At 34.3% G+C, this 71,332-nt stretch overlaps 5 protein-coding genes across 20 annotated transcripts; 4 read left to right on the forward strand and 1 right to left on the reverse strand.

The window, feature by feature from the left end:
• Positions 1-2,259: 2,259 nt before the first annotated feature.
• Positions 2,260-22,366, forward strand: LOC112033876 (3-oxoacyl-[acyl-carrier-protein] synthase II, chloroplastic). 4 transcript variants are annotated; one of them, XM_065771078.1, is made up of 14 exons: positions 2,260-2,977; positions 5,288-5,493; positions 5,576-5,779; positions 6,198-6,354; positions 7,604-7,758; positions 7,876-7,956; positions 10,635-10,757; positions 11,711-11,817; positions 12,447-12,515; positions 13,041-13,117; positions 14,060-14,126; positions 14,356-18,691; positions 18,990-20,567; positions 20,671-22,366. In XM_065771078.1, exons 1-9 carry the CDS (start codon positions 2,629-2,631, stop codon positions 12,454-12,456), a joined length of 1,392 nt encoding a protein of 463 aa, XP_065627150.1. In that variant the 5' UTR covers positions 2,260-2,628; the 3' UTR covers positions 12,457-12,515; positions 13,041-13,117; positions 14,060-14,126; positions 14,356-18,691; positions 18,990-20,567; positions 20,671-22,366. The 4 variants fall into 4 exon arrangements, with proteins under 4 accessions (XP_065627150.1, XP_065627151.1, XP_065627153.1 ...); XM_065771081.1 differs by lacking the exon at positions 2,260-2,977 and adding an exon at positions 3,304-3,802; XM_065771079.1 differs by lacking the exon at positions 14,356-18,691.
• Positions 13,005-15,435, forward strand: LOC136066585 (uncharacterized). The gene is made up of 4 exons (XM_065771134.1): positions 13,005-13,117; positions 14,060-14,126; positions 14,412-15,102; positions 15,251-15,435. Exons 1-4 carry the CDS (start codon positions 13,005-13,007, stop codon positions 15,433-15,435), a joined length of 1,056 nt encoding a protein of 351 aa, XP_065627206.1.
• LOC136066586 (uncharacterized) lies at positions 20,212-21,271 on the forward strand. Its single transcript, XM_065771135.1, has 2 exons — positions 20,212-20,567; positions 20,671-21,271. Exons 1-2 carry the CDS (start codon positions 20,212-20,214, stop codon positions 21,269-21,271), a joined length of 957 nt encoding a protein of 318 aa, XP_065627207.1.
• A 740-nt stretch (positions 22,367-23,106) lies between the features above and the next one.
• LOC136061481 (L-arabinokinase-like) lies at positions 23,107-35,482 on the forward strand. 8 transcript variants are annotated; one of them, XR_010628066.1, is made up of 8 exons: positions 23,107-23,216; positions 26,669-26,722; positions 26,808-26,910; positions 27,024-27,133; positions 27,244-27,363; positions 31,857-31,911; positions 34,722-34,999; positions 35,137-35,482. XR_010628066.1 is itself a non-coding variant. In XM_065771087.1 (8 exons), the coding sequence occupies exons 2-7, from the start codon at positions 23,313-23,315 to the stop codon at positions 31,908-31,910; spliced, it is 495 nt and encodes a 164-aa protein (XP_065627159.1). In that variant the 5' UTR covers positions 23,149-23,216; position 23,312; the 3' UTR covers position 31,911; positions 32,196-32,587. The 8 variants fall into 8 exon arrangements, 6 of the variants coding, with proteins under 6 accessions (XP_065627155.1, XP_065627154.1, XP_065627156.1 ...); XR_010628067.1 differs by having other exon boundaries at positions 27,244-27,358; XM_065771087.1 differs by lacking the exons at positions 34,722-34,999; positions 35,137-35,482 and adding exons at positions 23,312-23,366; positions 32,196-32,587 and having other exon boundaries at positions 23,149-23,216.
• On the reverse strand, positions 32,878-39,887 carry LOC112033878 (uncharacterized). 6 transcript variants are annotated; one of them, XM_065771089.1, is made up of 7 exons: positions 39,778-39,887; positions 39,627-39,692; positions 36,488-36,653; positions 36,324-36,392; positions 34,475-34,539; positions 33,065-33,146; positions 32,878-32,964 (listed from the first exon to the last, which is right to left on the reverse strand). In XM_065771089.1, the coding sequence occupies exons 1-5, from the start codon at positions 39,815-39,817 to the stop codon at positions 34,536-34,538; spliced, it is 345 nt and encodes a 114-aa protein (XP_065627161.1). In that variant the 5' UTR covers positions 39,818-39,887; the 3' UTR covers positions 32,878-32,964; positions 33,065-33,146; positions 34,475-34,535. The 6 variants fall into 6 exon arrangements, 3 of the variants coding, with proteins under 3 accessions (XP_065627161.1, XP_023922420.1, XP_065627160.1); XR_010628069.1 differs by lacking the exons at positions 39,627-39,692; positions 39,778-39,887 and having other exon boundaries at positions 36,481-36,902; XM_024066652.2 differs by lacking the exons at positions 32,878-32,964; positions 33,065-33,146; positions 34,475-34,539 and adding an exon at positions 35,564-35,978.
• Between the last annotated feature and the right edge of the window lie 31,445 nt (positions 39,888-71,332).

Consider the following 71,332-nt stretch of genomic DNA (forward strand, 5'->3'; position numbering starts at 1 on the left):
TGGCAAAAATTTGACGGACCATAACAGAAGAGGCACATTGACATAGTTGTAATAGTCAAGGAATTGCAAGTTTTGAAAGTTGAGGGACTGATTTAAAAACAACCTCAAGCTTAGAGAGTGTAAACTGTAAAGTGCATTATAGCCAAAATTTAATGCTCAAAGAAAGGGATATCAATCAAAACTTATGGTCTAAAGTTATTCAGGACATCTTTGATTGTAACATGAACTGTCCCTTCAAAAAATTTGGAGCCATTAACATAAAAATGTGGTGTAGAAATAATATATGATTGCAATCCTCTTGAATGCTGCCACTCACATTGAAGATCTGTCCCTAAGCATTGCAAAAGAGAATGAAAATAACATCCAATATAGGCCTAAATCCTTCACAGTACGCATATGCCTCAATATCAACCACTTAAATGTTATCCTTGTGCTTTTAGAATAATGGTTAAAGTATTAAAATTCACCATTTTTCTCTCCCCTTCCTATCCAATAAATCTAGGGACACAAATTTTTTTACAATTTCTTTTCACAGCTATTGAGTTTTTTTTTTTCTTCTTCTTTGTTTAGAGAATTTCATAACTATTGAGTTGGCATATTATGATTGATGTTAATAAAACTTGTGTAGGCTCATGTGAAAGTAATGTTACTCCAATCACAACTTGCCACCTCAATAATTGTAAAAAAGATTGTGAATTTTTTGTTTTTGTTTTTCCTGGCATTACTTTTTCCTATCAACTTAACTTAATTTATCATGATATCATTGCAGATGTTCCTGATTTCAAACCATATATCCACTTTAGCTTGTTGAGGTGGTGGTCGTTTATCACATTAAAAATAAAACAAAAAAGGAAATTAAAGCAAACACAAACAAGACAATAAAGAGAAGAACATAACTACATATCAGTTTCAGAACATTAAATTCAGAAAACAAAAGAAAGTGAAGATTTAAAATGACATTAAACAATAAACACACAAAGATTTCATTTGAATGACCTTTTCATTATCATTACTTTCAAGAGGAAAAGAAAACACGTTTCACTTTAAAAATCTACTTTTCCTCCATTTTCTCAGAAACGAAACAAATATGAGTCACTACAATGGAAGTTGAAAGTAAAAGTAACAAACCCAAAGTCCCAACTTTTATACTCGAGTTACTTTATAATGGAAAACCGTGATAGGTATGGCATCATATCTTTTTATTTTATTTTATTTTATTTTTATAATAATAATAATTTGATTGTTGGTGGAAGGGACATTTGAAAAAATAATAATTTTTTTTTTTTTTTTTGAGAAAGAATAATTTAATAGTTGGTAGAGGGATATTTAAACTTTAAATGTTTCTGTTATAAATATATGCAAGTTTATAATTGAACTTTAAATGTTTCCGTTATAAATATATGCAAGTTTATATATATATATATATATATATTATAAATATATGCAAGTGTATATATATATATATATATACTTTGTAAGCGTTTGGATAGCAAGTCTGCGTTTTGCAAGTTTTGCGTTTTCTTTCTTTTTTTATTTTTTTTATTTTCACGCATTTCAGGTGTAATGCGGCTACTGTTCATGAACAGTAGGAGCATTATTTGACTTTTCAGCCAGTGAACAGTGCATTGTGCATTGTTCATGGGTCCCATAAATCTCACTTTTTAGTAACTTTTCATTAAAAATAGGTCACATGACACTATTCACACATTTAAAAATTATTTTGCTACAATGTTTTCAGTTTTCAGTTATATCCAAACAGACCCTTTATGATAATTGTTCTTTATCATTAGGCCAAGACGTCAATTGGTTATTGGTGTATCACACCAAAGGTGCATGATAGTTAGTGAATGATTATTGGTAAGTAAAAATGTTATGTTAGTTGTGAGACCCATATGGGAACTTGTAAAAATTAGCCACATTAACAATTTATAAAAATATTACAAAACAGTCTGTGATTGTAACATTACTCTTGATGACAATAAACTTTATCGATTGAGCTATCAATTGATATCATTTCTAAATCATGCACAATATTTTCTTTTCATTTCAAGAGGTGGAAGAAGCAGGAGTGCTCTAGGTATAAACACAATATTCTAAAAAATATATACCAAATTTTTAAATTTTTTATTCTAATAAAAATATACCAAAATTTAAAATTTTGTTAGATTGTTTTTTTCATTTTTTTTTTCTGGTCAGAGATCCTCTAAATTTTATCCGTTTAATATATTTATCTGTTCTTTTGTAGGAGTATAATAGAGTAGGGACTTTAGAGAGAGAAGAGAGAAGAGAGAAGAAAGAAGAGAGTGAGAGAGTACTTGTCGTTCTGTTCTGAGGACAAGTACTCTCCGATTGCACAAAATCAAAAACTTGGCTTCTCAAACGCCTTCCTAATCCAAATTACTCTGAAGACTTGTTCTGCTATAGATTACTACGCTTTCTTCCATATAATCGAATGTGACCTCTCCTTCTTCGCCAACTATTCTCACTACCGTTCTTCTCTATGCCTCTCTCTCATTTTCATCTTCTAGATTAACATCTCCTACAGCCTTTTTCATCTTCTTCGGTTTTCTTGTTCTTCTTCCATCGGCAGTTTGCACATATATATATATTTCTTTGTGTCTCTCTCACATGGCTGCAGCCTCGTCTGTCACATCTCCGCTGTGCCCGTGGCTTGTGGCTGCTTCCGTGTTGGGTTCCTCCTCGCACAGCTGCAACAAGCGACTCTTTGGCAGCAAATGGGGTCGGAGGAAGAGGGTGTTCTTGTCTAAATGTAGCTCCGAATTGCAGAGCCAGAGGGACTCGATTCCCTCTCTGTGTGGATCCAGCTTTCAGGGCCCCATGACTTCTTGCCTCACTTTCGAGCCTTGCAATCAGTACTATGCCTCCAACGCTTCCTTTTCCTCTCTCTTCGGATCCAGCAATGTTCGTGTTCCTTCAAATCGGAGACACACCTGTTTCAATCGAGCCGTCCATCCAGGTACTCCTCATTCCTCGTTAATGGCCTGTTGGGAAGTTAAAATAAAAGGTAGGCGAGAAGGGTAAAGGGAAGTAATATAATTCAATTATATTGTTGGAAAGTTTTTTTTTTTTTAAAAGAAAAAGCGGGAGAGGTTTGGAGATTTCAACTAACTCTGACAACTTATTTTTAATTCTCTCTAGCTAAATTAAAAAAAATTCTCAATTATTGGTCAGCTAAATTCCTAATTTATCCTTTCTAAATTAACAAATTTACAAACCGATTATATAACAAACCAACCACAATTTCTACTAAATTTGACACAGACAGAGAGAGAGACTTACCTCTCTCTTCAAACTTTCTTCTCTGGTGCTATAAGCTCCACTGGTCTGAATGTTCTCAGTGAAGATCTTCGTGGCGTCTTCTTTAACAACGACTCCAGACACCGAGCTCCCGGCCGGAGCTGTGGGACCCGCCGGACCGGTCCCCTGGGCCTCACCGTACTTCGTGCCATCCGAATTCTCGATCTTAACCTTGGCGTAGGAGCTCAGATTCTCCGTCTTGATCTTCGTGTTGCCGGAGCCTCCACCCGCGTTGGCGGCGTCGAGGCGAGCTGTGGTGAAGGTGCGAATGGAGTAGTCGTCTTCGTCGGAGTCTTCGGCGTTTGCGGCTTCGGGGACTTCCTCGTCTGAGTCAGAGTCGGCGCCGCCACCGCGGGCGGAGATGCTCTCGAGGTCGTCGTTGGAATCAATGTTTGCTTCCTCATCATCTTCTTCATCCACCTCAAACCCACAGGGAATTGAAGCCCAGATTTCTGTGACCGAGAAACAGACTTTGAGGACTTTGGTTTGCCTCGGCCACCCTTCGTTGAACTTCCTGTGCAACTCATGGTTTTGTTTGGGTTTTGAATTTATTTTTATTTTAATTATAAATTTTTTAGGTAATAAAAATTATTTTATAATAATTAATAGTAATTTTATACTTTTATCAGATATTTGATGAAACGAATAGGCTTATATTATAAGTTTATTTTTAATAAAAATAAATTTATTTATTTAAATTATTTTTTTTATTTTTATTTTAATTTTTAAAATATCTAAATAAGAAGAATATAAGTTAATTATTTTATTTTTTTTACTAATTTTAAAAACGTTTAAATAAGGTGGAAGTTAACCGTTCTCTCTAGTCTTCTCCCTCTCTAGGCTTCCAGGCCATAACTTCTCCTTTTTTTTTTCTTAACTAAACATTGGTTCTTCGCTCTTATTTATTTATTTATTTATTGAGTTGGAAATCTGAGATTTTGTTTTACATTTTGTGTGTAATTTGTTCTGGCTTTGTTTGTTTCCAATATCTTAATTTAATGGTTTTTTATTATTATTTATGTTCTTGAGGGTGAATTTGATAATGAAATAATGATTCTTTCAATCTTTATAAATTTGTTTTTCTCCCTATTTTCATGTGCTGTGGAAGTTTGGTTTTATTCACTTTTCATTTGGTTGGATAGAGAACTAATAAAGAATAGGAAAAGATGAGGAATTCAAATAATTAAGTTTAGGATTGGCTTACTGCTGAATGAGTTCTTTTGTATTTCTTTTATGCCAAAGCTATAGGAAAGTGGGGAATAGATACTAACAGGGTTTTATATTTTATATTTTCCCCCTTCTTTTTGGGTGAGAACTAATTTCACCAAATGAGGTTCATTCATGTACTGCTTTTTGCAGTTGGATTGACAGAGTAACAGATATTTTATATTTTCCCCCTTCTTTTTGGGTGAGAACTAATTTCACCAAATGAGGTTCATTCATGTACAGCTTTTTGCAGTTGGATTGATTTGCCTGGACTTAGGATTGGGAATTTTGCATAACTTAGGTTGTTTCTAGTTTATGTTATGTGGCCATCTTTCAGATTTTATGTCTTACAAGTATTCTGAAGAAAATTAAGATCAGGCCATTTGTTGGTGTATCGTGTGCATGAAATGGAAGTTCTAGCGCTGCAAAGTACAGGAGCATTGTGGCTGTTCATTCTTTTATTCATAGTATAATGCAGCTGTGTGTGTGTCTGTTGAATGGGTTGGTTACTTGAGTCTGGTACACTAACCTTGATTTTAATATATTGTGACCAATAGACTTATGATTATTAGATTTTGGGCCTTGCTAGCGTCTTCTGACTTTTATTGGTTCAGTAGTGTCAATGTTGCAGGCTTGAGGCAGTCCTATCAATTCAAACCCTAATGTTGATGTTTATTCTTTGGCATGACTCTTATATGATAAAGCATTAAAATAGAAAAGTTTTGCTGATGTACTAACTACTGCACATTTATCAATACTCTAGGGGAAGCCATGGCTGTTGCTGTGCAACCTTCCAAGGAAGTCGCAACAAAAAAGAAACCAGTCGCAAAGCAAAGGCGAGTAGTTGTGACAGGGATGGGTGTGGTGACCCCACTTGGTCATGATCCAGATGTCTTCTACAATAATTTGCTTGAGGGTGTCAGTGGCGTAAGTGAGATAGAGGCTTTTGATTGTGCCCAATTTCCAAAGGTAAACCATATTTAAGATTTCTCTTCTTCTGGCGCTTGCTCTGCAGTTTATTCTTAGCATTGTTACTGTTCTTTTTCTCCAGAGAATTGCTGGAGAGATCAAGCTTTTTTCAACTGATGGATGGGTTGCGCCAAAACTTTCCAAGAGGATGGACAAATTTATGCTTTACATGCTTACTGCTGGGAAAAAAGCCTTGGCAGATGGTGGAATTACAGAAGATGTAATGAATGAATTAGATAAAGCGAGATGTGGAGTTTTGATTGGCTCAGCAATGGGTGGCATGAAGGTAACATCAAGCCTTCAACAGTTTGATATACAGTATATAATGAGAATGGAACATGGTTGAAAATATTAAGTTAACCAGAGCTTCTACTGGCTGATATTCAATTTGATTGATAACAAGAGCTTTATGAAATCTGTAAGTTGTTGTCACGTCTGCTGCCTTTCTGGTTTCCTAATGCAGTGGAACTAGCGGCTAAATGTCAAGTTCTGATTTTTGCCACATGCCTTAGAGTTGGAATAATGAATGTTTTCAAGCTAGTCTTCTGTCTCTCTAGCTTTAATGGTTTTTGGCAGGAAGTGGAATCCAAAGTATAAAGCACTAGATGAAACTACGTGACCTGCAGATAGAATGAGAAAGCATACTGAAATTTATTAACAATTGTAACTGACTACTTTGTTCTTGTGTTTTGTGTTGTGAACAGGTTTTTAATGATGCGATTGAAGCCTTAAGGATCTCATACAAGAAGATGAATCCTTTCTGCATACCATTTGCAACTACAAATTTGGGTTCTGCCATGCTTGCAATGGATCTGGTCAACTTACTATTTTTCAACTTTGTGATACACCTTGATGGGTTTTGTAAGTTGGGACTTAAACCTTTTAACAGCTCATTTGTTTATTCATGAGTCAGATGTTTCCAGATGAGTACTGCACGAACAGTGTTTTGATCCGAAACCCACATTCCACGCATCTGTACATATCCATATCCATATTCATATCCATCTCTTTCTGCTCTTTCTTCTCAAAGCTACACTTACATTCACGTATTGAGAAAGGGTGGCACTGGGTTTGGAATGCCTAGATACACAGTTTTCAGTTTAGAGACACAGATATAAAGTACTAGACACAAAATCATCTTTGGCCCATTTACTTGAATGCTTCAACCAAATTATTTTTTCCCAGGCTGAAAAAAAAAACCCAAATTATTTTTCACCAAGAAAGACAGTGAATTTGTGCATGAAATCCTTATCCGGCTATTTGTCATTAGATTAAGACATTAATCGGTTTCATATCTCTTATTCAACTATTAAAGATTTTACCAATTGAGCTAACTAAAAACCTTATCACGGTGTAATTGGTTTTTTAATAGAAATGTAAACCAAGTTACTTAAAAAAGGAAATCTACATTGAGTTGACAAGGCCACTTATTTAATTTCAATGATTTTTTGGTGGAAGCTTCACTTGTGATGCTTATCACATGACTGAACCACATCCTGATGGTAACATGCCTTCTCTTTGGTACTTAAATTTCAACCCTTGAAAAGGTTGCATTTCTTTAATAGTTTTTCTCGAGGGAGCATGTACAGTAGACTTATTTCCTGCATCTATTCTACTCTTCCTGAGTTCTTTTCTGTCATAATAATTTTTAAACTAATTTATATGATACTGTACCTATACTGTGTTGCTACTAACTACCTCATAAAGTGAGTTGTAGTTCACCAAATTGACCACCTGAATTGCTGCTTTATGTCCACAATCTTGATAGCAAAGGTTGTGGCACAAAATGACAATAAAACCTGAAAATCAGTTGCATAATTGTCAAAACTCCACTAAGCTATACTCTCTGGTAGACTGGCACCATATCCCCTGTTAATTCATCCAAGATTGCACTGAATTCTTCTTTTACTCATGCATATTTCCACCCCTCAATTTAACAGTGATATTTGCTTTTATCTAAGTAGAATACCTTCTTAATTGGTTACCATTTTGTTAAATATTTTGGGCAAGGAACCATACGCAAATCCTGACTTCATCAACACTTTTGTACCTTGTATCCTTCCATAAAATTAGGTGCTAAAATTCTTAACTAATATCCCTCCAAAAATAGGGGCTGGCGTTATCCTTTGCGTAGAAAAGGCATTAGCTCAGTCTGGGGTATCTAGGGAAGATGTGAATTACATAAATGCACATGCTACATCCACACCAGCTAGAGACCTAAAAGAGTATCAAGCACTTCTTCAATGTTTTGGCCAGAATCCTGAGGTAACTTGTATTCATAATGTTTGTTCTTTATGCTATTTGCTTCTGATGATACCATATTTCAAATACTTGATGAGATTACCGTATTCTGATACCTGGTAATATCTCTGCTTTCTACAGGTAAAAGTGAATTCTACAAAATCTATGATTGGTCACCTATTAGGAGCAGCTGGTGCGGTGGAAGCTGTTGCAACGATGCAGGTAAACAATTTATGTCTTGATATGGTGATTCTAAATTCAAGAAATATAATCTTGGCTAAATTTCAAATTGCACCCTCTAACTTTGACCAAAATTCAATTTAGTTCTCTAACTATAATTCCATTCAATCAAGTCTAGAACTTTCAAGTTTATTCAATTCAGACCTCCCGTTTTGGTTTGAAACACCAAAATGTGTTAATTGTGTATTACAAGTTTCTTAGCGTGGAAATGTTTGTTTATCTTTGAAGTTTGAAGGTAAATTGTATTTTCTCAAATATGAGTTTGTTCAATTTTGGTTTCTCAATTTTAAAACATCCCATTTTGACTAATAAAATTTTAAAAGGAAAAATTAGATTCCTCTAATTATTTTTATTTTTGAGAATTTTTTTTTTCTACATTACTAATTGTTGAGGAGGCACCACATCTTTAACTTTAAGGGACCGAATCAAACCAACCATTAAAGTGACGAAAATCAAACAAATCCTATAATATTTAAATAAACCAAAATTTAATTTACCAAAAATAATAGGATGAATATATATATATATATATATATATTCTTAAATTCAGGATCAAATCTAACCTTTTTAATTTTGAAGGACCAAAATTTTCAACTTATATCAAATTTCAAGGATAAAAATGCAATTTATCTAAGTTGTAAAAATAGTTCAATCTTATTCTTGTCTCTACTTTTTGTCGAAAGTAATTGTTAAAATCAAAACAAATTGTGTTTTCTTTGAACTCTTTGGTCTAGTATAACTGTATAAGTAAAGATCAAAGTAAATTATTTGTCGAGTTACTCAACTTATAAAGACATTTCACATAAATTGTTTGAATTTTAAAAAGATAGTGGGGAAAAATAATACCAGTATTTTATAGTTTTTTAAACTTCAAGGATTAAGTTGGCATCTCTTGTTTAAACTTCAATTATATTCATAAGTTAGAAATTCAATCCTCTCTCTCTCTCAAACTTCAAACTTCCCATTTATTCTTAATTGAGTTAGAATAAAGGGTTCATCGAGAGGGAATTCCTAGTCCAAAATTTTCAAAACTCAATTTGCATAGTCTTCTTACTCTTCTTCCATATCTTCTCTATTCCAAATTAAAATTTGAATATTGACCAATCAACTCTAATGGAATTCATGAATCTTTTAAAACGCCTCATTCACTCTTGTGGAAATGGTAGAGTGCTAGAATATGGTCAAAATTGATCAAATGAGTTTATTATCTAGGGGAAAAAGGAAAAAGATCAATTTCCTCCATTGGAAACCATTTTCAGAGATAACAAATTTTAATTTAGAAAAATTATTTTCTACTATTTTTTTTTAATATCATGAAACCAACTATACGAAATAGGAAGAAAAAGTTATAACAAAAGAAAAATGGAAAGCATTGAGTTATTATCAATTTCTTATAATTAAGTTATGACAAAAGAATTGGCCTTTTGGGCTAGTTTGGATTGAGGGAGAATAGTGCAATTTTTGGCCAACTCTACTTTATTTTTCGTCTCTCTCCCTCAATTTAAACTGACCATTCACTGGCTTGTCCAAGTCTCTTTGCTTGTGTAAGTAACCACTGATCCTTTATAAAAATTAGTTGTCTATTGGACCAAACTAATAGACCCCTCTTTTAAATGCTGACCAATGGTAAGGTGGATAGAACTCGGAACCTCCATGGACAAGTGAAGTGATATTGTGTAATTAGCTCAATAAATTCTCAAATTTGATATGAAAGAAAAATTACATGTCTTACTTTTAAATTTAAAAAAAAAAAATTTGTAACATAAAACTAACATAATTTATTACACTTTTTTTGTGTGTGCAACACTCTTTTTTTTGTGTGTGTACAGTGGGTGTGTAATAAGGAGCATGTAATTCTAGGACCACACCCTTTATCATACATATTTTCACAACTATCCTATGTGGCAGACTATGATTAGCTATTTATCACTTCCACATTTTTTTTTTCACATCATAGTAGCAAAAGAGTAATGTGATAGACAAACTTTTTTACAAAATCTTATGCGGGCCACTGATATCATTTTTTTTTTTTTTTAAATTTTTTCAATCAAGTACTAATCACATCAGCAATTTTCAAAGCATTTTTGTGATGAAATTGCGGTGAAAAGGACGTAGTCTCAGATTTTTGGGTAAAATGCTATTTTTGTTACTAAATTTTGCCAAAAATTTGTTTTTCATCCCTAACTTTAAAAAGTTCATTTTTTGTCCCAAAACTATTAAAAAGTTTATATTTCGTCTCTAAATTATTGTAATTTTTTTGCTTATGTTCTTAAATTTTACCAAAAGTTTGTTTTTCATCCCTAAACAGAACTATTGAAAAAAAAAGGTTCTTCTCTCATCCTTATTTTTGTCTCTAAACTATTGAAAAAATTATTTACAAAATTTAAGGATGAATTTTTTTTTAATAAAAGTTTAGGGATGAAAAACAAACTTTTAACAAAATTTAGGGAAAAAATAGTATTTTATCTTCAATATTTTACTAAAAATATTAAAAAAAAAGGAAAGAAAAAAAGAAAGTGTGAGATAGAGACCTTTACTTCAACTTCAACAAATGAAACAGGTGGGGAAAACGTAAACGTTGGGTTGGGACTCACATAACTGAAAGCTCCAATGTTCTAAGTGTTGTACCCTTTTCTTTTCTTTTCTTTTTTCATGTTTAGTTGAGGATGCAAATGGATCAAAGCATTACTCATGGGGTTGAGGTGATCGCACCAAAACGGCATCTCGTCTTCGCCTATTATGTCACTGGTCACGGCTTCGGCCACGCCACTCGTGCCGTCGAGGTGAACTTTTTCTTCTGTTTTATATCTTTTTCACTCTTTTACTTAAAAATCTTTAAACCCATTGTTTTTTTTTTTTTCACTAATTGTAAGTAAGGCCCCATGTAAATCTAGTCTATATAGGATTTGATTGTAAATTTGGATATTTTTTTAGTTATAAGTGGAAAATGCAAGCAAACATAGGATAAGAAAATGAAGAAACTTTTTAAAAGTCATAGGGATGAGTGAGAGACTGAGAGTTGCTCAAGATGGTTTGGTAATTTATCTCGGTATTAGAGCCTAGTGGGATGACAAGTGTCTTTTACCAAAAGAAAGCGATAGATTGTGGGTTAAGTCCAAAAATACCCTTTTCAAAAAAAATTGGTGTAAGGCTGCTTACTATGGCCGTGACCTCTCCTAAGTGGGAGATTTGTGCACTGGGTATGACTTATTTTATCCAGGCTCAAAAACCTATCTCCACCTTACCCCATCAAGTAAGAAATTCCCACTTTTTGGGTTCCACTTAATAAGGAGAGTTTAGGTTGATACTTGAAAGGGGAGTGTTAGATTAAATGGCTAAATTCATAATTTCTTAATTGTTTAAGCTTTTGAGATAATTGGTAATATCATCAAATTTAAATCAAGGGAACAAAAAGAGTTAGAAAAAAAAAATCTAAAATAACATTAGTAGAAGTAGTGAAAGGATAATGAAATAATTGAGATTTGAGAGTATGATTTTGGACAAGACAGAATGGCACAGAAGTATCATGTGGCCAATTACAATTACTCTGTTGAGGATTCATGGCCGATCACAATGTTATGGGATTAAAATTTGTTGTTTTTGTTGAAGTGGACTTGTGGTGCTTCCATGCTTAGCATGGATTTATAAATTACTAACCCAAATTATCTTTTTATTTCTTCTTGTTCAACCAAGTGCTTTGTGAGTAGTTTCATGATTCTGATGTTGCGATCTACAGGTTGTCCGTCATCTCATTCGAGCTGGCCATGATGTTCACATGGTTACAGGCGCTCCGACTTTGTGTTCACTTCTGAAATACAATCACCAAGACTCTTATTTCGCAAGGTTGGTTAAATTGGATAGGTTTATGGGCAAATGTGTTTATCCCTTGTCTATGCTATTGCTTAGGTGTTAAAAATGTAAATTTCATTTTGTTCTAGCTTCGCTATTCTCCTTTGGTGTAGTAGTTCACATAAACAGATGATGGCATGTAGATGGCACCTAAGGAAATAGATTAAAAATTATTGTGGTTTGTATATTGTATTGAATGATTGTTTTTTACTAGAACCTCTTGATATGATGATATTTTCAAAATTTATCTGTTTATTCATCTTTTCCATGTCATTCACGGCCTCTTGATGCTACAAAAGCAAAAAATGATGATTTCATGTACACAACACATTTAAAAACACCTAATTCAGTAGTGAAAAGAGTTTTAAATTATTTAATGCTGCGACTTCCACAAGAAACAAGTGAGTACTCTATTTAATAAAATAAAAAAAAAATTCTTATCTCTTAGTTTAGACTATTATCTTTAATATAATTGTAGCCCTAAAAGAATTATATGAATGGATTTAACCATAATCATTGTAACCTTTAAATGAGTAGGCAATTTATGTTATGTTAGCTGTGTGAAATTGTTTCCGAATTGTGTTCTTGCAATAGTAATAATAAGGCATTTTGAGTGATAGCAGGTTGTGTTAGACTGTGGAGCAGTTCAAGCAGATGCTTTGACAGTTGATCCAGTTGCCTCCTTGGAAAAGGTATGATGTAAACTTCAGAGTTGGTTAGCAATTGCTAAACTTTTCTTTTAAAATTATTGTTGATTTCATGTTAACGGAACACCAATGATCATTCCCATCTCCATACTTGGCATTGGTATTGTTTCCTTTTATATTAATTTTTTTATCACTTGATTTGCTGGCTCTGTTACCATAACTTTTCTTTTGTTGGTTGACTTTTTTTATTGGCTCATTCGATGTGATCAAGTATTCCAAATGTCAGTATTACCCCGCGCATCAGTTTTAGCAACCGAAGTTCAGTGGCTGAACTCTATCAAGGCTGACTTAGTGGTACTTGAATTGTTTCTTTTTTGGATTTTTATTTATGAGGTTGGATTTTCTGAAATGTGAAATAAGGAATCAAAACGAGACCATATCTTCTTCTTCTTCTTCTTTCTTTCTTTTTTTTTTTTTTTTTTTTTTTTTTTTTTTGTCCATACAAATATTTTCTTGATCTTTCCATCATTATGAATGGCCTTCAGTCATGCTAACATTTTTATAAAGCAGATTTCAGATGTTGTTCCTATTGCATGCCGAGCAGCTGCAGATGCTGGAATTCGTTCTGTTTGCGTCACCAACTTCAGGTAACTTGTTTGCACTGTTGTTCGTATGACTGAAACTTTTAATCTGAAGCTGTAAATTCTTCTATTTATATGATCTTTGCTACAAAAACAAAATTCAAGACTTATGTAGAAGATGCTTGTAATCTTCAAATGCAGCTTTGAAATCTGACCCAATTTTTTAAAATTTAAATACTGGTGATATATTGTGGCATGTTGGTAATAGTTAAATATTGGCGATATAGCTGGGCGTTATTTCACCAAAAATTATGTTATAATAGTGTATTTGGTTATTGCATTGAAATTTTATAACAATTTTAACATTGTTCTTCTGCGATAATATCTGTATTTCCCAGTATTATGGCCAAGATTTTTTTTGTTCAAAAAATTTCCCTAATATTTTTAAGTACAAATTTATGCTTTATCAAATAATGTTACATATTTTGTGTAATCAGGTTTTTGTGGACCATAGAGATTTCTCATTTGTTTTGAGAATTAGAGATAAGGAGTTAATTATAAGATAATGTTTCTACTTTCTTGGGAGGAAACTGATTGAACATACATGTTTAAACCATAAAACAATAATGGACTTGTCAAGAAAAGTGATATGAAAGTTGTAGCTTTGGATGCATACTTTCTCAAATGGAGGACATTTTACAAAACCCTGGTATTATTTATGAAAGACTATAGGTTAATGTTGGAATAAGATGCAGTTGCGCAAGGGGAAGAACCAAATGACTGATTTTAGTAATGATTATTATTATTTTGGAATGATGATGCTTGATTTTTACTACTAGTAATTTTTTTTTTACTGTTTCTTGTTTGACCAAGGCTCTGTTTATATATTCTTATATTTGCAGCTCTTCTCCTCTCTTAATTTTGATTTATTAAGTCTATAGAATTCTTGCAGTATGTTTTAAACCCCAATTTCCACCTTTTTTTTTACTCCTTTTGAAACCTGGGCAGTTGGGATTTTATCTATGCGGAATATGTGATGGTGGCTGGATCTCACTATCGCTCAGTCCTTCAGCAGGTAACCTTCAATATTTTTTGCATCTAAAAGTAATATGCATCTGAGTTGTTCAAAGCACAAGTAATTTCCATTTAAGTGGTATTAAGAACCCTATATTGTAGACAAGGGATTTTTCTAGATGAATCAGAAGATCTTTTGATTGTAGATATTTTGTTATCTTGCTTCCCACCTTTGTGTTTTTCATTGAATTATATATTTCCTTTAACAATGCAACAATTTTTTTTTGAAGTTGATTGAAGGAGAAACTAGACACCCATTTTAGCATGCTAACTAATAAAATGAAAGGCACCAAGCATTCAGTTTGTAACTGAAGTAAGAGTTCTCAATCAATGGGGTGCTCTGTGGGAAGAACTTTCAAGAATGCACTCGAAGTGGAATATGCCTTGGTGTGTTTTTGGGGATTTCAATACCATCCGATATTCGAGTGAGAGATTTGGTTGTGAGGCTTTTAGTCTGGCTATGTTTGCTTTTTCTGACTTCATTGAGGCTAATTACCTTGTGGACTTACCCCTTGAAGGGGCTTCGTTTACTTGGTTTAGAGATTCGAGGTCAGTTTGTATGTCAAGAATTGATAGAACCTTGGCATCGGTGGATTGGGTAGATCACTTTGGAAACGTGTCACAAAGGGTACTCCCTCGTGTATTTTCTGATCATTGCCCTCTTTTGGTGGTGGCTGGTAGTGTTAATAAAGGTCAGAGTGCCTTTAAGTTTGAGAATATGTGGTTGAAAGAAGAGGGGTTTGTAGAGAGGGTTTGGCAATGGTGGAATAGGTATTGCTTTTCAAGTTCTCCTAGCTTTATTCTAGCTTGTAAATTAAAAGCTCTTAAAGAGGACTTGAAAAAGTGGAATAAGGAGGAGTTTGGGGATCTGGCCTTTAGGAAGAAATGTCTTTTATCTGAATTGCTAGGTTTGGATGCTAGGGAGGACTTGTCTGGTCTTTCTCAGGAGGATCAAACTTGTCATACTCAGATTAAAGGTGAGATTGCTAATCTTGCCTCTTTGGAGGAGATTTCTTGGAGACAAAAGTCCCAGATTTTATTTGTGAAGGAGGGGGACAATAATACTCAGCTTTTTTCATCGGGTTGCAAACTCTCATAGAAGAACTAATCATATTCGGGGTATAGAGGTAGATGGTGTCCTCTATGAGGATGAGGAAGAGGTGCGGTCTAAGGTGGTCAATTTCTATCAGAAGTTGTACATTGAGTCAGATACTTGGCGCCCTTCTATGGATGGATTAGAGTTTGCTAGAATTGAGGAGGATGAGTGGCTTGAATTAGAGAGGGATTTTTCTAAGGAGGAAGTGGTATAGGTTCTACATGAGATGGAGGGTGATAAAGCCCCAGGTTTGGATGGTTTCACTATGGCTTTTTTTCAAAAATGCTGGAGTGTAGTGGAAATAGATGTCATGACATATTCTTTGATCATTTCCATAGGAGCTCAGAGTTTGAACGGTCTCTGAATGCTTCTTTCCTATCTCTGATTCCCAAAAAAAATAATGCCTTAAATATCAAAGATTTTAGGCCTATCAGCCTTGTGGGCAGTATGTATAAGCTGTTGTCGAAGGTTTTAGCTAACAGATTGAGGCGGGTGCTGGATAAACTTATTTCGGGGTCACAAAATTCTTTTGTGGGTGGCAGACAGATTTTTGATTCAGTTCTTATTGCTAATGAATGTTTACACAGAAGACTGAAGTGTTGTACTTTGGGGGTGGTATGTAAGTTAGACATTGAGAAAGCTTATGATCATGTGAATTGGGGCGCTTTGTTTTATCTGTTGGAGAGGATGGGCTTTGGGGATAGATGGAGGAGATGGCTTAAGACTTGTGTCTCTACCGTTCGCTTCTCAATTCTGGTTAATGGTTTTTCTGTTGGTTTCTTTGGTAGCTCTAGAGGTCTCAGACAAGGTGATCCTTTGTCTCCTCTTCTCTTTCTTTTGATCATGGAGGTTTTAAGTTCCATCCTAAAGAAAACTGAGGAAGGGGGTTTCATTCAGGGTTTTCATGTGGGTCCTATTAATTCTATTGGTATCTGTGTTTCTCACATTCTATTTGCCGATGATGCCATTCTTTTCTGTGATGCCTCTAGAGAGCAGGTTCTTTCTATTAGACTGGTTTTGACTTGTTTTCAAGCTTTTACTCGTTTGAAGGTGAATGTGCAGAAAAGTGAAATTGTCTCTATTGGGGAGGTGCGCAATATTCAGTCTTTGGCTAATATCCTTCAGCGCAGGGTGGGAAGTTTGCCTATGATTTACTTGGGTATGCCTTTTGGTACTTCGTACAAAACACCCTCTATTTGGAATCCGATCCTTGAGAGGATGGAGAAGAAGCTTTCAGGCTGGAAGCGGCTTTATTTGTCAACGGGTGGTAGACTCTCCTTGCTGAAGAGTACCCTTTCAAGCCTTCCGACTTATTACTTTTCCCTTTTTACGATCCCTAAAGCTGTGACGATTAGATTGGAACGCATTCAAAGGAACTTCTTGTGGGGTTCAACAGTTGAGTGTTTCAAATATCCGTTGGTGGCTTGGGAAAAGGTTTGCTTACCGCGTGAGTTGGGTGGTTTGGGAATTTGGAAGTTGGCGCATTTTAATCAGGCCTTATTAGGGAAATGGCTTTGGAGGTATGGCCATGAAACCTCGCATTTGTGGCGTAGGGTCATTGCCATGAAATATGGAGAAGGAAAAGAGGGGTTGGTGCACTAGAGCTTGTAGTAGGGCTCATGGTTGTGGGTTATGGCGGAGTATTAGTGAAGGGTGGGAAACTTTCGCTAAGCATTTCTCTTTTGTGGTAGGGGACGGTTCTCGTATTTTTTTTTTTTGGCACGATAAGTGGATAGGGGATGTTCCTCTCAAATTTCTTTATCCTCAGTTATTTTTGTGTTCAGCTAATAAGGAGGCTTGTTCTGAGGTGTTAAGCCCTCCAGTGGGTGATAATGACAGAATGTGGATTTTAAGATTTCATAGGGAATTCAATGATTGGGAGTTGACGGCTTCTTACTCCTTTCTTTATTTCATCCAAACTCGAATTCCTAGGGGTGGAGGGTGTGACAGACTTTGTTGAGATCTTAATGGCAGTGGAAAGTTTGATACTCGGTCCTTTTATCATAAGATTCGTAATGCAGCTCCTTCCACTTTCCCTTGGAAGGGAATTTGGAAAGTTAAGGTTCCTAAAAGGGTAGCTGTTTTTATGTGGACAGCAGCCCATGGTCAGATTCTAACTCTGGATAATCTTATACTTTGTGGTCACCTTTGGCAAACCGTTGTTGTTTGTGCTGTAACAATGCAGAATCTGTGGATCACTTGTTACTTTTCTGTCCGATAGCTCATTCTTTGTGGATGTATATGATTCGGTTGTTTGGGATCGAATGGGTCATGCCAGATTCTATTGTGGACTTATTATTTTGTTCGTATCCTTGGCTTGGGAAGCATAGCTCTGATATTTGGGATTTGGTTCCAAGTTGTTTAATGTGGACTATTTGGACTGAATGGAATAGGCAGTCTTTTGAGGATGAGAGGAAAACTGTGGTTCAGTTATTAGAGTATTGCCAGCGGACCCTCTTTGATTGGTCTTGATGTTGGGATTATTCAGATTGTTCTACCTTTTTGGATTTTCTTTCATCTATTAGAATAGATTAGGGGTTGCTTTTGTCTTTTTGTTTCTTCTTTTCCTTTGTTTACTATCGTGAATTCTTTGTGTTTCTCTTGCTATTCTTTTATCAATAATATTCTCTTCTTACTTATAAAAAAAAAAAAAAAAAAGTTCTCAATCAAGTTCACCAACTTTATGTCTATCTTTACTATGCCTATGTCGTTTCGTACATATAAAATAAAACACATAGACTTCCTTTTGGGTAGGTTCTTAGATGTTTTAAGTGGCACTTGTTTATTGGGAGGTCATAGGATTCCCTAGCCAATCAAAGGGAGTGGGAGTTTGGCACTTAACTATCTATGACTAGTGTCTAGGGAATGTGATTTTCATGGTTTGTCGAGGGAAGGAATATTAATTTTGAAGTGAGAGTATATTACTTGGCAAGTCTTTGGGATATGTTCTATGCTAATAACTGTTCCTAGTCTAGGTTGCACGGACACGCCCATTTTGGCGTCGTGTCCGTGTCCGACACGTGTCGGACACCGAAACGGCCACGACGCGCCAGATTCCGGTGTTCGGCGGTGTCCCTTTTTTTTTTTTTCGTTTCTCCGACACGGCGCCGACGCAGCGCCAACACAGCTCCGACGCGGCTCCGACGCGTCTGACACGCCAGCAGTGAAAAAAAAAAAAAAACACAGATTTTGACAGGTGGACTTACCATCACCGTTGATTTTGTGATAACCCTAACCCAATAAAACCAATTTAGACTCACTTTGACTGAAATTTGAAACACATCTCAAAAAGTTCTTCTCAAGTTTAGAAGTTTAGACTCACCACTCACTTTGACTGATAACCCCGCTGCCCTCTGTACTTCGCCGGAGTTAAATCGGCCCGATCGGCGAGCTCCGACGTCGATGCCGTGCCGCCTGTCCTCTGTCCCTTCCGATCTCTCTCTCTCTCTCTCTCTCGGCGTGGACAACAGGTCCGATCTCTCTCTCTCTCTCTCTATTTTTTTTTTTTTTTTTTCACTTTCTGGTGAATGGTGGGTGTTCTGTTGGGCCATTATTTATATAAGTTATAAACTTATAATGCGTTTTGTGTTTTGTCATTTGTGTGTGTGTGTGTGTTTTTTTTTTTTTTTTTTTTTCACTGCTGCTGTGGCCGTGGCCCGTGGGTGCCCTCTGTCTTTTTTTTTTTTTTCATATAAGTTATAACTTATATGTTATAAATTTGTTTTTTTGTGTGTAGTTTTATTTATTTATTAAAGTTAAATATTGTAGGTGATTTTACTCAAATGAATACCGAAACTGAAAGTGAAAAATTATCAGCTGAGGTAGCTAGTGCTCCTCTATGGAAATATGTTACTAAGTTAGAAAAAGCAAGTGTTAGTGGTGGGAATGTATCTTTCAAATGTAACTATTGTGAAAAAACTTTGAAGGGGTCTTATTTAAGGGTGAAGGCACACTTGTTAAAATTGTCTAACTTTGGAATACAACCATGTGCCAAGGTTGGAGATGAGTATCAGAATGAAATGTAGAAATTAGAAGATGCGTATGAGGAATCTTCGCGTAGATTGAAGAAGCCTAGGCTAGTGTCTTTACCAACTGATTCTCCTACTAGTCCTAATTTGGGCAGTAAGGAGAGTAGTACAGCTACAAGTCATCCATTTTTTCCAAAAAAAAAGGGACTGGGAATTCTCCTTTGGAGAGGGCTTTTAACAATCAATGTCGAGAGCAATTAGATTCTCTTATTGCTAGGACATTTTATTCTGCTGGTTTACCCTTTCACTTTGCTAAGAACCCATATTGGATTGAGATGATCAAATTTGCAGCTAATAATAATTTAGTGGGCTATGTTCCTCCGGGTTACAATAAATTAAGAACAACTCTGTTGCAAAAAGAGAGGGCACATATTGAGAAGTTGTTGAGGTCAATTAAAGACACTTGGAAAGAAAATGGTTTAAGCATTGTAAGTGATGGGTGGACAGATGTACAAAAAAGGCCACTTATCAATTTTATGGCTACATCAGAGAAAGGGCCACTTTTTATCAAATCCATTGATGGTACCAAAGAGTACAAAGACAAGCATTTCATTGCTGATTTGTTTCTAAAGGTCATTGAAGAGGTTGGGCATGAACATGTTGTCCAAATTATTACTGATAATGCATATGTTATGAAGGCTGTAGGGTCTATTGTTGAAGCTGAATATCCTCATATTTTTTGGTCACCTTGTGTTGTGCATACCCTCAATTTGGCCTTGAGGAATATATATGCACCTAAGAACTCTTTGCAGAATGAGGTTGCATATAATGAATGTAACTGGATTGCACAAGTTTCAGATGAGGCAACTTTCATTCGTATTTTCATCACAAATCATTCTATGAGATTAGCAATTTTTAATTCATATTCCCCTTTGAAGTTACTTGCTGTTGCTGAAACATGATTTGTTTCAATAATCATCATGCTTAAAAGATTGTATCAAGTAAAACAAAATCTTCGAAATATGGTCATTAGTGAGGAATGGATGTCATATAGAGAAGATGATGTGGGAAAAGCTCAAACTGTGAGGGATTATGTTTTGAATGATTTGTGGTGGGACAAGGTTGCATATATTTTGAGATTCACAGGACCTATTTATGAGATGCTTCGAGTGGCTGACACGGATGCACCTATTCTCCATAAGGTGTATGAAATGTGGGATTCCATGATAGAAAATGTGAAGAAAGAAATATACCGGCATGAAGGCAAGGAAGACTATGAGGAGTCTCCATTCTATGATGTGGTACACAATATACTCATTGAACGGTGGACTAAAAATTGCACACCACTTCATTGCCTAGCCCACTCCTTGAATCCGAAGTAATTTTTCTATCTCTTTAATCCTTTCGTTTATATTCTTTAGGCATTTCCAAACAAATAAACTAAACTCATTAGTTGTACTTATTTATTTGCTTTTAACTAGGTATTATACTAATCAATGGATTGAGGAAGTCAGAGGCCGTGTTGCGCCACATAAGGATGCTGAAATTTCTGCGGAGAGAAACAAGTGCCTCAAAAGGTTCTTTCCTGATCCTGATGATAGGAAGAATGTTAATGTGGAGTTTGGTTTGTTTTCAGGAGTTAAGGCTTATGATGATGATAACATGGAGGATAGGTGGACCTATGATCCATTGCTTTGGTGGTCAACTTATGGGTCCAATTTACCTGTGCTTCAAACTTTAGCTCTAAAGCTTCTTGGACAGCCTTGCTCATCATCATGTGCTGAGAGGAATTGGAGTACATATGGCTTCATCCATTGTATGGGGAGGAATAGGATTACTCCTAAACGTGCTGAAGATTTAGTGTTTGTTCATTCTAATCTTCGACTTCTTTCAAGGAGGAGGCCCGAGTACACTACAGGAGAATCTAAGAAGTGGGACATTGGTGGAGATAATTGGGATGGACCATTTGGAGGACCTGGGTTGCTTGAGATTGCTTATCTCACACTAGATGAGCCAGAGATGGAGACAAGTATTGCTGAGGATGATAATTATGTTGATGATGATGGTTTTGTTGTTCTGTGATAATCTTGAAAGTTTAAAACTTATTATCCTTTTATGTTTATAGTTTGACGTTGAACTTGTTATCATTTTGTGTTTTTAGTTTAATGTTGAACTTGTTATCATTTTGTGTTTTTAGTTTAATGTTGAACTTGTTATCATTTTGTGTTTTTAGTTTGATGTTGAATTTGTTATCCTTTTATGGATTGTACTCTAAACATTATGTGTATTATTGTACTACTTTGGGTGTTGTTTACTTATTTGTAGTTTTTATATAATTTAAATTCTAGACATAAACGTATTTTATGTCTAAAAACATTAAAAAATATGCCTAAATATAAAATTTAATTAATTATTTAACCGCCGGTAGCCGCCGTGTTCCCGCCGTGTCGTGTCCTTATTTTTCAAAAATTGCCGTATCCCCGTGTCCGTGTCCGTGTCGTGTCCGTGTCCGTGTCCGTGCAACTTAGTAATCCTAGTGTTAGATTGGTGATAGAGTTTTACCCAAGGCTGAAATTTGCCTGTGTAGAATTGTTGAGTGTTTCTCCCTTCCAACTTTCCTGATAACATTGCGTAGCTGCCAGGGCTGGGATACTTACCATTGATAATCTTGTTAAGAGAGGTCAATCCCTTGTTAATTGGTGTTCCATGTGTCGGTGTGATGGGGAATCTATGGACCACCTTTCACTTCACTATAAGTTGGCTTATGCTTTGTGGTGTGAAGTTTTTCATGTGTTTGGAGTCCATTGGGTAATGCCGAAGATGGTTAATTCTCTTCTTTTTGTTTGGGAGAATTGGTTTGGTAAGCACCAGTCAACTATCTGGAATATGATACTAGGTTGTCTATTGTGGTTAGTTTGGCAAGAACGAAATGACTGTATCTTTGAAGATAATGAGAGAGATATTTAGATCTTTTAAAACAACTTCTTTTTGGTACTTTATTTCAGTGGGCTTGTATTTGGGGTCTTACACAATGTATTTTGATTCTTGCCTTCTACAATTTGTTAGCTTTAGCTCTTGAGCTTTTTGTATTTTCTTCATGTCCAAAGTGTTCATCATCATGAACACGATGTTCATTTTTTCAATAAAAATTCTATTACCTAAAAAAAAAAAAAAAAACATTGTTTCTAGTATTGGACTGGTGGTACAGTTCACGTGGGTTCCAAAATCTGCCAATGTAAAATTGCAAAGTTTATTTACTATTATTTTTGTCAATTACCATGCCCTCTTTTAGTTTATTGTTCTGGTTGGTCAAGATTTTTTGTAGTTGATTAGGGAGCCTACACTTTTTTAGTTTAGTTTATATGTTTGATTTGACAAGAGTTACTATGGAGTCAAAAGAAAATATCCATCCTAATTATATGTTGTCTCCTAATATGCTCTGTATTAACTCCATTCACCTTATTGGGAGTAATTATGCTCAATGGCTCAAGTTGTTGAGGTCAGAAGAAAATTTTTTCACTTTCTTATTGATGATATTCCCTTTTGTGGATCCTAAATATGATGATTGGGGAGTAGAAGATGCATAGATTGGGAGTTCTTGTGGAACAATATGGAGTCTAAGTTAAATTGTAGTATGGTTTTTCTTGGCCAACTACCAAACTTGAGTGGGAACAGGCTTGCAATAATCTTAGACATATATATGATCTCCATCAAAATTATTTCTCCATTGGTCTAAATATTTTTCCTTTAGGAGATTATTATGCAAAATTTAGTTGTATATGTGAAGAACTCAACTTTACCTGCCCATCTCCTCTGACGTTTGCATTATGCAAAAACAGAGAGACCTATATGAATGTTGCTCTATTTCTCTTGACTTGCCTTCCAACTTTGATTTGGTGAAATCACAAATTTGTGTATGAATTAATGTATTATGCTTGCTATCAAAAATTTCCTTGCAATGCAGGTGAGGAAAGATCTTGGAGTTCCGGATGATGTGAAGCTAGTAATTTTTAATTTTGGTGGGCAGGTGAGGTATAATTTAGGCTGTCATGATATATTGGTATATTTCTTTCAATTTTTCTTGCTTACATTCCAAAATTTTTGAATCCCTCAACATCTTAGAATGACCAAGATTGGTGAAAGTACCTTGACTTTAAACGGTTTGGAGAATTTCCAGGTTACTTTCTTTCAAGTTTTCAAAATTGATTCTCTGGGTTGAAATTCTGCTGTTTATTTGGTAATTGGTTATAAGATTTTTCTTGTTTTCCTTTTTCTTGATATTTGTTTTTCTTTAGCCTTTTGAAAAATAATATATGTATTAGAATGAATCCCTTCTCCAAATTGTTAGAAGAAAATAACTTATTTTGTTGGTAAACAAATATCATAAAGTAATGAAACATAGAAGATTAATTATATCCCACTTCTTGGTTAGCTTGTTTGAATATGAAGACTGTCCAAATGGGAAGAGAGAACAATTGTTCTCAAAATGCTAATACCTTACAACATTCTAAAGTTGGTCATCATATCATCACAGACACGTGCAACTTGCCTTAAATTTTATTAGACATAGAGATAACAGTTTCTTGAGAAAGAATGTTGCAAGCTGTTCTCTATTCTTCTCTATCAAGTCATTGTTGCCATTGTGCTATATGGGGCCAACTGGCCAAATTGGTGCCCTTCTTCTAGCTTGGTAAGCATTAGCTCATTGGAAATTCCGAAGCCTCTTGAGTTGGTGGCTGGATATGAGGGCCTCAATGGGTGTCCTAACCTATTTGGGGTAGTGTTACCTCCTTGGCTTCTCATTATGCTTTTAGCCACCTACAAGATAAGTTGGGATCTTTTCCTTTTGGGGCTTTGGAAGGGGGGGGGGGGGTGTTTTNTCAAAATTGATTCTCTGGGTTGAAATTCTGCTGTTTATTTGGTAATTGGTTATAAGATTTTTCTTGTTTTCCTTTTTCTTGATATTTGTTTTTCTTTAGCCTTTTGAAAAATAATATATGTATTAGAATGAATCCCTTCTCCAAATTGTTAGAAGAAAATAACTTATTTTGTTGGTAAACAAATATCATAAAGTAATGAAACATAGAAGATTAATTATATCCCACTTCTTGGTTAGCTTGTTTGAATATGAAGACTGTCCAAATGGGAAGAGAGAACAATTGTTCTCAAAATGCTAATACCTTACAACATTCTAAAGTTGGTCATCATATCATCACAGACACGTGCAACTTGCCTTAAATTTTATTAGACATAGAGATAACAGTTTCTTAAGAAAGAATGTTGCAAGCTGTTCTCTATTCTTCTCTATCAAGTCATTGTTGCCATTGTGCTATATGGGGCCAACTGGCCAAATTGGTGCCCTTCTTCTAGCTTGGTAAGCATTAGCTCATTGGAAATTCCGAAGCCTCTTGAGTTGGTGGCTGGATATGAGGGCCTCAATGGGTGTCCTAACCTATTTGGGGTAGTGTTACCTCCTTGGCTTCTCATTATGCTTTTAGCCACCTACAAGATAAGTTGGGATCTTTTCCTTTTGGGGCTTTGGAAGGGGGGGGGGGGGTGTTTATTGTTTTGGGGTATTGGTTAAACGGGACCTTAACTTTAAGACCCTAAGGCAAGTTTTAGGGTGAACGGCATGAAAATTTATTAGACTCTGGAATGGGCCCCTTGCAACAAGCCAATTTCATACCCTCCCTCACTGCCAACTATCATTCGATTCTTCATATATCGAAAGAGCATATAATCTAGACTTTCCAGACTTTCGTAGAATGAAAAGTGTGATAAGATTAGATATTGTTCAAACCAGATGAAAACCCTTAAATCCATGAGAGCTCCTTGAATCCTCAAAAAAGAACTCTAGAATCTTTTGAGAAAATAAATTGACTAAAATTGTATTGATAATAGAATTTTCTTTTAGTTTTAAATATTTCCGGCCAATTGAAAGGCTTTATAAATTTCATTTTCCAAGCGAAAACACTCTAAAAGATTCTAATTGATATAATTTCATAATAAGACTCTAAATAGAAAAGAATTAAAACACCAAAAACCAAGGAAACAAAATCTTAAATCCAAAAATTATGAAAGTTACATTAAAAAATAAATAACAAGCAATAATTTTTTTGATAAGTAAATAATTTCATTGAAAAGTATCATAATTTGACTCATAAGTTTAATTCCACGGCAATTTTTACAATTTTAAATATATCCATTTTTCTTATAAATAGGTATTAGAGTACTTCTTCTCTACTCACTAGGCATTTTGTTAACACTTAAGGTCTTATTGAAAAAGTTTGTTCGACTAGCATACACCCACCTCACCCAGGCGGTTCCAAACCTCAATGGGGATTTTATCCGGTCCCATATGGCTTTTCCAATTTTCATCTTCCTTAGCGTGTCTTTACCTTAGTCATCTTAATTCTTCAAGCAAACCTCCGATTTCTATTCTCAATGGGTTACTCAATTTGCGCCAATTTTGTGTATCACTTGCGATAAAAAGTTTATCAAAATAAGTTTTACATCTTTCTTTACTATGCCTCTTCTTTTACTAGCACTCTTTGATCTTCATCTTTAATGCACTTGACACCATTCAAGTCTCTTGTTTTCATTTCCACTGTCTTAGCAAATTTTATAAATATTATTTTCTCCATCCTTAATCGGTTCATCCCTGAGTTGCTATTTAACTCATCACAAGCCTTAAATTTAGTCTCTTCGGCAACCTTCATTGTTCCCTCTTCACCACTTTATAATTTCTATAAACAGCATTGTCTCTACATCTAGGTGAGCTTCTATAGCTCTCTCTCTCTCTCTCTCTCTCTCTCTCTAATCTAATTGCTATATGAACCTCCTTTTCCACCACCAAGCCATTTTAGTCAATTGCCTACATCTTTAGCCACTTTTTTGATACAATCATTCTACATCTTATCAGCATCTTTGTCCAAATTCCACTTGCCTTCTTTGATCATTTTATCTTTAAAAAAATTTTCCCCTGTAAATAATTGTAACAAATTAATTAGTTATATTATGGATGTGTATTTTTATTATATTACATAAACATACAATTGTCACACCCACTTCATCCTCCCTACTCAACTGATTAGTATTGCATTTCACTTCCCTGATGTGATGGTGCCTTAATGTATTTGCCAATCTGTGAAAAATGCTAGTTAGTTTGAGCAACTTCATCCAACCAAAAAGAAAAGGGAGATATTGGGAAGCAATTTCCCATATCAATTCACAGTCATTATTATTTGTTTTTTCTGTAATGTACTTTTACTAGCTTGAATGTTCTATTACAAACTTTATGTTGAACTTTATTTTTATACCAGATGCTTAGGATGCTATCTGTTAAGAGACCCTCTTTTTGATGTAACTTGCTTGTTTTAAAAACCAATATTTTTGTCCTTAGGTATTGTGATATGCTTATTATGCTTTAGGCATTAAGACAAATTCTGACTGTTATGTGCTGTTGTCTATCACGTCCAGCCAGCTGGTTGGAAGTTGAAGGAGGAGTACTTACCTGCTGGTTGGTTGTGCCTGGTAAGTTTTGTTGGACATATACATCGATCATAGTTATTTCTTCATTTCATTTTGATAATATTGTTCCTATTGCATTCTGATTTAGGTTTGTGGGGCTTCAGACAATCGGGAGCTTCCCCCTAATTTCATAAAGCTTGCAAAAGATGTTTATACGCCTGACCTAATAGCAGCTTCAGATTGCATGCTCGGTATAATAACTTTTAATTTATTTAGAGCTGTTGCTTGGTCCAATGATTGAGATTTTGTCTAGAGCTTTTAGTACTGGACTTTTGGTACCTGGGCTTTTTTTTTCCTACTCCAGGAAAGATTGGATATGGCACAGTCAGTGAAGCCATGGCATACAAGGTGCCATTTATCTTCATACGCCGAGATTATTTTAATGAAGAACCGTATTTGAGAGAAATGCTTGAGGTACAATTGGATGCTTAGCAAATTTATCAAAAAATTTATTATTCATATTCTTTTCACGTTGCATCTAGTAATCAGTTGGGAAGTTACCTCCATATGTTTTGTGTAAACAGAATTACCAAGGTGGTGTGGAGATGGCTAGAAGAGATATGCTCAGTGGATGTTGGATACCCTACCTTGAACGTGCTATTAACTTGAAACCAAGCTATGAGGGAGGTACCAATGGTGGTGAGGTATTCAACTTTTTTTAATCCAATTTTGTACCTTTTACGATTTATGGCTTTTATCAAGAATAGTTGGCATCAAAAGTTTTCACCTTGATGATCTCGCATCAAAAATTTTCTTGATTGCACAAGCTTAAATCCTCGAAAGTTTTCACCTTGATGATTTCACACTAAAACTTTTGAGGATTTAAGTTTGTGCAATCAAGAATTTTTTTCCCCCTTTTTTTTTGCTAAGTATAGTAACTCATGCACCCAAGCGAGATCAAACCCATGACCTTACTTTATCACCAAGGGTGGAATCCAAGCCACAACCTATTGGCATATGATTAGAAACTAATTTAGGAAGAATTCTTTTTTTTTGGATAAATAATAAGGTTTATTAAGAGAAATGGAATGCACCAAGTACATATGATGTATGCTAGATATACATCACAACTAGGCTCTAAAATTAAAATGATCCATAAATTTTAATAAGTTGAAGAAAGAAAAGATTCTTGTGCTTTCATCCATTCAAACAAGGTTATGAGGAACTGCAATTTCAGGTCTGAAATAGTCAGTTCAAATTCCTCAAATTTTCTAGCAGGTCTTTCTCGCCAAAGTCTCTAGGTGATTCATTATCTGAATTGCATATGAAATATGCTTTTCCCAATTAAATTAGACAAGAAATCTATCTATTTTGGAAATACATGAAGATGTGTAATTTGAAAAGTTAAATATTTAGAGACATTGAGTTTAGAAACTTAATGATTTAGGATCTTTAAGAATTTAGAACTACAATAGATTTCTGGACGAGTTCTTAAAGGGTTCTTGAATAAGAATTGATGTTTGAGGGTGGGTTTTAGATTAGAAAAGATTGAATCTTGATGGCTGTTTGGGGCTGAGACAGGGAGTAGAATGAGAAATAAGATAAATAAAACACTAGTCAATCATGCCTATGCTTTCCTAAGCAATCACACTTAGGTAGGAGAAGGCAATCACTCCCACAAAGCTTAAAATAAGCTGCTGGAATTTTAGGCTATTGTTAATCCTTTCCTAGAAGGACTAGGACTCCAAAAAACCTATTCTTAGAAGAGTGGTGATAGTTACACACTGTGTACAGGGCATGCAATGCCATGTCATCTGAAATCCTGTTTTTAGTTAAAATTGTGAAATCGTGTTTTCAAAACTTTATTTCACCATTCACAACTATAACTGAAATTGTGTTTTCAAAACATGATTTCAAAGGTGTGTGCGCTACGGTGAGTGTTATATAACAAAGAATTAACCTTCCGATAATGTCTAGGATTAACAATAACAAACAAAAAGGACTTAATAAGTCCTAGACCAAATAGGAAAAGGAGTCAAAACATAAAATAAGACTCATGGGCTTTTGGTACAGCCAAGGACAGCCTATTTGAGAATTCTGGAAATTACCAAATTGCCCCCATTCTAGTAAATTTATTAAAACTGATCCAATAGCTTTCTTACCTAAAAAAACTCAATACTAAGCCTCAATAATAACTAAAGCAACCTATTAAAGGTGTCAAGAAATTCCTCATCAAAACTAGATCATAAAACTTGAATATTTTATATAATCTTGCTTTTCCTTGAACACTTTCTTGCCTGCATCAGTGAACATGTATTTTGAGACATCTACAAATAGAAAGATGGACAAGCAACATTGGGCCAAAGGGATTAATATATTTTTCTACATGTTAGCAAACACGAGTAATTTTACTGGGAAGAAATTTCTGAGAAGTCTGAGGTTATGAGATGATCATCTTGTTCTATGAAAATTTCTATACAGGACTTGAGGGAAGAATACTGTATGTGCGTAAAGTTTCACGGAACAACAGAACCGCAGCAAAAACTTCTGCAAGGACTGAAACTTGGTGGAGATATTGCAACTGGATGGGTACACTGCTAAGAAAGAGAAAACCTCAGTTTGTTTAAGACCAATCAGGGGTTGGCTAGGGAGGCTTTAATGTTTAAGTCAGTAAACTGGTGGGAAAAATGAAAATGGTGAAATCTCAACATATGAGATTGGTTAACTCAGCACAATGGAGATAGGTGTTTGAAGGGCTGGTTTTGGCTGGAAACCCTTCCCCCAAGACTTGTCAGCAGGTCCTCCCCTCAGTTTGGCTAATGGGACTCTTAGACAGTAGTTCCCAGTTTGTGGGTGGATGAGATGTTGCTCAGTAGCATTAAATGTGATGGTCCTTTTGTGAGGCACACACTAAATGTTGATGTGAAAGGAGCAGACACTACTTTTGAGGATGACTACAGTTACCTGCCAACTGGGAGGAAGGCATATGTAAATTTAGGTAAGAATAAAGTACTAGTTATGGAGGGTTGGTGGAGAGGGTTTCGCTGGGTTACTAGGGGGTAAATTGGGATCACTCTTGATGCCATATTTGGGGTTTTTATTTATAAGTAAAATAATTTATTCAAAAGAGGAGATAATTCAAATAAACAATATTTTTTTTGAACTACTCCTAAGAAATTATAATACCAAGCTTAGTAAATCTTAAAAACAAGAAAGGAAGATGATGGGGTATTTCTGGATATAGTCATCCAATTATATAGGGATCACTACATCAATTGCTTGATTACATGATTAGACCATTAAACACCATCAGAAGGTCTACTATTCATGTCTCACCAAATGATCCACAAAACATAGGAAGAAGCCTTTCAAATCTTCAAATTCTATGACAATGAAATTTCCTTTGCCAACATCCTGGCATCTGAATTGGTGTCTCCGCCATAACCCAAAATACCCTGAAGAGGGTAAACATAAATGACCATGAATCTCTCATCATTGAGCAATGTAAAGAAGATGATCTAAAGACTCTCCACTACTCTTGCACATGCAACACCAATCAATAATCAAATTGTGACGTTTCCAAAGATAATCCACTATTAGTATTTTACCCAACGTTGTTGTCTAAGCAAAGAAAAAGGATCTTATGAAGTACCTTAACACCTATATACTTCTCCATGGAAGTGAACTCCGGTAGATCCTTTGAGAACATCGTAGTAAGAATGGACTTTAAACTTTCAGCTCTTAGTTAAACTCTATGAAGTATGGTCTTTATCTTGGCCTTGTGGATTTTGGAGTGCAATAAATTAAAGAAACTCTCTGTAGCTTCCAACTCCCAATCTTGGAAAGGTCAACAAAATTGAGGATTCCTACTCCGTTCACCACTCAAATAAGAAGCAAAGAAGTGTCCTTTTCTAGTGCCAATTTAAACAAATCAGGAAACATATTTTTTAGACAAGAATTTCCACCCCTTAGATCATGCCAAAACTATATCCATGTGTTATCCCAATGGTTTGAATTTGAGACCCATTCATTTAATGTGTCTTCATATGTTCTAACATTTTGAGACTAGAATTGCCAATGTCCATGCTAGCATTGGAAGAACATGTGTACAGAAAAGGTTTGCCACATCTCTTGCAGTTAGCTATCCTGACTTGTTTAGATTTTGCACGAATAAGGAGGCTAGTGTGGCTGAGCTTATGAAGTCTCCAATGGAGTCCTTTTTTGGGATGTGAGCTTCTTTAGGGGTGTGCATGTTCGGGAATTAGAGGATATGTCAAGCGTCATGGAATCCATATATGGTTCTTCAATAAGGGGGTTTGGTGAGGATAAGATGTGTTGGATACCTAGCAAAGATTAGGGGTTCATGGTGAATGATTATTATAGAATTTTAGTTGGCCCTACTATCTACGGTTTTCTTTGGAAGAGTATTTGGAAGCAGAAGATTCCCTCTAGAGTAGCTTTCTTTGTATGGACTGCTGCCTTAGGGAAATGTTTGACGATTGATAATTTACGAAAAAGGAAGGTGTGGATATTGGATTGGTGCTACATGTGTAAGAGTAATGGTGAATTGATTGACCATCTCTTCCTTCACTGTCCCGTTGCTATAAATCTATGGTCTATGGTTTTGGGTTTATTTGGAGTAACTTGGGTTATGCCGCATACTGTTTTGGGGCTGTTAGGGTGTTGACAAGGTAGCTTTGGTCATCATCGAAATGGTTATAAATGATCCATCGTTCCTCATTGCTTAATGTGGTGTCTTTGGAGGGAGAGAAATAGTAGATGCTTTGAAAATATTGAGAGATCTATTCCGGACCTCAAGCTATTCTTTTTTAGAACTTTATTGTATTGGTTGTTTGCTTTGCAAAAACAATCATTCCCTTCTTTTATTGATTTCCTAGATTCTTGCAATTTTTGTATTTGACTTGTTGACCCCTTGTACGCTCTCTGTGTACTAGGGTGTTCCTTTTTGATATCAATAAAACTTTTTACTTATCAAAAAAAAAAAAAAAAAGGTTTGCCACATCAATAATTGCCTTCACTCTGTAACAAAAAGGCAGGATAAGAGTAATATTCATGCGTTTTCAAATTTTCAACAAGTAAACTGAAACAATTAATAGAGTGCAGAGATGAAAAAGGAAACCTAACATAGTTAAGAGACAAAATCGTATTCTAACCTAAGTATTTGTTGTCTTTTTAGCTGGCTGCTCATATACTACAAGATACAGCTGTTGGAAAGAATTGTGTTAGATAAGGTACATTCTGCTGTTTCCTTTTTTAGTACTTGTTGGCTCCTTAATTAAGGTTTTTTTTTCCTTAAATCTCTCTCTCCCTCGCTCTCTCTCTCTCTATATATATATATTATTGAGGACCATGATTGCAATGGTAGCTTTGGGATGCCTTTTATCAGTTTATGTTGTTAATGGTTGCAATCATGGTCCTTTTAAAGGACCATGATTGCAACCATTAACAACATAAACTGATTGAAGGCATGCCAAAGCTAATTCTAATACCCAAGCATTATTTTGGCGCATATCAGATGATGTCAAGACTACTTGCAAACTTGGATAGGCATAGGCTTGCTACCAAATCATGATCTTTATTTATTATGTCTTTTAGCATCAACTAGGTTCTGCTCAAATTTCTTTAGCTTTATTTATTTATTTTTTTGGTGTTAGGGGCAATTCTGTAATTTTCTGTTTTCTGGACAAGGGATTTGCTAGTGGTCCATGGGGACTTATGTTGGATTTTATCTAGTAATTGGATTTTTATTTGCGAGTTTAGTTTGGGCTTAGCAGTAAAGTCAAGGAACCCACATTTTATTAGGGTTTCAAGGAGTCCAAGTTCTAGTAGCTTTAGGTGTTAGCCACATATTTATATATATAATGTAAGGTCTTATGTTTGATTAATAATACATACATTTATGAAGAATTCAGCAACCCTCAGTGTGATGCTTGGCATGTTTATGCCAATATTAAATCTAAACTTGCAGGTGGGGTTGTGTATCCTTGGTTTACTCCCTAGGGGTGGGTCCAAAGGGCCCTACCTTGGTGAGGATCCACATCATCAAAAATAAAATAAACTAGTCGCTAACCCGTGTGATGCACGGGAAAGCTATTGTGCATAAAGATGTAAACTATTCTTTTTCTCTTCCTCTTTGATTATACATTAGGATTAGTCTCATAGTTTCCTATCCTTGATATGAAACAGTAAATTATGTAATGAAAAATAGAAATCAAACTTAAGTTTAAATTAAAATGAACATTGTCATTTCTGAGCTATCTTCAACCTTTAATTGAATTCTATACCTAATAAGAGAAATGACATATATAATGTTAATATCATATTAGTTTTTGCGTATTTTAATATAAATACATTAAAAATGTGAATCCAAAACAAAACACTTACTGAGCTTTGAAATTAGCAATCTCAGGAATTTCCAAATCAATATAAACTCTTGTTCCACTTGTTGATGATAAGTTATACTCTCCTGCAATGCATGAAATTCATTAAAAAAAAGTACAATTATCTATTGGACAGTGACTTATTGACTCCATTTTAATATGATGTTTATTTCAAAATCACTTAACAGTACTTCAACAATCTTACATTATAAGTATATCTAACATGACCATAATCAACAATCTTAATTTTCCTATATATCTCTCACTTTGAAATGTACATCATTTATGAAAAGTTCAAAATACCAGTAATATAGATGCAAAATGAGCAGTACAAATAACATATGAATCCAACAGGACCTAGCACCTCTAGGACCAAAAGGTGAACTGAATTTGCATATACAAATTCAAGGGCCATATTTACATTGATTGACAGGTGGATATCAAATGTCCAGCCTGAAAAGGTTGAAGACATTTGGAACCGGAGAGGGATATTAAACACCTCATGGCATCGAGTTCAAGTTCGAGTTGGTCACTCAAATATGTAGACCAATGTTGAAACAGTATCAAATAAGTAATTGAATGGCTCAACACTCTTTTCCTTTTTTAACTCCTGGTTTAATTGAACCCCATTGCTTTCCTTAATCTCATTTACAAAAACAATAATTTCAGCATGTTGGATACCATTTAGTGGATATTATTTTGAATATTCTGTGGTGTGCAAGTGGCAGTTAAAAACTCTCATCAACCTTGCTTCCTATTTGCCAAGATTTTTACTTGATGGATGTTAAAAGCCAATCCTATCAGGTCTTATATGCATGGACTCTAATTAGCCATGCTTTTATCAGGCAGCTATGACCTTTGCAGGCCCAATGGTAGGCTTATTGTACGCACCAAGTGTGTACTTTTTCCTTTAAGGTTTTCCACATGTTATAATTCAATCCAATCAATGGTCAATTGAAGCCGTTCTGGTCTGGTCATATCCAACTTACATTGTAGTACATCTCTCTTATTTCACATAAGGGTGGGCTCTATGTACAGGGATCCAGCTCATTCTTATGTGAGAACCTGAGAGGAGGAGGATATAGTATATGTATACTCATGGATTGTCACACCATCTCAACCATCTAATATTTGTCTTTAATGGTTAAGATTGGTTGAAAAAATAAATTCCCAAAGCCATCATCTATTTATTATTCTAAAGGCAACCGCATACAAATTCGTCTAAAGGCTAAATTGTTAAACTATGCGTAATTACTTATAAAGAGAAATAGAGAAGAGAAATGAACTTGCCTTTAAAAGTCTTGACAGTTAAACATGTAACTATTATGATAAAAGGCTGGATTTTCAGTAAAGAAGCATATTATCAATAAATATGCAAGAAACAGTACAGAATAAAGGAAAGATTGGTAAATACCTAATTGTGCTTGTCTTGTAGTTGTATTACCAAATAACTCAGATAACAAAGTGCCAAATCCCTACCTGCAAAACAATAAGAATCCGATTTTCAGTTGACATTCAAGAAACATTAATAGAAGTATGCATGAACTTTTTTGTTGATTGGAAGTAAACTTAATGATGCATGCTGACTATTTTGAAGGATAAAATATTATACATAATGGTTAGAAGCAGAACTGATTTTAGGGATTGTGAAAATTTGGCAGATATTTGACAGATTCACCAATAAATTATAAATCATTCCTTGGAAGTTGACTATGTCAGCAGCGTGTGTGCTCAGTCCTTTGCTGCAAGTCAATCACTCCTTGTGTATCCCCTAAAAGAGTTTCTCCAGCTGGGGTGATATTGGCCCCCTGTATATGGGTTAATGAATTGTTAATTGGTCAAGCATTGCCAATGTTGTGAGAATGAAAGAGTAGAGAGGAGCTTGAAGGGATCAAGAAAGATGCTAATCTTTTTTGCAGAATTGAGAATTAAAATTAAGGTACTCTTTGTTTATCTCTCTTAAAGTTCTCTCTTTTTTATTCCTCTGCTATTTTGATCTTAGTTTAAACTTTGTTTTCCTCTCTTTTCCCTCAGTCTCTGATGTACTGTTTATCTTTTCTTTGTTCTTTACAAAAGGGACAACAATGGTTAAGAAAGACAGTAATGACATTGCTCACAAATTCTCAAGAAAAGGGACTTGAAGATGAACAAATGGATCATGCAAGAAAACAACACAAAAAGTGAGAATCAAATCAAGCTTTTAAAGACTTGGATCAAAGTACTGAATAAGGAGCAACAATATTTAAAGAGAAAGCCAACAATATTTGATTGAAAATTTTCGTCTTTTTTCAATAGTTTTGACAGAGATTTGTATATTTCCACATTTAGATTTAAAAAATCCAATTCAGCTCTTATAATCAAGTTTGTTTCCGAGAGAAATAATTGAAACAGTAAATTATAGTAATTGACTACTTACAAAACATATAGTGAGCTTCCGAACATTCATCTCTAGGTAGAGCTTCTTTGTGTTTCTCACCAATTCTGATTTACACCTTATGAATATTGTTTCCACTTCTTTAGGGATTTGATGAATATTACTTTAGAATTCATTCAAAAATACCAATCTAAGAGGCATTTTATCTTCTAAAAAACAATAGTAAAATGATCTGGAGGAGGTGTATAATTCTCCTCACTTTCAATCGGTTGTCCCTGGGTAGAGGAGCAAATGAAAACCGTACAGAAAAACCAAAAGAGAAATTAATAGTCCAATTTAATTGGAAAAAAAAAAAAAAACCCACTTCAATGAGCTACAGATAAGAGAATCAGCTTGATAATTGGATAATTTTTTATGGGGGCACAAAATCTCTCAAAAACACGGGTTTAAACCTTGTTGATCATTGGATAAGTTTTTTCTACAACAACTACAAAGGCATTGGCTGGACCCTTGGTATAAATGTATAAGTCTTTCCGCTTCCTGTCTAACAAAATAAAGATACAGAGAAAACAGTAATAGCACCATTATACATAATACAAAATCAGAAAAGAAACAAAAGCAATCTAAAAGATAGTTGTACATATGCACTAAGGTTGCGTTCCTTATACACAAACAATATGCGGCCATCCATCTTTGTACACTCAGTTTGAGTTACTTAAGGTTCTGCCCTCAAGACAAACATTTCATATTAAAAATTACATCATGTTTTATGGCCACATCTTTCATCTAGCTTATACCATTAATTAAGCTAACAAACAAATAACAAAAACACACCCAAAAGTCCATGGGGACATTTCCAAAAACACTTCATATGCATCCATTAAAGTACCTGAAATTCAATTCATTGTCACTTGCAACCTTCCTTTCCCCTTCTCCCTCCTCTCCTTCCTCCAAGTTCCTAAGCATGGAGGCATATTGTAATCCATCAATCAACAAATCATTTTGTCATTAATTGAAAAACATGAAAGATCTAATGCCCCACTTACAACATACAATCCTGAGTGTTTGCAATTTGTGAGAAGGATCCCTCCCATGCCCCTTTCTCTGCGATTTGTGATGGAGCAGATAACAATCCCTAAAATTTCTGCTGCCAATATCCCTCTTTTCTTCTTCTTCTCCTCTCTTTTTCCTCTTTGTTTCTTCTTCCATGTGTGTTTCTCTATCAATACTCACAACTCGGTGTTAATGGGAGAAAAATTGGAGGAAAATCTGGCAATAGATAGCGATAGGAAAAAAAAGAAAAAGAAAGGTCCCTTTTAACTCTCTCTCAATCCCAACGCAATTGATTTCAACCTATTGTTTTGCCTTTCTACTACCGTTCTATTACAATACAGACAAAGGCAACCACTATTGAGATAGTAAATTCAACGTACCAGCAATATTGTGTCAACGAAATTTGAAGAAAGTCTTTATGCATATTTATAGATTACTAGTAAACTCACTTGACTTTCAAAATTACCCGTAGAATACCACAAGGTCATGTTTGACAGATAAAAGTCATTCCTGGCCCTTAGGGTTAGGATGGGTTGAATCTGAGAGGGTTTAGTTTGCATATTGTAGTGAGAATCTGATCAGGATGCTTTCAAATTAGTCAAAGGCTGGGGTCTCTGCGACTCAATCAAGGAGAGAGGTTGGCGTTTTGTGATAAAAATTCCTCAAGAAGACTTAGTTGTTGAAGAGGCTGTGTCTGAAGTCGGTGTGTAGGGTTTTAAACTAATTAGGCTAAACACCATTAGAGTTTGAAATAGGAAAAGAGTCCTAAATGTGACTCTTAAGCTCGGTTTTTTTTTTTTTTTTAAAGATAAGTATCCGGTTTCGTTTTTGAAAAAAGAGTTTTTAATTTTATTTTTTATTATGTTGATGTGGAAAATTGTGGGAAAAAAAGAGTTTTTAATCTTATTTTTTATTGTGTTGACGTGAAAAATTGTAGGAGTTTTAGAGGTTTCGGTTATATATATATATATATATATATAGTCGCTAACCCGTGCGATGCAAGGGAAAAGTATTGAGTACAACATATAATTTAATCTTGGTTTATTTTACTACAACACCAAAATTGAATTTGTAAAATAAAATCATGTAGCTAAAACATTTGCTAATAGCTATACATTTCAGACATTTATTAAACTATATTATTATTATTATTATTATATCAACTTAACAACATTTAAATATATGATATTCATTGAATCTTCTAGTATTGAAAGGTCCAACATTGTTTTGCCATGTGGGCCTTAGAAACCTGGAGGCAATACCATGGTTGTGTTATCAACCATTATTGAATGGCAAACATGTTTTTTCCTAAACATATTCAAGTAACAAAATGCTGACCATGGTGTGAAACGGTTTTTATATCAAGTCAGTCCAATACGTGAATATGGTGGAGGTACCAAATGCAGGGCCCTAAAAGCCTAGGAAAAAAAAAAAAAAAACATAACAGTAGAAACATGACATGGAATTCCTGAACCACACAATTCGAATTCATTTGGAAAGAGGTATTTCATCACAATCATAGTGAATAAACTGCAATTGATACAAATATCAGCATAATCAATTTATCTAGGTGTTGGCTACAAAGTTAGGCCTTACTGGCCAAAACGTGGCCCAAGAAAGGCAAAAGGGTATGTACAATCTCAAATTGATATCTTGCTAACGACTTTTACAATAGATATAGACTCAGAATGTTAAGCGAAGCCCCAAAGAACTGAAAACTACTAATCTTAGAGATCATATATGTCAAAGCACTCATATTCTTCACAAACTCTGAACGACCAATATTTGCAAATAAATATCTGGTCAACGATTTTCAATAATCAATGTACAAAATGAGTATCTAAACAATCATCTGCACACCTATCATTAAATTTCATTATAATTGAAATCATTTCTGAAAATATTACTGACTGCCTATTTAGCAATGACTTGTTCAGAGGAGAAGGGCAGTGCCTAGGATTTTCCTTTGATTGTTTGACAAAATTGACCTATACAATCTTTTATGTTATTTTCTACATGTAATGACCAATAACAACTTAAACCAAGATGCACAAACTATAAAGTGGCTACAAACTAATGCAAGAGTAAGTAAGGCATTTTGTCAAACACATGGTGTGCACAAAATTTCAATGTCTTAGTTATTAACATTCCTTAGTATTAAAAAAAAAAAAAAATTAAAAACAGAAATACACAACTTATTGACAAATTGAATAGTCCCTGTAATGCAACAAATAACACAACAAATAAATTGAAGAGTATTTGATACATGGAACTACAAAATTAATTAAATTCTGCCATGAATAATTTAAAGCCAGAAACCCAACCCTCCCATGGTTTTTATATTTCTTAGCCTATCTAACATTCGGTTTTTTCTATCGCCAAAGCCAACATGGTATAATTTGGAAAATTGACAAAAGTTGTATAAATCAAAATATACAATGGAAAGAGTTACCCATAGAAATGGTGTGAGTTTGAAAGAGTTAGACCAACTAATGCAAGAGTAAGCAAGACCAACTAATGTTTGTGAAGAAAAGAATTACCAATAGCAGTAGATGATTGTTTGACAAAATTGACCTATACAATCTTTTATGTTATTTTCTACATGTAATGACCAATAACAACTTAAACCAAGATGCACAAACTATAAAGTGGCTACAAACTAATGCAAGAGTAAGTAAGGCATTTTGTCAAACACATGGTGTGCACAAAATTTCAATGTCTTAGTTATTAACATTCCTTAGTATTAAAAAAAAAAAAAAATTAAAAACAGAAATACACAACTTATTGACAAATTGAATAGTCCCTGTAATGCAACAAATAACACAACAAATAGGTAGAACAAATAAATTGAAGAGTATTTGATATATGGAACTACAAAATTAATTAAATTCTGCCATGAATAATTTAAAGCCAGAAACCCAACCCTCCCATGGTTTTTATATTTCTTAGCCTATCTAACATTCGGTTTTTTCTATCGCCAAAGCCAACATGGTATAATTTGGAAAATTGACGAAAGTTGTATAAATCAAAATATACAATGGAAAGAGTTACCCATAGAAATGGTGTGAGTTTGAAAGAGTTAGACCAACTAATGCAAGAGTAAGCAAGACCAACTAATGTTTGTGAAGAAAAGAATTACCAATAGCAGTAGCGGCAAGGACACTCTGTTTTTTTGTCCACAATGTTCGCTGTAAATGGTTACCCACTGAATCGGTGTGGGTTTGAAAGAGTTAGACCAACTAATGCAAGAATAAGCAAGACCAATTAATGATTGTGAAGAAAAGAATTACCAATAGCAGTAGCGGCAAAGACACTCTGTTTTTTGTCCATAACGTTCGCTGAGTTTGTTCTCACAGCGGGGAAAAAAAAGAAAAAGAAAACAATAATAAGCAGTTAACACACTGAAACTAAATAAGCACCACCGAAAAGACACAGTTATATGTTTTTAAATAGTTACTCACTGAAACTAAATAAGGAAACCACTGAAAAGGTACATTGTTCTATGTTTTTAATGGTAGATATGGCATTAATTTATGTAGCCACATGGTGCAATGAGGCGCGGTCAACAAAAAGTCAAACGCTTCGACTATTAGTTATTATATAGATTATATAGATAAATCTGAATTTGTGATCTATTCATACCCTAAAATTTTAATATTTGAAACCCTAAGGCTCCGCTTGGGAGTTTATAAGGGAATGGAATGAGATGATCATAAGGGAATGAAAAGAAATGAAATAGAATGGAATGTATTTAAGTAAGGGAAATGAATGGAAAAGAATGGAATGGAATGGAATTAAGTAACTTTGTTTGGATGTTTTAAAATAAAGGAATGGAAAGGAATGAAAATGAATGGAATGTAAGTAATTCTGTTTGGGAGCAACATTAAAGGAATGGAATGGAATCATTTTATGACAATATTACTATTAAACCCCTGTTTTAAAATAAAGGGTTGAATATATAGGGGTATTTTGGGAGTTTTAGTAAAAAAATCATTAAATCTAATTCCATTTCCTCCCATTCCTTCCAATTTCGGGGGGAATGAAAACTTGAGGTTTTAAGAGAATAGAAAGGAATGAGTGTTCCCTCCTACCCATTCCATTCCCTCCCACTTAAACTTCCAAACAAGGGAATGGACTTTCCATTCCCTCCATTAAAACTCCCAAACAAGAGAAGGGAAGAATATTTTAAAATTATTCTTTTTATTCCTTTCCATTCCATTCCCTCCTCCCAAGTGGAGCCTAAACCACCCATTCATTAATCAGCTCTCTACAACCCTCAAAACACCATATGACTGTTTATGCTTACCGTTTGCAACCTAGACCAGCCCCCAATCCTCAAAATTTCCCTTTGTTTCTTCTCCAAATCCTAACCTTTCCCTACACTTTCTAAACCCATACATTCCCAATGTTTTATTACCTTTTCCCGAATCCCACCAAAATCCTAACCCTAGTTCTTTAATAATCCCTATAACTAGTAGCTGTCCAGAATTTCTAGATCAAAGTTGGCTTCGTTACCCATTGCCTCTCTCTCTCTCTCTCTCTACTCCATTTGTGTCATACATTTATCCATCCATATGTAGACTCTATACATTTTCGCAATAGGGCAAAAAGTTTCCAATCATTCTTATTACTTATTCAGTTTGTTTGCTTATCAATTACTTCCCGCATACAACTTTTTTTTCAAAAAACATTTAATTCATTTTTATTTTTATTTTTAAAGATGCAAGTTTCCAAAATGACCCTCATTAATTTAAACTTTATAGAAAGAAAGAAAGTTATCAACATTATGTTTGTTTACTTTTCAAAGAGGATTATATTTTGGGACATCCCAAATAGAATTCAACAACAATTATGTCTTGATCCCATAATCTTGGAGTTAGCTATGGATCTTTAACAGATTAGTCAAGGTCGGTATAACCTTTATAAGCATATAACTTGACCATTTTTGCTAAATAATACTATTTAAAATTGATTTTGTTAATTATGATTGTTTTTAAAAGTATTTGGGGATATAACCTTTTTTAAAGTTCTAGCATGAAACTCATCTCTTGATGAGTTGCACTGCAAACAAGGAACTCAACAAGTTTGACTCGTCTTTCTCAAGAGATGAGTTTCACTACAACATGAAACTTGTCTCTTCAGTCTTCAGAAGACTAGTTCAGTGCTGAAACTTGCCTCTCCAACATACGAGATTCAAATAGGCTTTTACCAAAATAACTTTCAAATATTGCTATCTTACCAAATAATTTTTTTTAAAAAGTATTATTTGGCAAAAATGGCGTAGAACTTACTCATAGAATCTCATTTCAATCTATATATTTTTATTTTTTTGGGTTTGCTTTGAGGCATCTCATCTATACTTCCATTTTGTTATGGAAGGTGTTTTTATACACTTGCTTGTGAAATTTTCAATACTAGATTCCACTTTATGGCCTTGCTGCTGTGACATGAATTCTATTGATGTGCCTGTTTGTGTCTCAAGACATTGTAAGTTAACTTCTCGTGTACTAATTGTATACATCTAACGACATTGTTTATCTGAGAACTACATATATGCACTTGATATGATTCTAAATTGTACATTGACACGTGAGAGTTCCAGGTCATCTGCTGCTTGTTTTTTTTTCTGATAGCATTTCAAGTCATTCTCTAGAAGCAATTTTCTCAAAAGGAGCCTGATTTGCTGCCCCACTCTATCATATTGTTGTTTTAGAAAGTTTGAATATGGTCATGGTGCCATGCATCTATAGCTAATATGGACATGGTCAGCTCTTTCATATTGCTGATTGAATCTTATATATGTGTGCCTTCTGTAGCAGACCAAAGTACGGAGATTGCAGGACGTAATGGTACCTGGGTGTCAACCACAAAAAGTTCCTGGAAATGATATTCTTGATTCAGATTGGTATACTCTTGCAGAAAACAAACTTGGTCTTCATAATTAGTTTTGAGGGTTCTTCACTAGGTGCAAAACGGTCGGGATATCCTGCGATATATTTTGGAAGGATCTTACCAAGTCTAGGAAATTTTGGATATCTGAAGATTTGTTGACATTCCTCTCCTTAGTTTAGTATCATTAGTAATTTATTTTATTTTATTTTAAAAAATTGCCTAAAGGCAATAATTTCTTTGATGAAGAAAAATAAGTTTTACTGTAACAAATTGTCCATGTTTATATGTGATGTCTCTAGGAAATATTTAACGGACTAATAGGCAGAAGGTCATTTTACAAACGGATAATGAGAATCTCTCCAACCTATGCTTGTTCAATAGTATCATTCATTCTCTCATCTAATGTAAACAAGTTTATTTCTTAGTCGCTATTCTCTATTTAATACTTCTAGTTAGAGGCTTAGGGCTGTTCATCAACCGCCCAACCCCAACATAACTAGCCATTGCCAAGTCGATCAAATTGCCAGATGGGGCTGCGAACGATGAAGGAAGCGGTAGTTGGTGAAGGTTAAGGTTTTTTGACATTGGCTGATTTGAAGCACGTTTCTAGTTCTTTGATTCTGACAAGGAACCAAACCGGCCGCCCCGAACTTACATATATAAATTTCAATCTAAATACCTCTAGCTCTAGATCTCATATGCATTCCATCTCTGTCTCTCTCTAGACACCTTTTGTTCTGTGAGTCATTCTCTTCCTCCATTTGATTTACCTGTTTTCTTCTTCTGCTAGTCCCATTGAGTCTGGTTCTATTGCTGTGTCCAGTATTCCTAATTCAGCTTAAGTTCCTCTTCCTTTGGCCACAAATACACATCCTATGCTTACCAGGTCCAAAAATGATATTTTCAAGCCTAAAGTGTTTGCTGTTCAGACTGACTATAGTTTTACTGAGCCTTCTTCCTACTTTATTGCATCTACGTATCCTCATTGGGTTGAAGCAATGGATTCTGAGTTTACTAGTTTGCAGCAGCAACATAGTTGGTCTCTGGTTCCTTTACCACCTAATAAGAATGTTGTGGGATGTAAATGGGTGTATAAGGTTAAGAGGAATAGTGATGGCAGTATTGCTAGGTTTAAAGCTAGACTTGTTGCTAAAGGATACTTGCAATAATATGGTTTGGATTATGCTGAGACCTTTAGTCCTGTGGTCAAGCCTACAACTGTGAGAATCATTCTTGCTTTCGCTGTTCACTTTGGTTGGTCCCTTAGGCAATTGGATGTTTCCAATTCCTTTCTTCATGGTGTGTTGCAAGAGGAAGTCTACATGAGTCAGCCACCTAGGTATAAAGATCAGTATAAGCCTCACCATGTATGTCTACTGCATAAGGCTATATATGGTCTCAAACAAGCTCCTAGAGCTTGGTTTGACAGCTTCACATTTTAGCTTTTTCACTTGGGTTTTCATGCTTCCTGGGTAGACATCAACTTGTTTATCCTTATTCATTCAGATCATGTTGTTAACTTGCTTTTGTATGTGGATGACATTATAATCACTGGCAATCATAGTGCTTTTGTTGCTGAGATTATTAGGCAGCTTGGCGTAGCTTTTGCTCTTAAGGATTTAGGTCCTTTGAGTTATTTCTTGGGTCTGCAGATTGATATACTAGTGGAGGTGTTTTTGTGCATCAATCTAAGTATGCAAAGGACTTATTATCTAAGTTCCATATGTTAGATTGTAAGCCCTGCTCTACTCCTTGCGCTTCTGCTCATTCTCATGCTTCTGACAGTCTTCTACTTCCGAATCCTACTGCTTATAGGAGTCTAGTTGGGGCTTTACAATATTTAACCTTCACTAGGCCTGACCTGTCTTATGCAGTCCAGCAGGCATCTCAGTTTATGAGTAAGCCTTGTCAACATCATCTTGTTGCAGCTAAAAGTATCTTGAGATTTCTAAGGGGTACTATTCACTTGGGGATTTATTTTAAGCCTTGTCCTCTCTCTCTTTCAGCTTATTGTGATGCTGATTGGGCAGGGGATCCCCTTGATAGGAGGTCTATCATTGGCATGATTGTTTTCCTAGGGAATTCCCCTATTACCTGGTATGCCAAGAAGCAGTCTGTTGTGTCTAGGTCCTCTACTGAAGCTGAGTACAGATCCCTTGCTATTACCACTGCTGAGTTGTATTGGTTACGTATGCTCCTCAAAGACTTAGGGATTTATTTGTATCATCCTCCAATTTTATGGTGTGACAATGTTTCAGTTCTTGCCTTAGCTTATAATCCTATTTTTCATGCTAGAACTAAACATGTTGAAGTGGATTACCACTTTGTCCGTGAAAAGGTTTTGAATAGAGACATGAATCTCAAATATATTTCTACTGTGGATTAATTAGCTAATTTATTCACCAAGAGTCTGTCTTCCCCTCGGTTTCGTGCTCTTTCTTTCAAACTCATGGGGCTTCCTCCCTTTCGTTTGAGGGGGGATGTAAAGGATGATAGTGCTGATGGTTCTGCCTCAAGTCACTTAGTCAACAGAGCTTCAGTTCATAGACAAGCACAGTCACATAAACGACCTGTAGTTCAGTCATAATATTGTAAAGCTGTGTGTAGTTAGTATAAGAACTTGTGGTATTAGTTAGTTACACTATTGTACATGTGTTTGTATTCTATTAGTCATTACACAATTCTGTTAGGATAGAGTTGGCACCTAAATCTGTTATGATTGGTTAGCCTATACATGCTGTATCTCATGTAATCTATTCTTAATGAAAGATTCAATTTCTCATTGTTTCTCTTCTAGAACTTTCTCTCAAAGATTTATAGTTTTCTTCGTTATAAATCCGGTTTAAAACACTAATATTATGTGTGTGTTATAATAAGTATTACTGTTTATTCAATATATATATATATATATATATATAACAATTAAAGGGACCAATGAAATGAATGAAGTATGGATATCCAATATGAGTAATATATAACCAAAGAAGGGTCCTGAACATCATTGTGTATCGAATCAAAGGTGCATATTTTATGGTCATGCTATTAAGAAAAGTTAATCTAGAATCTTTAGCGGTAGCACAACAATGACAAACAATATTTTGTGAAAAAGAAAAATCAATTTTTATTTAAATGGGAATCAGACTAACATAATACTTTATATCTGGAAAAGCAGATGACCAAGTCTACAATGTCATAAACTCCAAGTCGCGTCGTTTTCAAGGAATTACAATAGGCAAAAAGGGAACTGAGGTATTTATTTTTATTTTTTTTAATTATAGAATTAGGGAACTGAGTGAATAACAAAAATTGGAAAGGAATTTTTAATTTTTTTTTTTTCAACTAGTTGACGAATAGGGATTTGGTTTGAATACAATTTGGAACAAAGAAGACATTTGAAAATGAATTTAAACAAATTTCTAATAAATGAAAACTTTTGGTGGGAAATGATATACCCTATAGCACTTTGCCTTTCTTAGAGAATTTCCATTAAGGATGCTAAAAATGGTATATGCTAAATTTTACCGTCAACACAAAAAAAGCCACTCCATGAAAGATTTCAAATGGAAATTTTTTTGATACACAGCTACAGTGAGCTGTTATCAATAACAGCTCACTGTAGCATAAATCTTAAGCGAAAAAATAATATTTTATTCTAACGGTCACTTTTTTTTCCCCCTCTTCTTTCTTCTCTCTCCTCTCTCAATTTCCTCTCTTCTCTCTTTCCCCATAGCTTTAGTTTCTCTCAATTTCACGGTTTGAGCTCCTCCCCTCCAAGGTTTGTCGGTCAGAACTTCAAAGCCTAAACGCCACTGGACAATAAATCCTCTTCGCCTTCAAAGTGTTGCCGCCGATATAGAGGTAGAGTTTGACAGCAGGGTGATTTGATTTTGTGGGTTTGGGTTTGTGGGTCTGGGTTTGTGGGTCTCTAACTGGTGTGGGCATTTGCGTTGAGGGTAGATCGGCGTGGGTCATCAGTTAAGAGTTCGGCGTGGGTCTCTGATTGGTGGGTCTCTGATCGCGTGGGTCTCTCTTGGTGGTTGTTTTTCTTTTTCCTTTTCCAATTGTTGGTGGTGATGAAGTTGTGGGTTTGTGATTTGGTTGTGATTTTGGAGGGTTGTTTTTCTTTTTATTTTTCCGGTTGTTGGTGGTGAATGGTGATGAGGTTGTTGGTTTGGGTTTGTGATTTGGTTATGATTTTGGTGGTTGGAAGTCATGGTTGTCGGTGGTGCTGATAGTGGCGGTTGTTGTAGCTATGGTGGCACTAGTGGGTGGTTTTATTTATTTATTTTTTTCGATGGTGGTGGCCGGTAGCGGCTAGCTGTGGGTGTGGGTTTGCAAAGAAAGTGGTGGGTTTTCAAAGAAAGGGAGAGACACAGAGAATAAAAAAATATATATTTAAATGAAGTGGTAAAAAAAATAGAATCTTTGTTGTATGATGTATTATAAAGTGAGATGTTAAAAGCTAAAAAGTAGTGTTTTGAGATGGTATATGCTAAAAATTTTACCTCCCTTGATGGGAATGCTCTTAAGCACTAAATTAAGGCGGTTAGCTCAATCGAAATCATATATTACATATTACATTATCGAATAAGTTTATTTTATTGGCCTCAAATTAAATGTCTCATCATAATATGGAAGAATCTATTTTTTTTTAATAATACTCTTCTCAGGTGTTCGCTTTTAATCAATTGTACTTATACATCATATAAAAAAAAAAAAAAAAAATTGTACTTATACAAATATACTTGACATTTGTAAAAAATCAAAAGTTATATAAAATTATAAAGGTACCTTATGATCATTATGAAAAGACATTACTTATACTTGAAGTCACTTAAAATAAAATGCTAATACTTATAAAGAAAAAAAATTCTTAAGCCACAACTTTTGTAAACATTTTTTTTTTTAAAGAATAAATTAATTTATATATTATATTAATTTATTTCGAAGGTGTGTACTTCCAAATCCATGACCCATGTTTCAGTTGTCCTCCTTGGCCCACCATTAGACAATGACAAAAGTGAATGGTAAGCATATTTTTACTAAACATATACCGGCATGATGATTCCATACATAGTAATCATCAAGTGAAGGTGAAGATTGTGAACAAGGGATGGGCAGTGGCTAAGCATCAGATATAATGGGTTATTGTGGGTGGCAAGACCATACTAAGTTGTGTGAATCCCACTGGTGATTGTCATTAATCATCCTAGCAACCTTAACTCATATCTTGTGGGAGAAGCGGGCTGTGAATGAGACCTCGGATTGGTCCTAGAGGCAACCAATGGTCCGTCCAAAACTTTATTGTCCCTTACGGACTACCCACCGAGGCACTCCGTAATAGGTCACGCCCCCTCAAGATAGCCTTCCACGAGTGAGAGCCAGTATGGGAGTGTTCCATATAAAGTCATTATATTCAATAGAAGGATTACACACCTTCGAAATAAATTAATATAATATATAAATTAATTTATTCTTTAAAAAAAAAAATGTTTACAAAAGTTGTGGCTTAAGAATTTTTTTTCTTTATAAGTATTAGCATTTTATTTTAAGTGACTTCAAGTATAAGTAATGTCTTTTCATAATGATCATAAGGTACCTTTATAATTTTATATAACTTTTGATTTTTTACAAATGTCAAGTATATTTGTATAAGTACAATTTTTTTTTTTTTTTTTTATATGATGTATAAGTACAATTGATTAAAAGCGAACACCTGAGAAGAGTATTATTAAAAAAAAATAGATTCTTCCATATTATGATGAGACATTTAATTTGAGGCCAATAAAATAAACTTATTCGATAATGTAATATGTAATATATGATTTCGATTGAGCTAACCGCCTTAATTTAGTGCTTAAGAGCATTCCCATCAAGGGAGGTAAAATTTTTAGCATATACCATCTCAAAACACTACTTTTTAGCTTTTAACATCTCACTTTATAATACATCATACAACAAAGATTCTATTTTTTTTACCACTTCATTTAAATATATATTTTTTTATTCTCTGTGTCTCTCCCTTTCTTTGAAAACCCACCACTTTCTTTGCAAACCCACACCCACAGCTAGCCGCTACCGGCCACCACCATCGAAAAAAATAAATAAATAAAACCACCCACTAGTGCCACCATAGCTACAACAACCGCCACTATCAGCACCACCGACAACCATGACTTCCAACCACCAAAATCATAACCAAATCACAAACCCAAACCAACAACCTCATCACCATTCACCACCAACAACCGGAAAAATAAAAAGAAAAACAACCCTCCAAAATCACAACCAAATCACAAACCCACAACTTCATCACCACCAACAATTGGAAAAGGAAAAAGAAAAACAACCACCAAGAGAGACCCACGCGATCAGAGACCCACCAATCAGAGACCCACGCCGAACTCTTAACTGATGACCCACGCCGATCTACCCTCAACGCAAATGCCCACACCAGTTAGAGACCCACAAACCCAGACCCACAAACCCAAACCCACAAAATCAAATCACCCTGCTGTCAAACTCTACCTCTATATCGGCGGCAACACTTTGAAGGCGAAGAGGATTTATTGTCCAGTGGCGTTTAGGCTTTGAAGTTCTGACCGACAAACCTTGGAGGGGAGGAGCTCAAACCGTGAAATTGAGAGAAACTAAAGCTATGGGGAAAGAGAGAAGAGAGGAAATTGAGAGAGGAGAGAGAAGAAAGAAGAGGGGGAAAAAAAAGTGACCGTTAGAATAAAATATTATTTTTTCGCTTAAGATTTATGCTACAGTGAGCTGTTATTGATAACAGCTCACTGTAGCTGTGTATCAAAAAAATTTCCATTTGAAATCTTTCATGGAGTGGCTTTTTTTGTGTTGACGGTAAAATTTAGCATATACCATTTTTAGCATCCTTAATGGAAATTCTCTAAGAAAGGCAAAGTGCTATAGGGTATATCATTTCCCACCAAAAGTTTTCATTTATTAGAAATTTGTTTAAATTCATTTTCAAATGTCTTCTTTGTTCCAAATTGTATTCAAACCAAATCCCTATTCGTCAACTAGTTGAAAAAAAAAAAATTAAAAATTCCTTTCCAATTTTTGTTATTCACTCAGTTCCCTAATTCTATAATTAAAAAAAATAAAAATAAATACCTCAGTTCCCTTTTTGCCTATTGTAATTCCTTGAAAACGACGCGACTTGGAGTTTATGACATTGTAGACTTGGTCATCTGCTTTTCCAGATATAAAGTATTATGTTAGTCTGATTCCCATTTAAATAAAAATTGATTTTTCTTTTTCACAAAATATTGTTTGTCATTGTTGTGCTACCGCTAAAGATTCTAGATTAACTTTTCTTAATAGCATGACCATAAAATATGCACCTTTGATTCGATACACAATGATGTTCAGGACCCTTCTTTGGTTATATATTACTCATATTGGATATCCATACTTCATTCATTTCATTGGTCCCTTTAATTGTTATATATATATATATATATATATATTGAATAAACAGTAATACTTATTATAACACACACATAATATTAGTGTTTTAAACCGGATTTATAACGAAGAAAACTATAAATCTTTGAGAGAAAGTTCTAGAAGAGAAACAATGAGAAATTGAATCTTTCATTAAGAATAGATTACATGAGATACAGCATGTATAGGCTAACCAATCATAACAGATTTAGGTGCCAACTCTATCCTAACAGAATTGTGTAATGACTAATAGAATACAAACACATGTACAATAGTGTAACTAACTAATACCACAAGTTCTTATACTAACTACACACAGCTTTACAATATTATGACTGAACTACAGGTCGTTTATGTGACTGTGCTTGTCTATGAACTGAAGCTCTGTTGACTAAGTGACTTGAGGCAGAACCATCAGCACTATCATCCTTTACATCCCCCCTCAAACGAAAGGGAGGAAGCCCCATGAGTTTGAAAGAAAGAGCACGAAACCGAGGGGAAGACAGACTCTTGGTGAATAAATTAGCTAATTAATCCACAGTAGAAATATATTTGAGATTCATGTCTCTATTCAAAACCTTTTCACGGACAAAGTGGTAATCCACTTCAACATGTTTAGTTCTAGCATGAAAAATAGGATTATAAGCTAAGGCAAGAACTGAAACATTGTCACACCATAAAATTGGAGGATGATACAAATAAATCCCTAAGTCTTTGAGGAGCATACGTAACCAATACAACTCAGCAGTGGTAATAGCAAGGGATCTGTACTCAGCTTCAGTAGAGGACCTAGACACAACAGACTGCTTCTTGGCATACCAGGTAATAGGGGAATTCCCTAGGAAAACAATCATGCCAATGATAGACCTCCTATCAAGGGGATCCCCTGCCCAATCAGCATCACAATAAGCTGAAAGAGAGAGAGGACAAGGCTTAAAATAAATCCCCAAGTGAATAGTACCCCTTAGAAATCTCAAGATACTTTTAGCTGCAACAAGATGATGTTGACAAGGCTTACTCATAAACTGAGATGCCTGCTGGACTGCATAAGACAGGTCAGGCCTAGTGAAGGTTAAATATTGTAAAGCCCCAACTAGACTCCTATAAGCAGTAGGATTCGGAAGTAGAAGACTGTCAGAAGCATGAGAATGAGCAGAAGCGCAAGGAGTAGAGCAGGGCTTACAATCTAACATATGGAACTTAGATAATAAGTCCTTTGCATACTTAGATTGATGCACAAAAACACCTCCACTAGTATATCAATCTGCAGACCCAAGAAATAACTCAAAGGACCTAAATCCTTAAGAGCAAAAGCTACGCCAAGCTGCCTAATAATCTCAGCAACAAAAGCACTATGATTGCCAGTGATTATAATGTCATCCACATACAAAAGCAAGTTAACAACATGATCTGAATGAATAAGGATAAACAAGTTGATGTCTACCCAGGAAGCATGAAAACCCAAGTGAAAAAGCTAAAATGTGAAGCTGTCAAACCAAGCTCTAGGAGCTTGTTTGAGACCATATATAGCCTTATGCAGTAGACATACATGGTGAGGCTTATACTGATCTTTATACCTAGGTGGCTGACTCATGTAGACTTCCTCTTGCAACACACCATGAAGAAAGGAATTGGAAACATCCAATTGCCTAAGGGACCAACCAAAGTGAACAGCGAAAGCAAGAATGATTCTCACAGTTGTAGGCTTGACCACAGGACTAAAGGTCTCAGCATAATCCAAACCATATTATTGCAAGTATCCTTTAGCAACAAGNAAAACACAGCTATAGGCCCCTTTTAAAAAAAAAAATTTATTTGACTGGACCTATAGTTGCGTTTTAAAATGCAGCTATAGGTTTCCCCTTAAAAAAAAAAAAAAAAAAATTATTCGGCCGGGCCTATAGTTGCATTTTAAAACGTAGCTATAGGGTCCCCCTTTAAAAAACAAAATTTATTCGGCTGGACCTATAGCTGAATAAATTTATTTATTTATTATTTTTATTTTTAAGGGGGAACCTATAGTTGCATTTTAAAAATGCAGCTATAAGTTAGCTATAGCCACATTAAAAAAAAAATGCAGTTATAGATTAATTCTATAGTTGCTTTTTTTGTAAACACAGATAAAAAAAAGTGGCTATGGCCCACGTTTTTTGTAGTGAAGGGTGTGTCTAGAGAGAAGCTAAAGCTTTGTGTTGGGTTGGCCGGCATGAATTCTAACTGAAGACTTGGGTTGAAGATCTCCTTCGTAGTGGGCTAGATATAGAGATTGTTGAGTGCATGACACCTAGTGGGTCTAGCCCACTTGCTTGCCACTCTTGTCAAAGCTCATTTATGAGCTTGTCTTCTCAAGCCCCACAAAATCAGCTTTTGGTTTAATGCAAAGCTTATGCAAGACATGTCTAACATGCTGAATAAAGAAAGAAAATTGGGTGAAGCAAAAATGCAAGGGTCATTCGGCCTTGAATGGAAAGCTGAAGCAAGAGAGCCACTTTCGACCATTTGTGTGAGTTCCAGAGAGAGTAAGACATAGAGAAAGAGAGAGCTTCAACTTAAGAGGTGTAGTCTGAAGAGATAGAGAGAAACACACTAAGAGTATGAGAGAGTGAAAAAGAAAAATGAGACATTTTTTTTTTGTTTAAGTTACACACAAGGAAGATAAATTGGTGGAATTCTCATTGAGTTTTTAAGTGCTACAACCATGAAGAGTTAGAATATTCAGAAGAAAATTTTGCTACTGGCTTTATGGTGAGATTGTATTTACTCCTTGAGATTTAATTTGTTGTGTATCCAATTTATTATGGATTCAAGTTTAGCACAAACTTAATAGTTATAATCTCTATTTCATAGTGGATATTTTTTAGAGCTATATCATGGTTTTTTCCTCTACACCGGAGGGTTTTCCCCGTAAGATTTGGTGTTCTTGTGTGGTTGTATTTATGTAGTGCTTGTTGGAATTTTTTTTTGTTTCCATGATATTACTATTGCTTGGTAGTTATATATTTTAATTCACACATAGAGATAGAGGGGATTTAGGATTTTTCCCCAACAAAATTCACTTAAAATAAAATGCTAATACTTCCGAAGAAAAAATTCTTAAGCCACACCTTTTGTAAACATTTTTTTTAAGGAATAAATTAATTTATATATTATATTAATTTATTTCGAAGGTGTGTAATCATTCTATTGAATATAAGGCGTAAGGGTGTAGGCCTTAATTATTGTTATGAACATAACTCAAAAGCTAGAAATTTCTATGGTGGTGCAAAATTTATGGCTACGAGATTTATGAAAATATCTATGTTGGCAATAATGAATTTGGTTATCCTTACTCTTGTTGAAGTACACGCTAATGACCACAACCCTGACGATCCCTTTGACCTTCATATTGCTCAAATAAAATTTATTAATACCCTTATATATGCATTTGAGGGACAAAATTGGGAAATGCCCCATTTGAGCAAAAAAAGCAGTATTATGCCCTATTTTCCAAACTAAATAGGGAAATGCCCCTCTTTTGTAATTCGATTTTCTCAAAATCGAGTTATAAAAAAAAAAAAAAAATTCTAGAGCCCTATCGCGACATTTTTAAGGACCTATAGTGACATTTTCAGGACCTATAGTGACGTTTTATAACTCGACTTCCATAAAATCGAGTTATAGGCAATTTTTTTTATTTTTTTTTGCCTATAACTCGATTTCATATAAATCGAGTTAAAAAACGCCACTATAGGTCCTAAGAACGTCACTATAGGCTCCTAGAAAACACCATTATAGGGCTTAAATCGATTTTGAGAAACTCGATTTTTAAAAGAGGGCCATTTTCCTATTTAGTTTGGAAAATAGGGCATAATGCTGCTTTTTTTTGGCTCAAACAGGGCATTTCCCAATTTTGTCTTGCATTTGAGATATGTCATGAAGTTAGTGAAGACGATCGACATGATATTACACTTGAAGCTTGTGCTTTTCGAGTGTTTGATCACATTGTGGAGGAGAATAGGTTGCCAGTTAACCACCATGTGGTTGAAGTTGCTTCAAAGTGCTTGAAATTATGCCTCGATAAGAAACATATAAAACCTTTTCGTTTGGAAGCCTGTTTCATAAATGCTATAAAAAGCATCCAAAAGAACATGTGGAGTATAAGAAACAGGATGACGATCGTAACAATGACCATGGAGTGAACCTAAAAAAGAACTAATTTTTTTAACTAAGAAATAGTATCCAAGTAGCTTCGAATTTTATTCACTAAAGCTATCTCTCTTCCCCCATCCCCCAGGATATTGTACCATTTTTTTCTGAAAGAATAATGTAATGTACTCATGCATGGACGTAAAATTTTTGAGCATTACCTTTTTTTTTTTTTTTTTTTTTTTTTTTTGAGAAGGTAGCAACCATTACCATATATATAGAACGAAGGGACTCTTAAGTTTTTATATTTGTTCATGATTAGTAGTAAAAGGTTCCCCATCAAAAAAAAAAAAAAAGTAGTAAAAGGTTCCTTATGAATTACTTATGTTCTATTGCCATAGAATGTTTGACGTTGTTTGTTTCTTCTACACGAGTCTTGACATTGGGATAAAAGAGTCGATACTCGTAGAATTTTTATTATTTATAGCTCATTTGAATATCTTATCTTACTATGAATAAAAAGAGAGTTTTTGTTTGTGTGTGGTGTTATAAAACACATTAACCTGGAGGAAAGAGGTGAAGGAGAAGCGAAAGTCAACTGTTTGTAGAACTACATGTGGCCCTGGAATAGAAATTCAAGTACGTTCATGAATGCATATTTACTGTTTATAAAAATTTCTCAATTGGTTGTTTGTGTATATATATTTTTTCTTTGTTCTTGATTTGTCTTGAAATTTCACATTTTTCTCTCTCTAAACTCCTATGGTTTTGCTTCTGCAATTAAAGAAGAAGTTACAAATACTAACTTTAGGACAGTTTCGGTATAGGTAGGCTAATCAAAGTATTAAGCTCTATCTAAAGTCATATATTACATTATTGATTATTGAGTGGGTTTATTTTATTGGCCTTAAATGAAATGTCTCATCCTAATATGCAAAAATCCATTTTTATTTATTTATATGAGAAATGTTATGTACACAATATTTTCATAACTAATTTTAAGTTGTAGGTTGTTACTGGCTATTCCTGGTGGCAAAAATGTATCTTTAATGATAAGCTCAAATTAAAACTAATAACAACATACCACTTAAGATTTATTGTGAAAGTGTTGCGTAAATGTTGCGAATGTGCATGTAACACTTCTCTTTTTTTATTCAATCAAATGTTATTTATGTTGTCTTTTCATAAATGAGTAGTAGGATGAATTGAACTTGGCACACTCTAATACTATTTATTTGTTTATCGAATGAACATTTTCTGTACTATAAAGTGGTACCTTTTTTTTTTGAGAGAGTTTCAACCTATGGCGTCCGCTTCTGATGATAACTTTTTATTATCCGACCAAAATATCAATCAGTTTTTGGTGTAGACAGTGATTGAACCCTAGATCTTTTATACAACCATTAGAGACTTTACTAATTTAACTAACTAAAACCATACCACTCCTATACCACCAATAAAAAATTGAGACCTGACAGCTTTTTCCTTTTTTTTTTCAACTAACGGGAGAGGCAAACGTTACTAACGTTAATGCCTCATGGTTACAGTTCTAAAAATGAGGCAGCCAGATCCTAATCTGTTTCATTTTTGAAACTGATAATTATTAATGAAGTTTTGCATTTGACACCAACCTGGTCTTTATCAATTCCCTTTTCATTCTTATTAATTGTTTGCATTATTATTGGTCTAACATCATCACGATCATCTCTCTCCAATTTTTTTTTTTTGGTGAGAAGAATCATCACGATCATCTTAGCGTGAAGTCTGATCCATCATTACATTATCACTGCCTTACAACGATAGAGAACTAACATTTACTCTCTGTTTTGGTTGTTATGATAAGTGTGGTTGCTAGATTGTGTTTTATGTGTTTGTTGAAATTCTTGAATGAGGTTAAGGAAAAAGGATACAGTAGTTGTTAATTTTTTGCTTAGTCTTGATCATATATTTCTATGCTGCAATTCTCATATCTGATGTGCACGGCATTGGTACATAAGTTTTAAGCTTTTCTTTTCAATGTTAAGCACTCATTCTTCTCTACAAACTTTGGTTTTAGCAATGTCTTAGCATAGTATTTTTCCCTTAAGAAACTGAGATGCTTCATCAGAAAACTTTTGGTATAAACTTAACCTTTTTTCTTCCCCAATAATCAAATCTTGATTTCTTTCACATTTTTTTTTTGTAGATATATGCCTAGCTAAGATGATGGATAGTTTGATATATTGCTATGAGATTACAACAAGGCTGCTGTGTATACACTGGATATTTGCACAAGGGAGAAAAAACACCAAGCATGGGTTCAAGGGATAGTTGTTTGATTAAGTTGAAGAAAGTTTGTTGGTAGGGGCTTTCCAGTTTCATGTACCAGACCCCTTTTTTTTTTTTTTTTAAAAAAAAATATTATTGTTGCTAGGGATACTTATACACAAAACTGTTTAGTGGTTTTATCTCGCATTTCAAAAAAGAAGAAGCAGAAGTACAATGCAAATAAATGTTCATAGGTTCCAGAGATTTCTCTGAAAATAAGTATTCTTCTTTTGATAAATGTTCATAGGATAATTAAGCCTAATACTCTGCCCCTTGATTAGTCCAAAAACATAGGACTAATCAAGGGGCAGAGTATCAGGCTTAATTATCCTAGGATTTGACAAGAAGTGGGAGAAGCAAATCAAAAATTTCAGAGGGAGTAGCTATGTGCTCGTGGGTTGGTGTGCTAATGCTTTTATAGTGGAGTTTAGGGAAGCATTAGTTAACAAAAGTCCAAAAACATAGGACTAATCAAGGGGCAGAGTATCAGGCTTAATTATCCTAGGATTTGACAAGAAGTGGGAGATTTGCTTTTGAGGCTGCTTTGCTTCTTTGGGTAATATAACAACTGATGGGTTTTTGGGGTATTTTGCAATAAATGTCAAGAATTCTGAAGCTAAGTTTAACCAATAGGATTAAGATAGGTATCAGGGAGGAATCCTTATGCTACAATTGAGATTTGGACCCCAAGAAGTAGGATTCAACACCCCAAGCTAGGTATCAAAGTTTAAGCCCACTTCAGAGGGTTCTACCAGAGAGCCCTTTATGCCCTCCAAACCACATGTTTCCAAAATTTCCCCTTTAAGATTCAGGGGCTGGGCACATGAACTATGTCTTGAACATTTTTGACATTTATAGCATTGATTTGTTGAAATTTGGATAACTTGGTTTTGGCTCCCCTTCTGCTGAAGATATAGTCTTGAGAAAAATAATGAAGTTCCATCACCCGTTAAACTTTAGCTGATATCACAACCTTTGGGCATTGTTCATGTCAGGTAGAGGGTGACAGAAAGTTGACGGGACAGACCTTAGTTCATCCTTAAAGACTTGGTTCTCTTGTTAAGGCCTTCAGCTGTACCTTGGTCAAGGATGAATAAGAGCTGGTTGTCTATTTTCAGTCCTCTGCCTCTTGTTGGAGTCCTTTAGAGCTCATGTGGGCTAGTCCTTTTAGGCTGGGCTGTGTTCGTTGTACAAAATAGACGTCAACAACACATGTTGCCATGGGTTTTCATCCCTCATGGACTTTTATTATTAGTAAATATTTTGGGTTTTCATAGATATTTGTAATGGGTCTTTGGACAATGAGTTGTAACATTTGAAATAATAGGATAAGTTTCAAAATGCCTTTGTAAATAACATTTACCATTTTTGAAAATGATGAATTCCATATCATAAGTAATGTTCATGATTTCTAATAATCACATCATAATTTAAATGGTGAGCTGTGGGATTGAATAGTTACCATGGGCTTTGAAGATAAATATTATGGATGTTGTGATGTAAATGATGATCACACATTTTATAGGTTTATAATATGAGATGAATATCATAATCTTCAAGATAACTTTCCATGAGTTTTTATAAAATGATTATAACTTTCCATGAGATTTTATAAAATGATTGCCATGGTTTTTGCCATAGTAATGTTTAGGAAACATTGTTCATCTTTTAAATGAAATAATTATAACATAATATTTTTTGCCAAGCGTTAATAATCTTGGGCTTTTGATAAAATAGTGGTAACGTAAATTGAGTTTTTGATATTGCCAGTGAGAACTGGGTTTTTTGATATTGTCAATGAAGATTGGGCTTTTTGATATTTCTAGTGAGAACCGGGCTTTTTGATATTGCTAGCAAGAACTGGGCTTTTGATGTTGCTAATAAAAATTGGACTTTTGATGTTGCCAATTAAAATTGGGCTTTTTGATATTGCTAGTGAGAACTGGGCTTTTTAATGTTGCCAGCAAGAACTGGGCTTTTGATGTTGTTAATGAAAATTGGGATTTCGATGTTGCCAATGAAAATTGGGCTTTTGATAAATAATTTGCCATGGGTTTGAATTATAGGCTTTGATTATGGGTTTGAATCCCATCGATAAAATAGTATTGCCATGAACTTGAATCATAGTATTGCCATGAATTTGAATTATGGGCTTTAATTATGGACTTGAATTCCATTAATAAAATTGTTTTGCCATGTATTTGAATCATGGGCTGCTTTTTTCAAATATTGCTAAGCATAAAATTTCTTGGGCTTTAGAAAGAATAACTTGCTCAATAGATAATTTAGGCTTTACAAAAATATTGAGTCTTATAGTGTTTTACATGTGTAGCCCAATTTTGTGATGGAAAGAAGAATGGTTGCGGGCTAGTATAGTAATAGTAAAAAATATTTAGGTATGCCTAATAATTTGTTTGTGATGTTTGAAAAATAAATAGGTGTTATTTAAGTAATATTAGGTGTAAAAAAGTGTACCCTAACATGCATTCTGGTCATGTGGTCCTACACACATACAAGTATTTATTGCAAATCCATCATTTGCATCCTTTTTCCACTTTTTTAAAATATATTGATCTAGTACCCTTTTAAAATTTTGAAAAGATAAGACTTTTAAGGCATGGGCACATAAAATTCCAACAAATTCAAATTTTTTACAACTGCACATCACTGTCGAAGCCAATGAACCATATTCAACAACGTTTGACAATGTTTACCAGGAGGAATAACTTTATATTTGGTCACAATCTCAATCTCATCATTCTTATGCAATTCACAATCTCAAGTGAGCCATAATTAATGACTAAACAACTTAAATATTGCAAGAGTGTAAAGACTTGCTGCATTTAATATTTCCACAGGATGTGCCAATGATAGTCTACTTTGGGTTGCTTTGAAATCTGCTTTCAACTCTTCATAACGCCTATCATCAACCAACCGCTGAAAGTGATGAAAGAAAAGTAACAAATCATAACTATAAGCAATGTATTTTTTAATTTGATTGTTCATACTCTGGCTTCTTTGAATAGTAGACATCAGCACAATGTATTTTTCTCCCATATACCAAAGCCCATTTCTCCCTTAACTCAAATTATCTCTGCAATCAACTATTTTCAAACCACCTTTTCAGCCCTATCTATGTTCACGGTTCCACCCTCACTATCCTCTCCTCCCTTTTAATTTCATGTGTAGGAGGACCATTATTCAATTCCTTGTCAATTTCTTGGATGTGTGCTTCAAATAGACTCGGGTTGGAGAGTATTGTTTTTCCTGTGTGTACAACTCAGTCCTCAACGACATCCTCTACAACTAGATTCTCCTTATACCTCAGATCATACTCTTCGCCAGCCTTGATCTCATTGTTATCCGATATTGGAGTAATAGACAATCTGTTGGTATGGGGTGGGTAAGGTCCATTGTTTAGTGATTCCTCCTGCTGGGATGCTAGTGGTGACCTGTAAAATCTAGCCATGGATGCTCGTAGTCATGACCCATATTGTTGATCTTCCTTTCATATGTGCCATTAGAGCATTCGTAGCAGTGGAGCCATATTGCTATATTGCTAAAATTTAGCTCCACAAACACAAAACTCATGCTGCAGTGGTGGCAAATCTAAAAATTTTAGATGTTCAGCTACAGTGCACATCTATAGATAGATGTGCACTGTAGCTGAAGCAAAAAAAAAAAAAAAAAATATTTGGCCGGTAAATAAAATAATAAAAAATCTCTCTCATATCTCATCTCTCTCAAAACTCTCTCATCTCTCTCTCTCTCTCAAAACTCTCTCATCTCTCTCTCTCTCTCAAAACTCTCTCATCGTTTGGCTATTGCCTCACGCTGCGATCGCCTCACGCTGCTGATTGCCTCACGCCGCCGATCACCTCATCTCATCTTATCTCATCTCAGGCCGCCGATCGCCTCAGTCACGCCGTCCAAGCAGCCGATCGTCTCACCCTATGCCTTCCCAGCCGCGATCGCCTCACCCCACGCCTTCCCAGCCGCCGTGGTCGTGGTTTTGTTTTTGTTTTGTTTTTTTTTTTTTTTTTTGTTTTGTTTTTTTTTTTTTCTATGTTGTGTTGTGGTTGCCTGGTGGTTGTGGCCGGTAATGGTGGTGGTGGTTGTGGTTTTGTTTTTTGTTTTGTTTTGTTTTGTTTTTTTTCTATGTTGTGTTGTGGTTGCTTGGTGGTTGTGGCCGGTAATGGTGGTGGTGGTTATGGCTGTGGTTGATGGCAGAGGTGGTTGTGGTTGGTGCTGTGATTTTTTTTTTTTTTTGGAGTAGGATATATTATTTTATTGTAGAGGGTATATTATTTTAGTGTAGAGAATATATTATTTTATTGCGATGTTTATATTATTTTATTGTGTTAAAAGTTAAAATAGATCCACTGCTGTAGCATGTGTATAAGTAAAATAGATAAGATAACTTTTGGTAGAGCTAAAAAACTAAATTTTTTGCTCCACCGCTGCGAATGCTCTTACTATTGAGCCACATCTTACAATCTCGCTCATCATGATTTAACTTACCACACTAGTAGCAAAAAATAGGAAGCCGCTCATATTGGAATGAAACCCACTATGATTTCCCTCCCCCTGAACTAGACATCCCCGATAGAGTGGCTGAGTTATATCCAAGTCAACTTTCACCTAAATGCAATGACCTCTACAATCCCCAGTTTTAGTCTCTTCAATGCACTCCATTCTACCCAAAGTACTGCCAATCGCCTCAGCGTTCTCTTTCCTCATCAATCGCAACGGTAAGCCATGTATTTAAACCCAAAAAGAAGCCCTGTCAAATGTTGCACCATTGACTGTCGCTTCTTCTCCAGGTCTATATAATCCAATCAAGTATTTATTAAAAGACCATGGACCTTGCATGAATATACAGTTTGCATCGGCTACATCCTCAAACAAAAGAAGGACAGTGTTCTCCCCAAGGTCCCGAATTTTGAAGCTTCCACCAGATCTCCACATACTTCTTAAGGTCTGATTGATAGCCTCCATATTAGGATGTCTTTTAGTGAAGAACTTTGCTACCAATGTTTTAGAATTATCGATGTTGTCCAACAATAGGTCCATTGCCTGACTCTCCTTAGCATTGAGAGATAGTTTCACCCATCTTCTTGTGATGTCTTACATGCTATGAGCAGTGGCTTGGAGTAAGGATTTCACCCGTAGGGAAAAGATGGCCTATCTGATGAAAGACTTTCACCATCTTAGGACTCCTAGAGAAACCCTAAGCATGCGAAAAATTGCTCTCTCTTACTTGCCCCCCCCCCCCCCTAATTTATTTATTTTTTAGAATCAAATGCAAATAATTTTATTAGAATGGGAATCAAGATACAACATTGTCTCAAAATTTAAAATTAGTCCTTAAATTGTTGAACTAGTTCAATAAAATTATAAAAGTAAAATCCAGCAAAATCAATTTGGTAAAAAAGAAAAAGAAACAGAAAGAAGAAATTTGATAACTAAAGAAAAATAAACTTCCCATTTGGCCCATTCCTTAGCCCAAGGCTGTCCATGGGTCAGTCTAGGTCGGGTTTGTGCCCAACTCGGAACTGACCTGATGGAATTGGGTGGCCAAAAATCTCACCTGCCATCGACCGATAGATTGGTTGGATCAGGCGGATTAGACCTTCAATAGGTGGCGGACGGTTTAGTCGGAGTCATAGTTCTGAGAAAATGGTGAGAAAAATCCAAATTCGGCAAAAATCTCATTGGATTCTATGAGATTTCACTAGATCTGGTCAAAATCTTATCGGAACTACCTAATATCTTGTTAGAATCTAGGTTTTTTCCTTGGGATCTGGAAATTTTTTTTGCCAGAATCTGGGAATTTTTCTGTTTGTTTGGGTTTTTTTAGATTTTGGGGGAGGGAAACCAAAACTGACCCACTGGAGTCGGTTTTCTGGTGGTGAAGGCCCGTCGCTGACTGCCGGAGTAGTCGAGTGGGCAGACATCGAATTAGATCTAATCGATTTCTCTGGTGGGTCGGGTTTTCGGATGGGTTTGGACAACCCTACCTCAGCCCATGGCCCTCCAAAGANTTATATAATACTAATAGTCTATATATATATATATATATTAACGGCAATCCCAAAACGCTATGAAACAGTACACTGAAATAAACTGATATCGAAATATTCCATTCTAACGGACAAACCGAAACAGGCTTCAAAACGGTATTGAAAACATCTTTTATTCAGCCACAGTTTTGAAGTGTTATAAAATGGTAAGCCACAACATAGCACACAAAGTTCTAAGAATATAAAACACAAAATAATCAATTTAATATATATGTATACATATTAAATTTTTTTTAAATAAAATAAGATTGTTATTAGAAAAACATTTAATTGGTTCTTTTGTAAATAACACTAACATTTTGGGTATTTCTGAAGAATGAAACTTCTTGAAACTTGAAAGTTACACCTAATCACTTTTCCCCAATTCCCATATCCATATGTACCCACGTGTAGGCACCCACATCCTCACCTACTTTTAATTAATTCCCTTAGTCCTTCTTCCTCAGCAATACAGCGGGTCTCTCTAGTTTGTTCTCCTCTTCTTCCTCCTATCTTTTTCTTCTTCTTCCTTTTTCCTTTCACAAGTAAGACCACCATAGCTTAATCTTGCCCTTCCCTTCTCTCTCTTTTTATTTTTTATTTTTTATTTTTTTTTAACCTCTGTTCATAACTTCATTCATGTATATATATTAGTGAGATTTGAGAGGTCTAAGAGTGAGAGTGACCAGAGCTTTGTTTTGACCCAAAAAAAAATGACATTGCACAGGAAGGAAAAAAAAAATGAAAAGAAAAAAAGAGAGGCCAAACTCATACCGGGCAAAATCTGCATTCCGCCTAAAATTGATTGGAACGGTCGGACACCCCGAAATTGACTGAAATTTTATTCGAGGTAAAACAGGTGGTATTATCGTTCCGGATTATACACTGGTATGCGAAATTCTGGCTGGAACGGAATGGAATCAATAACATTATTTTTTAAAACAAGTGTGCTGTGTTGTGGCTTACCATTGTACAACACTTTAAAATTGTGGCTGAATGAAAGATGTTTCTGTGGCTTACTTTAAGCTTAAGTGTCGTTTGGTACACTGAATGTGGATTACAACATGAATGATAATTTTTATTATTGAAAATAAAATGTATTGTAATGAAATTACTAAACCTATTCATTAGTTTGGTTTTGAGTTGTAACATTAGAATAAAATTTATAATCTATATTAGAAAATATCTCATTCATACAATTATATTTCTTAAAATGATAATCTTTATTATTGAAAATAAAATGTGTAGTAATAGAATTACTAATCCTATTCATTAGTTTGGTTGTAGAAATCAAGATTTTCTATCCAAACAAACACTAAAAAAAATTACAAATCAAATTAAAAACCCATTCTGAAAAACACAAACAATTTCAACAGGACACATATCAAAACCCACAGATCTACAAGCCCTCATTTCCCAAACCCAAATGAAATTCTCAAGCTTTCATAACCTAATCACCAAATCAACCAAAGGATACTACAAAAAGAGAGTGAGAATGGCGGCCATTAGTGGTGGAGACCCCTTTGACCTGTGCTGCCGTGTATGGGCCGTGCTCTTGAGGTTCCGGCATGGTTGAGCTTGAGAGAGAATTAGACTTAGGAGAGAGAAACCTGTGAGATTAGAGAGAGAGAGAGCCATCCTTTTGTGGCTCGCGGTGGTCGTTGGCAGCGGCTGAGGTTTGGCTTAATGAAACTTGGCCATCACCACTCGATCCACTTCGCCGCTGGCTTAATCTCCTCTTCACTCTCTCTCCCTTTGTCTTTGATGAAAACGTTAGTTTGTGGTTTATTATATTTTGTTGGTTTGATTGTTGCTGTGTGAAAGAAGGAAAAGAAATAGTCTGAAACAGGGGAAAGAGAAGAAAACAGATTTTGGGTTTTGTGGTTTTCTCGTGGGAAGTCATAGTCTGAAACAGGGGAAAAATAAAAGAAGGAAAAGAAATAAACGGAGAAGAAAATGGCACTTTTATTGTTAAGTAAGTGGACAGGTGTTTTAATTTTAAAATGGGTACCTAAGGTATTGCACCTAAGGTACTGTATCTAAATTTTGTCATTCTTAGAAAATAATATATTTTAAATTTTAGAGATGATTTTTTTTTTTTGATAATTTTTTATTTTCATAATTGTTAGGTGGATATGAAGAGTTTATTTATTTGGAAATATATTAACGTTAGAAATTATTATGTCTACTAAGGAATATCTATTACAACTCTTTTAGAGAGGAATAGTTATTTCTTATTTTAAAGAATAACTATTTATAAGGAATGACTATTTCTTGTAATAAAAATATAACCAAACTATTGAATAGCTAAACCATATGAATAGCTGTTACATTATAATACTTATTACAGTCTACTAAACGTGCCCAAGTTTCTACTTTTAACTAAAACAATATTTTAATATTATATACATTATTGTTTGTACATGTAAATAATATATAATATATAATATACATTATTGTTGTTTATACTTTATACTTTATTTATAATTGGCATTATTTAGAACTTACCGATTCCTCAAAAAAAAAAAAAAAAAAAAACCAAAAATTGGTATTTAGATATAGATATTGCATATTGGGTAGTACTGGTTTGAGTTGTGGAATTATTATCTTGCATATTATATAAGAGCTTTTGAGATATTGACAAACAATTATTTAATTGTACCTAAACTGTAATTTACACTTTCACACATTTTTCTCTCAAATAAATTTGTTATATAACTAATTTATAAAAACAATCTTAACTATTGCACAATCTTTGCTATGCTAAACCCTCTAAAAAGGCTTAGAGATGTGAAAGAGAGGTGATTAGAAAATTTAGTTTAGAATCAATTATAAATAATTTTAATACAATGAAAGAACATAAGACACAATTTTATTAAGTTAAAATAGTTAATATGTAAAATAAAGTATTTGTTTTGGGTATGATTTTTTTTTAATCTAATTTTTTTAAAAACTACTTAGCTTGGCCCTCCTAGATTTATTTTTTGGCTCCACCATTGGCTAGGACCACAAATAAACTCACAACTTTGTCACAATTTGTTTACGTAGCGAGTTGTTAATGGTAGAGTTGTGAAAAACACACGGTGTCACCATTCCACCACTCACAACTCAACATATGAGTAAGTTGTGGGTTTAGTTGTGATCTTAGCATTTTTGAGAGCTTAATTGAGGATGCATACCTCCTCCACATCATATCATTTGTAACCAATTTTCAGGTGTTTCAAGGGCTAGGGGATGGACCAATTAATCTGTCAGTTGAGCTAATTTATTATTAAAAAAAAAAAAAAATCATATCGCTCGTCGTAGTATATAGGCAGATTATGAGAAGGAAATTTAACAAGTCACAAGATACATCCAGCCAAACCATAAAGTTTATGTATCCCTTGTAAAGTAGTATTACCTAGTGTGCACTATCGCCACATGCACACTTAGCATTGTAGTGTGGAAAACTTAATTGTTCCAACAACTTTTCCTCTATAAGTAAGGTATAGAGCTGTATGACCTAAAAACTAGCGCATCACTATCATCCTCACTACTTTGGCACTTAGGGTGTTTTATGTTTTATCCTTTGAATAATGTTTTATGGAAGAGAGAGATGTTTTAAATAATTTATTGTTTTATCCTTTGAATAATTTATTGTTTTAATAAGAGAGAGATGTAAATTTTGATGCTGTTTGTTTGGTTGATACTGTTTTGGTTCTGCTGCATCACTACCTAATGTTGTTATAGAAAGAGGGAGAGTGATTGATGATTGTTACATAATTGGTAGATTTAGGATGCTTTGACATTGGGTTAGATTTCATTGAGTTTCCTATGGACAAGGTCCTTTAAGTGCATAGAAATTAAAAGGATAGTGATATATTTAAATCTGCAGTACTTGAGCTAAACTGGTATAACAGTTGATGTAGCTAAAATGGACTGCACCCTAGCTAATTTTGGTTGTGTTTAAATCTTCACTTTTATGCAGACCTCTTGACCAGGGATTACAACTTCAATCACAAGTTTACTCTGTCATTGCAGGGCTTGTCTGGGCTGGTATTGTGTCTGATCCTACTTTCTGCTCTTAGATTNTTGATTCTGGCTTTTATTATGCTAAAGGGAGATTGAGAAAAGATTCACTCACTATTTGAAATTTCACATGCCAAAAAAGAAGATCACTATCATGACTATCATTTTTGTTTAAGATGATCCACTATTTATATTTTATTTTTGGTAATGTTTTTGTTGGTCAATTATGTTACTGACTAATTAGACAACCATTGGAGCAAGCAACAGAAACAATCATGGAAGCCTTGTTAGCTTTAGTTTAAGTGATCTGCCAGATAGAGAAATTTTACTTGAAACATCACTTGAGCAGGTTTGAAAGTTTGATACTAATTTTCCAGACATGGGACCTCTTCTTATTTTCTGATTAATTCCTCTATTAATTGTTGCCATCTTAATTTTCAGAATTCATCAGTAACACTAACATTATTTTTTGTGTCTGTGTCTTTGTGTGTAAAAAATTCTTGAGTTCTTTCTCAAATGTCCATAATGGTTCTTAGTTAAAAATTTCTGTTTGATATTTTATATACTCCAATGCAGGTTGCTCTCCAGAACTTCAGAGAACAAATGCAATAGATGTCTATATTTCAGTTACACGGTTTGGTTTGGGTCTCTTACCGTCATTTTGTGCAGTAATTGGGGTGGCAGTTACGTACAGCATGAAACTCCATACCCCTTTTTCGAAACCTATAATGGAGCCGCTGTTGGAATAGTCTGCAAAAGGCCAATTTACTCTAAACAACACTGATTGTAAGATGTTGGAGCATTTGCTTTTGAGTATTTACCTGAAGCAAAGCTTTATAGCACACATTTCTATAGGAAAGGAAAATTTTTAGATAGATATGATGGAGAGAGCCATGAGATTTTCTTATTCTTTTTTATTTCTTTCTATGAAGACATTTTTTTTTTTCAATACCCTTTTTTTCCTTATAGGACATTATCATGTGTATAATCAAGATTTTATATTTGTTAATGAAAAGTCTATTCATTGAACTTATACATATATGAATGATACTCTCTCTCCTAATAGGGAAAAAAAAAAATGCTACATATTGTTAGGTGTTGTTATCAAATAATGATACCTATTGATAGTGAAGATTGACTGTGTTTATATAGATTGGTACTACCTTGGTATCGATAAAGCAAATGAGGTTCAAATTAATGGTGCTAACTCCCTTACTTGCCTATGCCCCGAGTGAGCCAAGTGATGCCCATTGCTTGGTGAATGAAATGGTGAATAACATAATGTATTACCGATGATTATTTTGAGCCACTTTTATTTCATAGTGAGATTATTTTTCTTCTTCAAGTGAGCTGTTGAGTGTTGATAATATTTATCTCTTTGGATTAAAGCTTCCCTAAACTTTTATTGTTGCCCTTACGACAGATTTCAAGGGAAAGAAGTTTAAAATATGGAGTTCCTCCTCCCATAAGTATTGATTATCCGAAAAATTCCTGAAGTGCATTAAGCAAATTATAACCAAAAGCATGCATGCATGAGCACTTGTAAATTCAGGTTGACATAGGGTTGAGCAATTAAAGTACAAAGCATTAGATTGAAAAAGAACTGAACGCAGTTATTATAAGCAACTAATTTTCCATCCAAGATATGAAACAATTACTCTACTATGTACAATCATACTCATCTCTCTTTCAAACAAAATTAAACTTAAAACATATATATTACATTTTCTTGTTTTGGAACAACAGAGGGTAATGTTTTTTCATATCCTCCTCCCCTTCCCATGTGATCCTCCCTTTTGAATGGTTCCACATCTTCACTAATTTCACAACTTTATTAGACCGTAAAACTTTTTCCTTATTCCCTTCAAGCAATTGAGATGACAGCTTCACATTAGATAAAACCTTGCCTCCATCTACAGCCATACTCACTATCATCATATATGTAAACAAAAAAGAAAATATGTACGCAGTTAGCAATATGAAAGACACAAAAATGTTTCAACAAACACTGATTAGAATACACAATAAAATTTTATTATTTAAAAACAAAATATAATTATTTATGTATCCTACATATACATAATACATATCTCTCAAAATACGCGAGTCCTATACGTCATAGCATGTAAGTTTCGTTAGTTGTATGATCCATATATTATATGAGAGATGTATTAGGTAATCAGTACATTATGCAAAAATTTTAACTCCAACTACTTGGACATTTAATACTAAATTTTTTTTTTTTAAAAAAAAAAATGAAATTACTAATTACCTTGGTCACTTTTATTATCTTCTTTTGCAACACGAGTCTTCGTATTGTTTCCACTCTACATCAAAACATTAAATTCACAAAAATTGATTCAAAATATATCAAATTAACAACAAAAAGAAAAAAAAAATTGAATATATATATATATATATATACCTTGAATTCCTCGTGATTCAAAGCCACATCCTCATCCATAGGTACTGCATGCAAAACATCATAGCTTTCTCTGGGGCCAAGTAATTCACTGTTACTCCTAGAACTGTCACCAATCTATAAAAACACAAAATCAGATACATATTGGTTCAAACAATCAAAGTCCTTGAAAAAATTAAGCCAAAAAAAGAAGACAATAACCTAGCATAAATACTAAAAAGTATACCTCAGGGGATGTGGTATTAGAAGCTACGTCCTCTTCGTCTTCCATAGGTAATCCAATCATATCAAAGACCACATTCTCATAGCCAGGTACTTCGTACTCTTCAAAAACTATGTCCTCATCCACAGTTAATTCATTCAAATCAAAGTTCAAAACCATACTTGTTTTTCCAACGTAACAATCTAAACATACACCAAGTTAAAGTTATTTTTTGACATACATAATAAAAACACACTAAATCCTAAAAATCCAGAATAAAATAAACTAACTTGAATACTGAAAAGGGTTCTTGAAAGAAAAAAGGAACATACCTTGAATAGGGTTTAATTTTGAGAGAAAATTGTGGGAATACGTAATAGAATATAAACCCTTAAACCCGGGTATCTCTCAATGAAAATATTGTGAAGTATTTAGCAATTGACATATTAATTTATACTCTCTAACTCTCAAAGCCTCTTCTTCTGATAATATCCTTATTCAGACTCACTCACACGCTGACACAATGTTAATACGTTAGAAAACTTATCTTATAAAATCAGCTCACTGACACAATGTTAATAATTTGGAAAACTTATCTTATAAAATCGGCATATGTAATGCCCCTTTCACAAGATACTTTTTTTCACATGTAAGATAAAAATTAGAGTTTGTCATAATGTATTCATCGATGTTAATAAAAACTGATCTAGAACGTAACACACACACACGTAGCCATAATGAGAAATCTCCAGGAACTCATTGTGATTTAACTATCGATGATATATATAAATATATATATATATTTTGTCTCATATGATACGGAATCAATCCGTAATTCCTATTTATATGGTTTCATTAAATTAAATATTATATTATATGAGCCAATATTGTTGGGTGGACATTAGAATTGGCCCATCAAAGTACAAAACAGAAGCCCATTAGACTTTGTATGTCTTTTTTACAAGGACTTCTACATTCCGTTGGACATTTTTTTTTTTTTTAAAATGAGAAAAGAATTTCATTAATTTTTTTTTTGTTTTTTAATTTATATAATTTTTTTTATAACTTGATAAATCTATTTTATGCTTAAAAATTGAAAGGCGGCATTTAATGTTGCTATATGCTTGTTGAGTCACATCAACGGTTATATCATCCACCTATTTTCAATATTCTCTCTCTCATTTTTATTTATCGATTTTCTTATTAATTTTCCAATTTATTGTTATATTTTTAAAATTTCCCTACTTTTTACCTCTTCATATCCCGACTACTATTTATCTTGATATCACTTTTTCCTTATCCCTTTATCTTCCTTTATTTTCTTTTTGTTTTTCTTATTCCTCACCTCTTACTATAAATTTACAATTCTCTTTTCCATTCTATTCATAAACTTTTTCACACACAAAAGGTTATCTCTCTCTCTCTCTCTCTCTCTCTCTCTCTTTTCATTTTTGGTGGAATTTTGTATATTTTTCTTGCATTTCTACTTTAGGTTGATGAATTTTTGTATTAATTGGAACTCTACTTTGGATTGATTTGATTAAGTTTTGTGTTTTAAAGTTTTATCTTTTTATTTTCTTCTAAAAAAAATATTTTATTTGATTTCATAGATGTTATCGTATTGTATTATAAAGATAGTATGTAAGAATATAATGTTATTTTATCACATAACATGACTTGGACAATTTGGTGTTTATTATTATATTTTTTATTTTTACTTTTTTTTTTCTTCTTGTATTATTTTCTATAAATTTCTTATTATTCTCTCTCACATTTTCTCTTGAAAAAGTGATTATTCTCTCTCTTGATTTTTTATTCTTTCTTGCAACCCTACTTTATATTGATAAATCGTTGTAATTTTTAAAACCCTATTTTGGGTTCTTACATTTTGATGTTGTATTTTTTAAATTAGTTCCTCATCTCAAATAGATTCTCTCTTTACAATAAAATTTAAAGAATAAAGTATACATATTTTGTATAATTTTGATATGAGTTTTGGTTATCATGACAATCTCTTTTAAGGTAATGAATAATTTGAATAATTTATTTATATAAATATTACACACACACACACACACACACACACATGCATATTCCTTAAATGTATAACCAACCTCATGCAATTCATGTAAAAATAACGATGTTAAAACAAATGAATAACTGTCCTAAAGATTAAATTTGTATATTCATAACTTTTATATTTAGAAAGACTTTCACTTAAATTTAACCATACTGAAGTGGACTAAAATGCTACATTAATGTGGCTTAACAAAAGCATAACAATAATAGATGCTATGCATAAAATTTAATTTAGATATTACAAGTTTGAGATTTATATATATATATATATATTAATA

This window comes from Quercus suber, unplaced genomic scaffold (assembly GCF_002906115.3).
Source record: "Quercus suber isolate HL8 unplaced genomic scaffold, Cork oak 2.0 scaffold_39, whole genome shotgun sequence".
NCBI classification, from domain to species: Eukaryota; Viridiplantae; Streptophyta; class Magnoliopsida; order Fagales; family Fagaceae; genus Quercus; species Quercus suber.

Coding starts and splice junctions, on each gene's coding strand:
- LOC112033876 (XM_065771078.1), top strand. CDS start 2,629: ATGGCTGCAGCCTCGTCTGTCACATCTCCGCTGTGCCCGTGGCTTGTG. Junction 6,355..7,603: donor GATACACCTTGATGGGTTTT/GTAAGTTGGGAC, acceptor CTCCAAAAATAG/GGGCTGGCGTTATCCTTTGC. Junction 10,758..11,710: donor ACGCCACTCGTGCCGTCGAG/GTGAACTTTTTC, acceptor TGCGATCTACAG/GTTGTCCGTCATCTCATTCG.
- LOC136066585 (XM_065771134.1), top strand. CDS start 13,005: ATGGCCTTCAGTCATGCTAACATTTTTATAAAGCAGATTTCAGATGTT. Junction 14,127..14,411: donor ATCGCTCAGTCCTTCAGCAG/GTAACCTTCAAT, acceptor ATAAAATGAAAG/GCACCAAGCATTCAGTTTGT. Junction 15,103..15,250: donor TTGTCATACTCAGATTAAAG/GTGAGATTGCTA, acceptor TTCGGGGTATAG/AGGTAGATGGTGTCCTCTAT.
- LOC136066586 (XM_065771135.1), top strand. CDS start 20,212: ATGGTCATTAGTGAGGAATGGATGTCATATAGAGAAGATGATGTGGGA. Junction 20,568..20,670: donor GCCCACTCCTTGAATCCGAA/GTAATTTTTCTA, acceptor GCTTTTAACTAG/GTATTATACTAATCAATGGA.
- LOC136061481 (XM_065771083.1), top strand. CDS start 23,121: ATGCTTGCTATCAAAAATTTCCTTGCAATGCAGGTGAGGAAAGATCTT. Junction 23,217..26,668: donor TTTTTAATTTTGGTGGGCAG/GTGAGGTATAAT, acceptor TATCACGTCCAG/CCAGCTGGTTGGAAGTTGAA. Junction 26,911..27,023: donor AGCTTCAGATTGCATGCTCG/GTATAATAACTT, acceptor TTCCTACTCCAG/GAAAGATTGGATATGGCACA.
- LOC112033878 (XM_024066652.2), bottom strand. CDS start 39,817: ATGGACAAAAAACAGAGTGTCTTTGCCGCTACTGCTATTG. Junction 36,393..36,487: donor AATTGCAAACACTCAGGATT/GTATGTTGTAAG, acceptor CTCCATGCTTAG/GAACTTGGAGGAAGGAGAGG. Junction 35,979..36,323: donor GACAATGAATTGAATTTCAG/GTACTTTAATGG, acceptor TTATTTTGTTAG/ACAGGAAGCGGAAAGACTTA.